A 72089-nucleotide genomic window follows, 5' to 3' on the forward strand; every position below is an offset into this window, starting at 1 on the left:
CTGGAGGGATAAATTCCTGTCCAAAAGACTTCCCATACTCTGGAACAGGCTACCCATCTATGTCAAGCAAAGTTCTTCATTAGCACTCTTCAAGAAAAATCTTGATGAGTGGATGGGAAATAGGAAATATACCCCAGGGATCACTTCTATGTCTCTGCTCGACAGTGGCACAGGAAAATAACTTTCTTGGGTGGCATACGCCAGGGAACCTTGTTGGCTAGGCTTACATAGGCCCTTGGGCCGATAGTCTAGTACCTACCTATGAACCTATGAACTTATGAGACGTTCGAATGTAATGAGACACATAGTAGTTTCTGGCCTCACCACCCTCACAAGATCAAAATAGAAGGATACAAAACAAAGAGGGCAACAAGAGCAACATATCCTTGCATGTGCCATAACAGGAACCCACCTTTGCTCCCCATCCCCAAAACAGCAGCCTATGCTTGTTTGTGCCATCCAACCTTCCATTAATTTGATGGCAACTGCATATCATAGTGTTCCCAGTTAATATCATCACATATGTTAAGGTAAATGTTATAGATTGCTTACACACTGGTTGTCTCTGAGTACTGGTCAGATAACTGATGAATAACCAAGAAACATAGAAAGGTAGGCTACATCTGTTTATTTACAAGGAATAATCATAGCAGGTTGTGTGACCACAAAGTACACTACATCCAACTATATTAAATAGAATACATTTACAAATAACAGGTCATGCCTTGATATCAGAGTACATTCAGTTGCACTTGGTTGTGTGAGGAATTATGTCATGTATTTGCTGCAAAGCTGTTTGTGGGGCAACGATGGACAAGTCTCACTCCTGTTTTCTGATTGTGCATTGCAGTGAGAGTTGGGATTGATCCAGACCTATGTAGTCATATCTCATGTGTACTAACATTTTCTACTGTGTATGTCATAGACTGATTTCCTGCATTTCAACTAGTACTCCATTTTTTATATTTTTTTATTTTTTGGAGGGGGCACTGTTTGCACAATGCATCACTTAGCAAAAATGGCTTTTGCTATGTGCATCTCGTTTGCACATTGAGTGGCAAGGCACAAACCAGATGAATGGGTCACCCAGGTAGCAGACAGGACCCAGAAAGAGACAAACATACATCGGATACATTCAATTAATATTTTTGGCCATCTCACAAACACATTTCCTGGCAGTGAGCACTCTAGCACAACATATTTGCATGATAGTAAGTGATGCGCAACACTTTCAAATGTTGCAAAACCAGAAAGAGCTCACTCCCAGTAAGTTCGATATGTGCAATTGGTGGCAAAACATCATACTACATTGATCTTGATCTGTAATAGGCATAGCAGGCATTCCTGGTGAGTTTTTAAGATTCCTTGCTCAAAGATGGGGTGTCCAGGAGTCCAAAGTGTTTGTTGGACTCCTAGTGAATGAACACGAGCCCAGGCTTTTGCAGCAGTACTATTGTGGCTCAGATTACAAGGCAGAGGCACTACAGAGACCTCAGGATGAGGAAGAGGGATACCCTCAATCTCTAGGAATGTAGGACTGGGGGCACCCACAGATGTGTAAGTATCACTTACAGAGACTGCTTGCCAGAGTTAAAAGCGGGATATAGTCAGGATTGGTATGCTTAATGGTATTCTGTTTTGTTCTGTTTTTTTCCACAGCCATCACTGACTGAGAATGTGTGAACCCATGCCGCTAGACCGGCACTGATGTGAGATGCATGTGGTATGTATGCACCCCAACAGTAGGATTATTTTAGCATTAAAAGTTATGACACATGTATTGGTTAATTATACAGTTGTATCAAATTGAGCATTCATTTTGCAACTGTAGTAGGAAAGTATGCATGCATTAATCTGGAGCCCAAAACAACAGTTTAGTATTTATGTGTAGTCATAGGTTGCGCCTTCAAAATCCACACTTCCCAAATTGGCAATGCTGTTAAGTTTTCATCAGTATTGCAATGTAACATCAGAGCTCATAAGCAGTATCACCACTGGATTGCTGTAAACTGTAATCAGTGTAATTGGAACATGCATATGTGCAATGTATGCACACATCAAGGATTGCTTACTGTAATCTGTAGTATATTGTGCATCTGTTAGGAGCTGGGTAGTCTTAACAGTAAACAAATGTATTTGTTAGGAGTTGATAATGTTAAAGGCAAAGGTAATAGAATAGAGTCAAATACTTGTATCAATGCTTTGTATGTCACATATGAAGTTACTAATGTTCTCCCTTTTCATTTTTTTTCCCACAGAGCACAGTGGTGTAGGCCTGTCCCACAGGATCCGGCTGTCCTCAACTCCACTGGCTACAGCACTGCTGCCCAGCACATCTGCTGCAAAATCTGGTAGCAGACCTTCTGCTGCCATTACACTACCTGGCCCCTCAGGTAGTTCTGCCCCACAGGATAGGCCAGTGGTTCCTTCCGGGAGTAGTGGCAGAGGTGGTGAGTTTATCACCTACGATGAACTGCCAGGGTTGGTGCGCAGGATTGTACATCACAAAGTTGGTGGATGCCTATGCTGGATGGAGACACTGCTCTCCATTGTTATATTAAATAACACAAGGAGATGCAGTTTCAGACACTGCAGCAATCAGCACAGTGAGGTGACAGTGATGGCATTCCAGTGGGTAATGTCTCAGTTTTCACCATCACCCAACTTGACCTCCATAGGTTCTCGATGTCCCCACCCTCACCTCAACCTTGGTGTTCACCCACCTCATGTATCCTTCACCATCCCTGTCTCTTGTCTTGTCTTGTCTGCCATTGCTTTCTCACCTGCCAACTCACTGCACCCAGAAATTCTGATCCAATTACCTATACAACATATTGTGTTGTGGTCACCCCTCTCTCGGGAGGTGACAGTACAAATTCAGCAAAATTTGTGCATATATGTTCATGTTTTATTCTTGAAGAAATAGATAGCTGTGGTTCTTTCCTACATCATTCCTGTACATTCCTGCCTTCCTTTCACTTTGATCTTCCCCCTGCTTGCTCCCCATTTCACCACTTTCCTGTCCTTCTCATTTCTTTTATTTAAAGCATAATTGCATGATGGTGGGCATCACACACTAATGTGAGTGTACAGCAAAACCAGTTATGAATATTATATAGTTGTATTGGAATCCAGTATCATCTAGCCATATTTTTGAGACTCCATACCAACTATCACACTTTAGAATTTGGATTTACAAGTAAAATTATTTGAAACTGTTACATACACCTGGATTAGAACGAAGTATCATCTGAACAACAAAGTACAAGTGTCACTGCATTAACAGGTGATGTTTCAGACTCATTTGATTAGCAGGTGTATTTTAGAGACTGCATAGCAAATGTCAGACTTAACTGCTGTTGAATGCACCTGCTACTTACTACATCTCTGGCTGCAGCAATTAATGCACTTAATGCAGTGATAAGTTCCTTTATGGGGCAAATGGTATATCTATAGGTAGTACATTAAAGTACTTTGGTAGTAGCATTGCTTATCGATGCTGCAGGATGCTGCAACATCGAGCACTACTGCTGTACAAAACTAAATCTGCATTGCACAATAATGCTTTATAAAACATTGCAGATGATCGTGCAGTGCTGCTTCATACAAATTTAATGAAGAAGATATGACATTAGTGATATGGGCAGCAAGCACAGGAGATTACAAAGGGAAATCTTTCTTAAACTGTGTGACTTACTACTGAATCTATTAAATACATCTGCTAGCTAACTGACATTGTGACAGCAAGTGTTAATGCATTGTTGTTGGAAGCAGATGGTACTGGGTTTGAATACAGGTAGAAGTAGTAATTTTACAAGTGTGTATGATACTTTAAATATATCTACTTATATTACTGTTGTTTACCATTGCTTAGTATTGTTACTAAGTAAATCAGTCCCTATTTTTAGCCCTTTGTCCCCATTAGTTTAGTATTTGGCCACATATCTTGCACTAAAAGGGTGTGTGGAACAATTCACATTCAGTGTACAGGTTTTACAGCCAGCAACACCAGAGCAAGCCTCAAAACCTTACTTACACGTGCCACGCATTATTAATATTCATGGGATGATGCTGCATGATGAGCAGTATTGCGTACATGAAATCACTCCATGTAGGCTCTGAGTGGAACCTACATGGAGTTTATTGAATCCCGCATCCTGTGCTTTTATTTTAGTTAATATTGGCGCATGATCTGAAATAGTTACTGGGTGCATATCAAGACCTTCAATTAAATGCAAATGTTCCTGTCAAATGTAAATTCTGTCTAGCCTAGCCCAGTTTTTATATCTTGGGGAATAATATGTAAATTTACTTTGAACTTTTAGTACCAAATTCACATCTTCCATGCCAAATATTTTCATAAAGTTCTTCGAAAATCTACCCTCCTTTGTTATATTTTCCCTTCTGGGACCCTAGACACATCTTCACTGTTGCAAATCAAATTCCAGTCCCTACCTATAAATAACATTCCTTACTGAAAGCTGATTATTTCTCCCAGAAATTTCTTTAGCTCCATTATAGCAGTTTTCATTGGAATATAAGTGTATGTCAGTGTAATCCTGTTCCCTTGCCAGTAACCCCTTAGTACTACAAATCTATCATTATTATCTTTTTATCCTATTCTATCACTATTAGAGCTCCTCTAGCAATTAATATAAGTACTTCTCTTTTCCTTTGCCCCAAGTACTCCACTGAATAACCATCCTGAAAAACTTTCTTTATCAAATTCACATGCTCAGTTCTTTCCAAGTGTAGCTCCTGTAGCATAGCTATTTGCACTCTACATTTTTAATATAGTTCACTACTCTTTCTTTTTTATATTTATCTGTGAGACCATTGATTTAAAGACATTACAGAAAGTGTAATTTTTTTGAAAAGATGTATAACAGCTTTTTTGTTAAATGTCTAGTTGAATTTTTTGTGTTATATGCATATTCTGTGTGGCAGGTTAATCTTTTATATAGTTGTTTCTTGTCATCTCCACTTGAGCCTCTGTCACATGTTACGATTTTCTTTGTTTTATTGAAAACCATCAAACAAAAATAAAAACATACCCCCAATACCCCTCTAAAACCTATTAACTTAATTACACACAAAACTATGTACATCTTCAAATATTGAAGTTTTACCCTCCTAATAGGAACACATTTTCCAAACTGACAGCTGCACACACACAGATGTGAGATAAATTAAAAGAAAGTTTATCTGTGCTAAGATGCATGGTAAACCTGTGCTTCTACTAAATGCTGCCTGGCTTTGTCTTATCTTTATAGCTCTCTCAGCTTAGACAAAACTTGAATGCTTTCAGAAAACATTTTCTTTAGCCATTTCTCTTTATCAGATTGTCTTCTAGAGATACAAGAACCAGACACAAAACTGCCAAGCATACATTTGTTTGCTAAAAAAGCCATATAATATTCAATATTATTTTCTGTTGACTCACTTTCTGTTAAAACATGTTACTAGATTAAGCCAAGGGCCTTAACCCAGTCATTCCCCTATTCAAGAATGGGAAAAAACACACTAATATTTATTTTGTCATGTTCTTTTAACCCTATTTTTCTTCTTCTCTTTTTTTACATTGCAGTGCCTACATTTCTTAAAACTGAACACTGAGAAAATAGAAGAAGGGAGAAAAAGAAAAGAAAAAAAAAAAAAACAGGAGTACCTATTTACATTAGTATTCCCATTACACTTAAAAATAACTGAGGAAACTTTATAGCATGTAAAGAAAATCATGCACTATTAAAACAGTACCATTAAGAAAAAATGTTTTACTTACAGTGAACTTTCTTCCTCCTCTTCCCCTCTCCTGAGTATTTTTCTGCACATTAGTGACATGAAGTAAGGTATGTGCTTTGGATTTCCCTACAAGTTTAACAAAGTCCAAAAAAGTCCAATATTTCCAGATTTTTTTTGTTCTGTCATGTTTCACAAATATAATTATTGCTTTATAATCCCACATTTGTCAATTGCCAAGTTACTTGTTTTATTATTGTTCTTCCCATCTCCAAAATCCAGTCTCTGCTTCATTTCCAGTGTACTCTTGATTATCATAGCTGAGTCTTCTGTTTTTTCCTTCTCTCAAGCATTTTCTGTTGGAACATTGGAAAATGTTTCACTGGCATAGTCCCTCTGTGTCCCTTATTCCCAGAAGAACAAGTAGCAGAACCTCCTTCTGTCTCACAGCTCACTTTTTGTTGGACAAACTTTTGTATTTCTTCCTTAGCATGTACTGCATAAAAAATGACTTTGTCCCTCCATGGAAAATTATTTTGAAGCTAGCTGGGTACAGCAGTTTGAATCTCATACCTGCTTCTCAGCATCCCCTGAGTAATAGAATAAATGTTCTCCTCTTCTGCCTGGTGTACAATGAGTAGTCATTCTCCACAAACAGTCTTCGGTCTTGCACTTCTAGTACTATTTCCTTTGGCAACAGTTTTGTCAGAATCAACTCCTTCTGCTGGTAAGACTGCATCTTTACTATTAAATGCCTAGGTTGCTTTGTCATAACCAGATTTGGAGCATGCATATGATGTGCCCTTTCAATTAACAATGCCTGTTGTGGAATATCAGTCCAATTGCTTATTTGTGTTTTCATAAAAGTAATACAGTGTGGTCCTTCCAGCTTATCTGGTACAGCAGAAAATCTCAGGTTTTCCCTACATGCTCTGTCCTCTAGTTCTATTCATTTTGAAGCAGCTCTTTTTGTGAAGTCTCATATTCAGCTAGCCTTTTCTTCATTTTGACCTCTGTGTTTTGCAGTTTTATCACCTTATCTGAATATCTGTTTACAGCTTCTTCCTTTTTTCAGGCCTTTTATTGTTTGAGTTGATACACTACATCACCTGATTCATTTATTTTAATCAGGTCTGTGTACAGTTGCCTTATACTTTCATGTAGGTTACTAGAAGTCATGTCTGAAGCTTGCACTGCTTTTTTGCTGAACAGGTGCAGTACTTTTCCCATTCAGTGATTTTCATCACCTTTTTTATCTGATTTTCCTTCAGGTCCTCTGTATTTCTTTGTTCCTGGCATCCAGGCAGTGCACTTACTAGCCAGTTACTGAAATTTACCCAGAAATTTAGTTCTACTGGCTTTCTGTGCTAAGTTTCTGTTTTCACACTGGGACAGCTAGAATTAAGCTGTTACACAATGTGCAGCCATCTTGGAAGTCCATAACTGTACTTTTAAGTGGAATATATATGCATGCCAGTGTAATTGTCATCACCTGCTAATAACCTCTAGGTACCACAAATCTGTCATTAGTGTCCTTTTTTCCATCTTCTGCCACTATTGGAGCTCCTCTTATAATCAATATTATTATTCCCCTTTCCTTTCTCCCTGAAATTCTGCTAAATATCCACCTAGAAATCATTTCACTGTTAAATTCACATGCTTGTTACAATCCAAATGTGTCTGTGGCAAAATTTCTATCTACAACATACACTTCCTAATACCATTCAATATTCTTTGATTTTTGTCTCTACCCATACGGTTATTAACATTCCATGTTAATATTGAGAAAACAGCCATTTTGATAAAAAGCTATGCAATGGTGATGGACAGGCTGACAGACGAGATCAGGCAGGAGTCCCCATGGACTATGATGTTTGCAGGTGACATTGTGATCTGTAGTGAGAGTAGGGAACAGGTGGAGGAGACCCTGGAGAGATGGAGATATGCTCTAGAGAGAAGAGGAATGAAGGTCAGCAGGACTAAGACAGAATATATGTGTGTGAATGAGAGGGAGAATAGAAGAATGGTGAGGATGCAAGGAGTAGAGGTGGTGAAGGTGGATGAGTTTAAATACTTGGGATCAATAGTTCAGAGTAATGGTGAGTGTGGAAGAGAGGTGAAGAACAGAGTACAGGCAGGATGGAATAGGTGGAGAAGAGTGTCAGTTGTGATTTGTGACAGACGAGTACAAGTAAGAGTGAAAGAGAAAGTCTACAAGAGGGTAGTGAGACCAGCTATGTTATATGGGTTGGAGACAGTGACATTGACAAAAAGGCAGGAGTTTGAGCTGGATGCGGTAGAGTTAAAGATGTTAAGATTTGCACTGGGTGTGACGAGGGTGGACAGGATTAGGAATAAGTATATTAGAGGGTCAGCCCAGGTTAGAAGGTTTGGAGACAAAGTTAGAGAGGCAAGATTACATTGGTTTGGACATGTGCTGAGGAGGGATGCTGAGTATATTGGGAAAAAGATGCTAAGGATGAAGCTACCAGGTAACAGGAAAAGAGGAAGGCCTAAGACAAGGTTTATGGATGTGATGCAAGAGGACATTTAGGTGGTTGGTGTGACAGAGCAAGATGCAGAGGACAGGAAGAAATGGAAACAGATGATCCTCTGTGGCAACCCTTAATGGGAACAGCCGAAAGAAGATGATGATGACTCCCATATATTAGGTATGACAGTTCTTTTCAATATAGGTTTCCAACTTTAGCTTACATGAACATACTGGTGCCTGGCAATCACATCTTGTATGTATTTTATTCTTCTCATCTCTGTTTGAACCCATATAACATTTTCCCAAACTACTCACTTCAATAAAAACACTCAAGAAACAAACATCTAAATATGTTAAAGCAAATAATTCACAGCAAACTCACAAAACTATACACATTTTCAAAAAAGTAAGCATATCCCTTCAAATACAAGCAGTTGACCTAAATCAATGACTGAACCCACAGATATTGTTTCAAAGTTAAGATTATCCATGCTAATGCACATGTTAGAGTCTGTGTTCCCACTTATATGTACTGATATATGTTCTTATTTTGTCCCTGTCACATCACATCTCAAATTTGAAAAACAACTTGCACGCTTTCAGGAAACGTTAATATCTAGTCTTAAGAAAATGTACACTGGCTAATGTTAAATAAATTAAATTGTGCATTGTTTTTTTTAAATGAATTAAAGCAGTTAGCCTGCTGGGAAACAACAACTTGCATAACTCTTCACTTCCCACTGTCTCAAACTTCATTTCTTGATTTACATTTTATTTTCACTAAACTGTTTACTAATATACTTTTAAAAGTTAATTACGCTGTACCTCAGAGATTTAACACTGAACACACTTTCATCAAACTGTTAGTCAATATCCCCATAAAAGCTATTCACATTGCTTGTTGCACATTTCACTCAGAACACGCTTGTTAAGACCTCTCACAATTAATTGCCTTCACTTGCAGTTTACGTTTCTACAGCCAAAGCAGGTGCTAATGAAAAAATCACAGCTAGATACTTTGTAAATGCAAAAAATAACTACATTCTTTCCATGTTTTTTTTTATAATTTCTCTTTTTAAGCCTCTTTGCTTAAAAACATTTTTCTGTAGCTTAAACTAAGATCATTAATCTAAACAGCCATCTCTATGAAAACAGGGGAAGATATTTTTTTTAATTTTGTATGTACTATGATCAAGGCATATTTACATTCACCACAGAAGCCAAAGATCACAACATTATATCAAATTTAACTTATTTCTTTCCAACATTTCTTATTTTGTTACAATTTAAAGCCTGGATGCATTACAAGAAGGAAGGAATACTCTCTTACATTAAATATCACTATCATATATAGTCATTGTCACTCATCCCTCTACACTTAGAAGAAAAGCAAGGCAGAGTAGTTCGCTTAAGATACTTTATTACATAAAAACACATCAGGATGGAAAGCAGCATCAATAAATATAAATGAACCAATTAACAGACAGAGCTTTTACACTTGCATGCTTACATCTCAGCAGCTAACTACAAAATGGCACTCTGGCTTGCATGTGCTCAGTATTCAAAATACTTGTACATGCCCACAGGAGGTTTATTAAAGAGACATACATACATTGATCCACATCCACCCTCTTAAAAACGATTGCCCTTATCAAAATAACATTGCAGCTAAATATGCATCAATATAGACATTAGAAACAAAACACAATGTTCATGTCCAAGTTGCCATGTATCTAGTACATGGTCTAGAGATATGACTAAATCTCATAACATAACAATCAGGACTGGTTTAGCTACAGGGACAGGTTTTGGTGAACAGCTCATCTTAGGAACTTCAGGATTCATCACAGGAATGGAAATGTTCTCTGGAACTTCTTCTGGGACTGGAACACCAGACAATTCACTCTGAGGTAAGTTTTTCTCACAGGCTATGTGCTGTGGTATAGTCTCAGACACTGGTTACACATGCTTCCAATTCCTGCTAAATTCTGATCCTTGTGATTCCACACACAATCTTGGCTGTGGGAAAATGTTCTTCATGACTCCAATCCAATCATAATGTTTGGATGTTTGCATCCTTACCACGTCTCCCTCTTGTAATGGATTACGTGGTTTGCTGGTCTTATCATAGTAGGACTTCTGGATTAAATGCTTCTTCAACAGATTGGCTTTCACTGACCTGTTGTTCTTGACACATGGAACCAACAACTGACTACTGACTGGCAATGTGGTTCTAGTTTGTCTCAACAGAAGTCTCTGAGCAGGTAAACCAAGATGTTTATTATGAGGAATGTTTCTGAGATTCAAGAGATTCAGGAAAATATCACTATTGTCTCGTTTCAACTTCTCTAGTAACTGTTTTACACTTTGCCAAAAATAAAACTGGAATAGGTACTTAAACACCAATGACTCCAAAACCAAAAATAAGTACCACAGATGAAGGAAAATAGTCAGCTCAATGATAGAATTCCAAAGTTGGTTTAATAGTCAATTCAAACACATACACTTTGGACTGTGTATTTTGCCAAACAATTTGACTGCGAATACTCTGGGCTACTTGTGACATGAGTAAAGTTCCACTCTTCTGCGAATCTTTTGAACTGTTGGCTTGTAAACTGTGTGCCATTGTCAGAAATCACATTGTGCAGTCCCATCCATGGAAGCCCACACATCTGGTTTAGCTGAAGTGGTTTCTTCTGTTGATGCAACTTTATGCTATTACATACTGAACAAAATGAAAGTACTCTCTCAATATCTTGTAACATAGAAGGTCAAAAATACTAGCCCTCTCACCCTTCTCTTAGTAGAGTCTGCTCCTGGGTGACCTTGATGTAAGATAGCAATTTACTGTGGTTGCAAAGACTTGGGAACAATAACTTTAGGACCTTTCATAATGATACCATTGTCTGACAAAATTTCATCTCTGTATGGAATATAACGTTTGCACTTCTGGAGGTAAACTAGATTGCTTTGCTGGCCATCCTTCTTTGAGAAAGTAGTTGAGGTTTTGTAAAACTGAATCTTTAGCTGTGATATCTCTAAGCTCATCAAGATGTGTGAAAGAAAAATTTCTCACCTCCATGACTTCAAAATCAAATTGCTCATTCTTATACTGTTCTGTGGTACTTCTGGGTGATCTGGATAATGTGTCAGCAAGATAAAGAAGTTTGCCTTTCTTGTAGACATAAGGAAGAAAAGGGGTAAACTGGAGAGGGATGTCAAGGATTATAAAAATAACTTAATTTTCTCCTGGCAGCGAAAACCTAGAAGAGGCAGAGTTAATAGCACTCGAGGGTCAAAGGGTGCTTACAACTCGTGAGATTCCTCCATCTCTTCCAGTGCATCTGGCAGCAAGAAGAGCATTTCATTTGAGGAGTTCAGCTCCGAAGGAGAAAGTGTTCAGGGGCAGAGTGGAAATGCTCAGCAGCCCAGGCGAAGGAGTAGAAGATGGCAGTCCAACAACAAAAGAGGGGGTGGTCAGAGGAGGAAAAAGAATTAATCGTATTCACGATAACATAAATTGTTTGGGACTTTTATCAAGCAGGTACTCATTACAGTTGGGTAACCAGGACAGTGTTTCTGGATTGGATATTGTTAATTTATCAGACTTGGACATTGATGAAAATGTTATTTCATTATTTATGAAAGGTACCAAGTTTGTTCCCACATATTATCCGGGTTTGGCAGACCTCCTATTTGAGGTGGGACGCTTTTGCAGGAAACTGTATTTGAAAGTCTTTTTTCAAAGTTGTTTATCTAGTGCAGACACTGCGAATGTTGCAAGTGATAATTTGAACCATAGCATTGATTCAATTGATTCAAATGATTCTCTTTTGAATTTGTCATTGCATGAGAATGTGTTTGTGGATATACATAATGCAAATGTAGATTAAATTAATGTGGAGGGGAATGAGAATGTTTTCAGTTTTTTTACAGGCTATGGGAGGTGGTGTGCTCCCGTGGTCCCTCATGTGTCTAATTTTGTACCTCCTAAAAATTCAGTATCCATTTGTCAGTTTGAAAATATTGTTTGTAGGCAAACAGAGGTTCAGTATAATAAATTTAAGAAAGTTAGGAGAAAATATAATTTGAATAAAAGTGAATGGCTGGCTTTGCAGACGTTACAGGCAAGCAACCATCATTTTGTCTACACTCAAGCTGACAAGGGGGGCAATTGGGTTATTATTTCTAGGGATAGATATAACAACATGGCCAAGGAGTTATTAGATGATGTTTTGGTGTATAGTAAAGTAAATGTTAATCTAGTTTCTATATTTAACTCTGATTTGTTGGAACTACTGGAAACAGGAGAAAGGTTGGGCTTCTTTTCTGCTAGTGATGTTAAAAAATTGTATAAAAAACCCCAGGGATGCAGTTTTCTTTATCATTCCCAAGATTCATAAACATTTGGATAATCTCCCGGGAAGACCCATAGGTTCAGGCATAGGTTCATACTTGCATTGCAGAACATGGGTATAGTTTTGGATTACCATCTTAAGAAGTTTTTACCTAGCATCATGTCACATATTAAAAATGGTAAGGAATTTTGTGATATGGTGGGAGGAATGAAATGGGATGATAATTTATTTTGGGCTAGCGTGGATGTTAGTTCTCTTTACACTAGCATACAGATTCCCTGGGGTTTGGAAGCAGTAGGAAAAATGATGGGTGAGAGCCCATGATCTTCTTATTTGTTACAATCATTAGAGTTTTCTCCTACGCATAATTGCTTTAAGTTTGATAAACAATTTTTTATAAAGAAAGAGGGTACGGCAATGGGGGCATCTTTTGCCCCCACTTATGCTATTATTTTTATGAATTATTTTGAAAATTCATATATCTATAACACTGAATTTTTTGGGCATCATGTTGTTATATATAAAAGATATATAGATGATTTGATTTTTATTTGCAAAGGAGAGATCGGGATCTTTCATAATGTTATGGAAGATTTGAATAAAAACAATTTTGGTTTGCATTTTACTTATAAAACAGATTCTAAAAGCATGGAGTTTTTGGATTTGGAATTTTTTGTTTCTGAAGGGAAGGAGGTACATTACAGGCCATACATTAAGGAAACTGCTGTGAATATTTTTTTTGGCAGCAGACACCATACATCCCCTAAATTTGTTAGCTTCTTTACCCTATGGAGAATACAAAAGAGGTGTTTGGTAACATTTTTGATAAATCCTATGTGAATCTAGAATTTTCAAAGATTCATATGAAGCTTTTAAATAGGGTATATGCAGCAGAATGTTTAAACAAAGCTGATAATAGGGTGAGAAGCTTAGAGAGGATGGAACATACATTCCATAGCAAGTGAGATGTAGATTTTTTCACAAGGCATAGAGAAGTTAGTGACAGTGATGGAGAGGGTAGAATATTCTTTGTTACTAAATTTTCCCCATTTTTGGAGGTCCTAAGGCAAGTAGTGGAGAGATTTTGGCCCTTAGTATATGACGATCCAACCTTGGTGGGATTGTTTCCAGACAGAGTGACTTTTTCATACAGTAGATTTCTTAATTTAAAGGAACTTTTGAATATGTGGAAATTTAGAGGCAACATTGGTTGTTTGGGTTGTTACCCATGTGGTACATGTAAGCTATGTGGTAAGATAAAAAAAATCTTAATGGAATGTTTATTAATGGTCAGGAATAAATTGCAAAGGATAATCTTAATTGTAGATCCTGTGGGATTATATATATTATTGGATGTAGGTGTACATTTACTAGATGATATATAGGCAAAACCAGAAGAATGGCCAAGATATGTATTATGGGACATCTGGGTGATATTCAAAATGGCAGGATAGAGACCCCAGTAGCATTCCACTTCCATGAAGCTCATGGGGGTGTAGATGATAGTTTATTTTTTAGTATTGTGGCTAGACCTATTCATACCAAGGGGGCTGATTTTTTAGCAAAATTGACTTTGTTGAAATCTAAGTTCATTATTAATTTTGGTACTCTTAAACCTAAGGGCCTTAATCAAGAAGTTAACATTTGTATTCTGTAAACTTGGGGAGTGCATATTAATTAAGATATTGTTGAGGTAGAAGTGTAGATGCACATTCATGCATACGTTTGAAAAACAGGTTGAGAATTTATAGGTTATAAAGTTTGTAACAAAGTTTGTAACAATGTTTACAATGTTAAAATGTTGCTTGCTCCATTGTATGTATGACAAATTATAGTAAAAAGCAATGTGAAAAATATGTTAAACATAATATGTGGGGGCTAGGAATAATATCCTGTTTTGGGTATTGAACGGTTAACTGTTTGATTAATTAATTATTCATTTAATTGTTTAATTATATACTTAAGGGCATTAAGAGTGTTGAATGTAATATAAAAAAACATCATGTGATGTATAAATTATTCTCTTGAAGGCTATGGGCCGAGGTACCAGGAAGCATCAGTAAACTATTGGGCTGAATTTATTTGGTTGTTGTCGTGGTTATTTCCAGCATACTTTGTCTTTGGTTTGTTTTTCAAATTTATTTGGTCCATGTTTTTGGTTTGATTCTTTGAGAAAGTAGTTGAGCTTTTGTACAACTGAATCTGCAGCTGTGCGATCTCTAAGCTCATCAAGATGTGTGAAAGAAAAATTTCTCACCTCCATGATTTCAAAATCAAATTGCTCATTTTCATGCTGTTCTGTGGTACTTTGGGGTGATCTGGATAACGTGTCAGCAAGATAAAGAAGTTTGCCTTTCTTGGTACTTTTGCAATCTCAACATCATATCTTGCAATCTGGCTGTGGCAGTGTGCATAGGCTTTCTCAAAATACTGACTAGAGGGTGATGATCTGTTTTGATCTGGATAGGTCTGCCATACACATAATCATGGAACTTGGAACATGCAAATACAATTGCCAAAAGCTCTTTCTCTATCTGAGCATACTGCATTTCAACCTGGGTGAGAATTCTTGATGCATAAGCAACAGGTTGATCCTCTTGTAAAATGACTGCACCAAGACTAAATTTCAAAGCATCACATGAAAGGGTAACTGGCTTGTGTACATCATAGTATCTGAGAGTAGGAGGACTGGCAATTCTCTGTTTCAGGACATAAAATGCTCTCTGGTGCTGTTCTAACCAAGACCAAGATACATCTTTACGTGTTAGCTCTCAGAGTGGTGTGGATATTTGACTCAAGTCTGGAATGAACTTGCCTAGGTAGTTAACCATGCCAAGAAAATGTTGCAGGGCTTGAACATTGTCTGGAGCTTGCATCTCAAGAATGGCTGTTTGCTTAGAGGGGTCTGATCATAAGCCTGAACTGGTAAATAAATGACCAATGTAAGTGACTTCTTGTAGCCTGAATTTGCATTTCTGTGGGTTGAGCTTAAGAGTCACTTGATGTGCCTTTTCCAGAATGTTTCTGAAGTTTCTGTCATGCTCAGATTCACTATTACCTCCTACCAGTATGTTGTCTGCTATTATGGCACAATGATAACAAAAAAAAAAATTGCTCCATTGCATGTTGAAAGACTTCACTTGCAGAATTTATCCCAAATGGCATTTTCAGAAATCTATACCTGCCAAATGGAGTACTGAAAGTAGTGAGCAATGAGGATTTCTTGTCAAGCTGAATTTGCCAAAATGAACTCTTTGCATTTAAGACAGAAAAAAACAGTGGCATTTGGTTCAGAGCTGTGACTTCTTTGACTGTGTGCATTGGATGATGAAGTCCTTTCAGTGCCTTTTCTCAAATCTCATGGGTCAATACATATTCTGATGTCGTCTGAGCTTTTCTTATGAGCTACCAGCATGGAAGATACTCATTCAGTCAGAGTTTACAGTTGGCAATGAAACTAGTTTGGGGCCCATGCTTTGAGTTTGCTGACTCACTCTTAAGCTTCACTGAGGTATATCAGTGGGTGTGGCTTGGACTAAAGTTTCTGTCATGTGCCTGGGCATGTTTCTTTTAACCATGTGCTGCATACTATCTACATGAGCTTTGCTGCAGTAACTTCTAAAGCTATTCTCATTTATAAGCATATTCATGTGCTTTTCTGTGAGCTCATATATCTGACAAATCTCAATGGCCTTATTCAAAGTTAAATCACTGTTACAAAGCAAAACCTTTCTCACAGTATCATCTTTAATACCACACACAAGTCTGTCCTTTATTAACTCATCTCTTAAGTAACCAAATCTGCACATTTTAGCTTTATTGCTCAGGTCAGGTATATATGCTGCAAAAGTTTCACCAGGCTTTTCATCCCCTGTATAAAATAAGTGCCTCTCCAATGTAACATTTGTCTGTGGGTTATATATTTCTCTAAATTTATGTTTTAAGCATTCAGGGTCCTCCCTTGACTCAGCCTGTACTACAATATGATGATTTTCCCCCCTCTCCAGCTTAGATAGCAGGTACATACACAAATGAACCTTCCCTTTCAATGGCTTCTGACCCAGCTAAATTAAGTAGAAGAAATGTCTTTGTAAGGTCATCTTTATCAGAAAATGCAGCATGTATGAAAATGTCATACTCTTGCTCATACACTCTGCAGTTCCTAGTAATATTATTATCAAACACTAGTGGACCTGGCTTTCAAAAACCTTTAGCTATGCCAACAAAGTATGCACTAACAAACTGAAATATGGCCCTTGTAATTATGTACAAACATGTTGCCTCTCTGCAGCTTGCAGTAACACTAATGCACAATAAACTCTTAGAAACACTGTATTTTGCAAAATATGTTCTGAAATGGCTGTATTTTGCAAAATAACTTTACTATAACACTGCACAAATATGAAAACACTTCATACACTTCTGATAACCTGGATAACCTTAGTTAATACGAAAAATATGGATTTGCAAAGCAATTAATGAAAAATGTGGTCATTTCTCTTTATTTTATTCATTGTATCCATCTTTATGCAATTCAGACTTTATTTCAAACATTTCCATAGTAATTTGAATAATTCTAGCAGTATCAGACATTTCAACTTATTTTAACATCATTTAGAGTGGTCTGTATACTTTGTTTCATATTTTGCAAATAAGAAATAATGAGCAAGTTTTAATATTAGAAATTTGTTTCTGATCTATTTTTTTGCAGATTATACATGTAGTTCCCAACAGTAGCTAGATGCCTCTTGAAGTCAAAGTAGAGAAACTGGAGTTCTTTTTGGCCATTAGATATCCCGCTTCTGACTCCATGTCACTCGTCCCTCTACACTTAGAAGACAAGCAGGGTGGGGTAGTTCCTTTAAGATGCTTTATTACATAAAAAGACATCAGGATGGATAGCAGCATCAATAAATATAAACAAACTGGTTAACAGACAGAGCTTACATACTTGCATGCTTACATCTCAACAGCTAACTACAAAATGCCACTGCTCAGTATTCAATACACTGATGAAACCTCCCCACCTCACATTTAAACTATCTCTGACTGAATAGTATTCTGAGCTATTATATAAAAATAACATGCAGTTTACATTAAGAAACTTTTATGCAAATATTAGTAAGAATAAAATCTGTTTTACTTAAAGTTATTTCATTCTATTCAGTACCCTTGTAAACATTAAAGCTCTAAGGCACGGTTAAATCTTGTATTTTTCCCCACCAGCTTAACAGTGTCAACAAACTTCCTGCATTTTTCATTGTATTGCAAAAAAATCACAGTTCACATTTCTAAACTACATCTAGTGGAACAGATGCTTTACAGTTCTCCCACGTATTCACTAATTTCACTTTATTTGTAGTCTTCTTCCTGAATATCTAAATTTCCCAAATCCAAAAAACAGGACTTGCACGAGTGCCTAAATGAAGGTCAAAAACCAAACTCCTTAGATAAGCACAAGCACTTTATTTCCTTAACGCTGCAACACAAAAGAATACGTTTTCGACATAGAATCCAAGTCTTCATAATAGGCTACAGTGTAATGCTGCTGTAAGTAACTTTACACAAATGAGTAGTAATAATGTTATATAATTCTTCAAGGTGTTATGCTGCTGATTTATATCATCATGTAGAACCTACAACTACTTTGCTGATCATCAGATTTGAAAAAGTTGAATGGACAGGAAGTAACGATGTGTTTACAAACTGGAGCTCTAAAGGTTGAATGGTATAAAATGATGTAAGGTCTACTGTGATTTGTTCATCTCTGATGAAGACTTGGATTCTATGTCGAAAACGTATTCTTTTGTGTTGCAGCGTTAAGGAAATAAAGTGCTTGTGCTTATCTAAGCAGTTTGGTTTTTGACCTTCATTTGGGCACTCGTGCAAGTCCTGTTTTTTGGTTTTAGTCTATTTCAGACTTGCACACATCTTTCGATTTGGTTAAATTTCCCAAATACAGTCTCTGGTTTGACTGTGAGGTACTCCTGATTTCTCTAGTGAACGTCTGGTCTTTTGTTTGTTGGTCAGGCATTTTCTATTGGAACAATGGAAAATATTTCACTGTAAAGTGTCTCAGTTGGCTTTCTTATTGCAAGAAAATTCAGAAGCAGAGTTCTCTTAAGCTTGTTGGTGCACTCTTTGTTCACTAAGCTTCTTTATTTCCTCCATAGTTGTTATGCATCCAAAAATGTATTTGAGTAGCCAAGAAAAAAATATTCTGTAGACAACGTAATTCTCATATCTGACCTATGGCATCCTCTGATTGCCACAATAATACACTTCCTTCTCTTTTGCCTGGTGTACAGCAAATAATAATTTTCCACAAACACTGCATTGTCTCCATTTTTCAGTGTATTCCCCTTCTACTACAGTTTTATCAGGAACAGCTAATTCTGCTTGTATGATTGTATCTTTACTACTTTAGGTCTCAGCTGCTCTCATATTGCCAGATTTGGAATATACACCATATAGACTGTGTCATACCTTACCAATTGTGGATAATACCTGTTGGGGATGTGTGGGAACTGAATAGTCATGTTTTGGGGGGAGGGCTTCCAATTCTGGAATACTATAAGGAGGATAGTAACAGTATCAGAATTATTTGGAAGCAATATTGATTTAATTCCTATGTTCTATATTCAATTGCAGAATGCAGGTAGTAAAAAGCATAAAAAATATCCTAAATTATGTTAACAGAAAAAATGTAATTACAAGAAACAGAAAGACTCCAAAAATACCCTAATTATGAAAATGTAAGCTACTGATAAAGGACCAAGTTAAATGGGATTATAAAGATAGTACAGGGAAGTCAAGGCAGAGATAATAAATGGATGTTATGGGTTTGTTTTTTAAGTTACAATTAGCTACCTTTTTAATGCACATGTTACAACTAGGTTTGTTAGCTTAAAATTCAATTGCTGGAACATACAGCAGTGGAAATTTGGGGGAGGTCCTCTTTTCCCTTTTGTGCCCTACCAGCCATTTTGAGGCAGTGTCAGTACAGGATTTGTATCCAGGAACCTGAAATATAGACAGATACCAAAGAATTAATATTACTGTTCAATTTGCCCTTATCAAGGACTTTCTAGATGGTTACATATTAACCAACAGGTTGATTTCAGCACTCTCAGTGTGAAAGAATAAAGTGATAAAAAAGGGCCATTGAAAACTATCAATATGAGTAATATTCAGTCACCGCCTAACAATTATACTGCCTGTATGCCAGCAAAGAAAAATTTTGGAGAACCTGAGAGAAAATCATCTGGAAAAGCAAAAGAGAAAACTCCAGCTGGGAAGAATCCTACAGCAGTTAGCAATTCAAATTTCAGCTTTGGTACAAGAGATGACTTTCAGTAATTTAGAGGAAAATATAGATCAAATGTTCTCAAAGGTAATTAACCTACATTAAACACTGAAGGATTATATCAAAGCAAATAAGAAAAAAGCTGGAAAAATAGAATGAACCTTTACTAGCTATTCAGATGAACTAATAAAACTGCAAAAATCAGAGACTGAAATTAATAAAAGGCTGGCTAAGTATGAAGTTTCATGAGAAAGGCTGTAGCAAAAATAGCAGAGGGCTTGATTCCAAAAGACTCACAGTGTAACTGACTACTTCACCTGAGAGCAAGTATTTTGGAAACTGGCCCCTGGTGTAAGCCTGTTTATAGAGAGGCCTTACACCAAGCTAAGTCACTTACACTGAAAGCAAGTTTTTCAAAATCAGTGCACACTTACAGTGCGAGCAACCCTTTGGGAATCTGGCTCAGAGTGCACAGGAAAAATCTAAGATTTTCTGTTGTACCAGAGAAACTGGAATAGACTGTGTTAATTTTATAAAACTACAGATAAGCATTTGGATGAGTGTTCCACAGCAGGATTTGTTAATTAAAAGGACACATTGTACATATGCCCCAAACTGGCCATAAGAAAGTAGCGAAGAGCTATATAAGTAAAGATGCAATCATAACAAGAAAAGGTGATCCTAACAAAACTGTGACAGAAACAAAAAGTATTAAAAATTTGAGACAACAAGGTGTTTGTGAACATGATTTTTCACTGTATACCAGGCAAAAGAGAAATAGGTTTATTCTAGCAGTCAGAGAATGTTGAGAGATAGGTGTGAGATGCAAGCTGTTGTTTCCAGCTGTCTTCAGAATATTGTTTCCTGGAGAATCAAAGTATTTTTTTGATGCAGAACAGGCTAAGGAGGCAATAGAAAAGTTTATCCAACAAAGAGTGAGACAGAAATTTGGGAGGGGAGACTCTGCTTATTGTTCTTCTGACAGTATCAAAGCCCATAGACAGATTTTACAACAAAATGTGGTTGAAAAAGACTGGAATCTTGTTGACTTTGTTAAAGTTGCTGGCAAACATTCATGCATATATCCCACTTTATGTAATTAATGTTTAGAAGGACCCTGAAGGGAATGAAGAAGTAACTTTAAGTAAAATACTCATTCTTATTATTTGTATAAAAATGATATATATTGTACATTATACTGTAAAGCAATTTTTGACTTCTGCGGTGGTGCAGAGGTAGCGCTGTTGCCTCACAGCAAGAGGGTCTCCCGTTCGATTCTCGGCTGGAGTGCAGGGAGTGCCTTCTGTGTGGAGTCTGCATGTCCTCCCCATGGTTGGGTGGGCGTTCGAAAGACATGTGAAAATGGGCGTGCCTTCGTTGAAGGTTGAACGTCGAGCTGGCACCTCGGCTTTCATGAAAATCTACTGCCAATCATTAGCGGACCGGAGTTCCACTGTGGCGACCCCTAACCAGGAAAAGCCGAAAGACAATAACATACTGTAAAGCAATTTTTGCCTAGTATACAGTCAGGGGTATTTTAAATGTGATGTGGGGAGTCTTATCAGTGATGCTGTATATGTTAAATATGTCACAGCAAGTAAGTGCATATTTAGCTGTACAGGCTTTATATTGTGACAAGATAAGGAAGACTGGTCAGAAGCAAGTGAACATTAATATAATCTTGTGATCTTGGGCTACTGGAGTGGGGGTGACGTGCAAATGTATATTGATGTATGTAGAATTAACATATTAATTTTCCCTGTTATTATAATGGCAGATGGCTAGACTGGTGTCTTTGGTTTAAGCAGTAACAAGGCTTTTAAGCAAATAGGCTTGACAAATAAGACAAATTATGTAGATATCTTCCATCTGCATTCTTATTAACTTATTTTTTTCATTAGCAAATGCTCTCAGGGAGAGACAAGAACTCTGCAGGCACAGGCAATTAGCCATGGAAGTTTATACTTTGTGTTTTGAGTGAAAGTTTCAGAAGTTCTTAAATACATCTGCAAAGTTATTAGCTTTTTTTCTCATTGCTGACAGCTTTACTTGGAGATGAGCTGTCTGCAGGAGCAAGCAACTAATACTGAGAGGTCTGAGCCCCCTGTGCTGAGAGTAGTGTAGCATTTAAAGATCAAGTGACAAGCAATTCAGTAAAAATAAGGTTTGAAACTGTGGAAAGTGAATAAGAAGTAGTAGCTTCCCCAGCAGTATTAATACATTAATATATTCAATAGATCATAATTTAGTTTGTTTATTTAAATGTAACCAGATGGAAGGGGAGTAAAGCTAGGTGTATTGGAGGTGGGTTCAGATTGCTTTATCATGGTATGGATGGGAGGAGAAATGGCGTAGGAGTTATCCTGAAGGAACAGTATGCTAAGAGTGTTCTGGAGGTGAAAAGAGTGTTGGATAGAGTGATGTTTATGAAGCTGGAAATTGATGGTGTAATGATGAATGTTGTTAGTGCATATGCTCCACAAATTGAGTGTGCAATGGATGAGAAAGAAAAATTTTGGAGTGAGTTGGATGAAGTGGTGATGACTGTACCCAAAGGTGAGAGAGTGGTGATTGGAGCAGATTTAAATGGGCATGTTGGTGAAGGGAACAGAGGGGATGAGGAAGTGATGGGTAGGTATGGTGTTAAACAAAGGAAAGCAGAAGGTCAGATGGTAGTGGATTTTGTGAAAAGGATGGACATGGCTGTGGTGAATACGTATTTTAACAAGAGGGAGGAGCATAGGGTGACATACAAGAGTGGAGGAAGATGCACACAGGTGGATTATATCTTATGTAGGAGGGCCAGTTTGAAGGAGATTGGAGACTGTAAAGTGGTGACTGGGGAAAGTGTAGTTAGGTAGCATAGGATGGTGGTTTGTAGGATGACGTTGGTGATCAAGAAGAGGAGGAGAAGTGTGAGGGCAGCACCAAGGATCAAATGGTGGAAATTGAAAAAGGGTAATTGTGAGGTGGAGTTCAGGGATGAGTTAAGACAGGCACTGGGTGGCAGTGAAGAGTTACCAAATAGCTGGGTAACTACAGCAGAGCTAGTAAGGGAGACGGCTAGAAAGGTGCTTGGTATGACATCTGGACAGAGGAAAGATGACAAGGAGACATGGTGGTGGAATGAGGAAGTACATGAGAGTATACAGAGAAAGAGGTTGGCAAAGAAGAAGTGTGATTGTCAGAAAGATGAAGAAAATAGACAGGAGAATAAGGAGATGAGGTGCATGGCAAAGAGAGAGGTGGCGAAGGCTAAGGATAAGGCATGTGAAGAGTTGTATGAAAGGATGGACACTAAGGAGGGAGAAAAGGACCTGTACCGATTGGCTAGACAGAGGGACCGAGCTAGGAAAGATGTCCAGCAGGTAAAGGTGATAAAGGATAATGATGGAAACATACTCACAAGCGAGGAAAGTGTGTTGGGGAGATGGAAAGAGTACTTTGGGGGGTTGATGAATGAAGAGAATTAGAGGGAGAGAAGGTTGGATTGTGTGGGGATAGCGAATCATAAAGTACAATGGATTAGCAAGGAGGAAGTAAGGGTAGTTATGAAGAGGATGAAGAATGGAAAGGCTGTTGGTCCAGATGACATACCTGTGGAAGCATGGAGGTGTTTAGGTGGAATGGCAGTGGAGTTTTTAACCAGAGTGTTTAATGAAATCCTGAAAAGTGAGAGGGTGCCTGAGGAATGGAGAAAAAGTGTTTTGGTACTGGTTTTTATGAATAAGGGTGATGTGCAGAGCTGTAGTAACTACAGAGGGATTAAATTGATCAGTCACAGCATGAAGTTATGGGAAAGAGTAGTGGAAGCTAGGTTAAGAAGGGACGTGATGATTAGTGATCAGCAGTATGGTTTCATGCCGGGAAAGAGCACTACAGATGCAATGTTTGCTCTGAGAGTGTTGATGGAGAAATACAGAGAAGGTCAGAAGGAGTTGCATTGTGTTTTTGTAGACTTAGAGAAAGTATATGACAGGGTGCCTAGACAGGAGTTGTGGTATTGTATGAGGAAGTCAGGAGTGTCAGAGAAGTATATAAGAGTGGTACAGGATATGTACGAGGGTAGTGTGACAGTGGTGAGGTCTGCAGTGGGGGTGCCGGATGCGTTTAAGGTGGAGGTGGGATTACATCAAGGATCAGATCTGAGCCCTTTCTTATTTGCAATGGTGATGGACAGGTTGACAGATGAGATCAAACAGGAGTCCCCGTGGACTATGATGTTTGCAGATGACATTGTGATCTGTAGTGAGAGTAGGGAACAGGTGAAGGAGACCCCGGAGAGATGGAGATATGCTCTAGAGAGAAGAGGAATGAAGGTCAGCAGGACTAAGACAGAATATATGTGTGTGAATGAGAGGGAGGATAGAGAAATGGTGAGGATGCAAGGAGTAGAGGTGGCGAAGGTGGATGAGTTTAAATACTTGGGATCAATAGCTCAGAGTAATGGTGAGTGTGGAAGAGAGGTGAAGAAGAGAGTATAGGTGGGATGAAGTGGGTGGAAAAGAGTGTCAGTAGTGATTTGTGACAGACGAGTACCAATAAGAGTGAAAGGGAAGGTCTACAAGAGGGTAGTGAGATCAGCTATGTTATATAGGTTGGAGACAGTGGCACTGACAAAAAGGCAGGAGTTTGAGCTGGATGTGGCAGAATTAAAGATGTTAAGATTTGCACTGGGTGTGATGAGGGTGGACAGGATTAGGAATAAGTATATTAGAGAGTCAGCCCAGGTTAGAAGGTTTGGAGACAAAGCCAGAGAGGCAAGATTACGTTGGTTTGGACATGTGCTGAGGAGGGATACTGAGTATATTGGGAAAAAGATGCTAAGGATGAAGCTACCAGGTAACAGGAAAAGAGGAAGGCCTAAGATAAGGTTTATTGATGTGGTGAGAGAACACATGCAGGTGGTTGGTGTGACAGAGCAAGATGCAGAGGACAGGAAGAAATGGAAACAGATGATCCGCTGTGGTGACCTCTAATGGGAACAGCCAGAAGATGATGATTTAAATGTAACCAGTATACTTTTTCTTAGAAATAAAATACATTTTACTGAAAGCATACAGCATGTTTTTCACATCTTGTGGGAAAAGAGATAATGAAAAAACAGATAGCACTCACCATAAGTGGGAACACAGGCTGCAACATGTACTTCAGCATGGATAACCTTAATTTTAGATTAGGTAGTACCTGTAGGTACAGCCATCAATTTGGGGAAGTTGCTCCTATCTGGAGGCTAAACTTCATTTTTTTGAACATGTGTATAGTTTTTTGTGTTTGTTTTCAGTTAAAGCAGAATAGGGGTTTGAACATTTATATAGTTTTTTGTTTGAGTGTTTTCATTGAAGCAAAATGTCTTGAAAATGTGACATACATTCAAATGGAAATGAGAAAAAGCAGCAACTTAAAAGATTGGCCTGCTAAACATTACTGTGTGTGTGTGTGTGTGTGTGTGTGTGTGTGTGTGTGTGTGTGTGTGTGTGTGTAAGCCAAATGTTGGAAATACACATTCGAAAGAACTTTCTTGAATAATAGGTAGAAGCAATAGCTGTCCTTATTATCATGGAATGTAAATGACATTACAGGTATACACAAAAAGTAAAGAGTATTGAATTATATTAAGAAATGTAAAGTACAAATTGTAGTGTTGCAGAGCACACATATGGATAGAAATGAGCATGTGAATTTGATAAAGAAAAGACTACATGATGGTCATTCAGCAGACTATCAGGGGAACCAGTAATGATGGCACAAAAACAGAAATACAATAATGGTTGATTTGTGGTAGCAAGGGGTTAACATCATGGGAGGAGAACTAGACTGGCATGTGCTTATATTCAACAAAAAAAACTGCTGTTGTGAATTTTTTTTTTTTTAATTGGAAGAAATATTCAGCTGTCATCAGGAACTATTACTTATAGGTGGGGACTGGAACTTGATTTGCAATAGTGAAGATGCATCAGGGGGATCTAGAAGGGAAAACAAAACAAAAGGGTAGATTTATGAAGAAATGTATAAGACATTTTTGGTATGGAAGGTATGAATTCAGTAGTAGGAAATCAGACAGAATTTACATATTATCCCCCAAGGTAACTGGGCTAGACTGAATATAATTTATAGTTTGCAGGAGAATGTGTATTTAATTGAAAGCTTTGACATACATCCAATACATATTTCAGATCATTATAAAACTAAGATAAAGATGTATGGTACTGAAGTAAAAATTAAGCATTGGTGCTTTTCTATTTACCTGGTAAAAAGAGAGGAATTTAAGGATGTGTAGTGGAAATGATTTGAAAGTTTTTAGGGAAGACAGAAATGTCTTCATAAGGGGGGCTAGTAAGTAGGATAAAACAAAATTGAGTTTAAAATAGGGTAGAAATAAAAGAGAAAGATATGGGAAAGCAGTACTATATATTTTTTTAGAGGTGCTGACAAAGGTTAAATTATTGTGGAATAAGAAGACTGACAGAACAAGAAGAGGTGCAACTGCAGACTGCTAAAGGGGGAAAAAGGAAGCATTTGGGTTATATGCATGAGTTTAAATGATTGCTAAGTAACTTTTTTGATAACAATTCCAGAGCATAAACACTTTTAGTACAGTGACAGGCAAAAAAGTAGAAAGGACTTTTGCCAAACTAAGGAGACCCACAACCAGAGATCATATAGAGGTATTAGAGATATTTTGGAAAGTTTATGAAAATTTCTATAAAGCAGAAAATGTGGAAACCAAGAACATACATAAATGGAAATATTTATGGAAGACTTAATTATGCCAAAGCTAGAGAAAGATGAGGCTTAACAATTACTAGCTAAAAATGAAGAGATATCAATCAATAGGGAAGTCTTCAAGAAAGGACTGTATTCCTGTAGATGTTTTGAAATTAGGAGGGGAAATCATAAAGATCTGCAAGGTTTTATTTAGCAGAATTTTAAAGTTGAATAAAGCACCAGCATCTTGTAGCCACAGAGAGGCAGAATGTATTAAAATACTGACATTGTTCATGAGTCTTGATGCAGAGAAAGTATTCAATAGAGTCAGCTGAGTTTCATGATCAGGACAATTGAAGTATTTGCATTCCCTTATAGAATAACTGGGTCAAATAGAAGGATATAGGAAGAATCAGAGGAAGGACCTAAGATGGGTGGAGTCCTCTCTGACAACCTGTGTTTGATCAGATTTTTCCGTTTTGGTATTTGCTTTATATCTATAGTCATTGCCTAAGAAAATAAGGGACTCACAAATTCAAGCACTTATGTGGCATGATAATCAAAAAAGTTAGCTTTATTTGCAGATTATATCATTTTGTGCTTGATAACTCCAGACAATGACAATTCAGTGTTGGGGAATATTTTGAGAAAGTTTCAAGTCTTTTTGGGATATACAATTAATGAATATATAACAGAGCCTATAACTGTAAACATTGCCTAAGGGCATAATAAGTTGAAGTATTTAAGTGTGTGTGTGTATATATACATATATATATATATATATATATATATATATAAAAGGATTCTGTTTTGGCAACTAAGGATATGTGTGAAGAGGCTAAACAAAAGATAATATAAAAACAGAGGAAATGGAAACTCTCCTTTATTAAATTTTCACTTAAGACATAGGCACACATAAGTCAATAGAAAATAAACCATAATAACATTTTTCATGTATTATACGTCATATATGCTTTCTTTCTTTATAACAACTGTTATTGACTCTAATATTGCATACAACCTTACTCCTCCTCTGTTGTTGCCAGTTGCCACAAATTCCACTTATTTCAATGTAATTTTCTTCACCCTTTTTCTAAAGATCTTACTTTCAGTTCTTTTATCTCTTTGACAATATTCAATGCGTCAATTACATTTGGTTTAGATTTTGATTTCCATTTACCAGCAATTCCTTTTTTGGCAGCCAATAGTGGTGAACATAATAAGACCTTACTGTATCTAGGTAATTCAAATCCTGTGTGTCTGAAAAGAATCACTTCCTTAGTTACACTCATTTGCTCCCCCAATATTTCTGACAATGTGGTATAAAAATGCCTTTGCAAACACTTCCAAGCAGAAATACTAAACTTTCTGTTTTTTTTTGTATACTTGGAAGCCATACATGTGTCCTCCTGTTGTTCCGTTGTAAATTGCATTTCCGGTCTCTCTTCTCAATCTTTTCTAACCTCCTCTGATAGAGTGTTATAGTATTATTGCAATATAATATATGCTCTACTAATTATCCCCGTTTTCTAACAACAGCTTCTGTTCTAGACCCACCTAAAAGCTCTACAAGAGCTAGTCTTTTACTTATATCTGTACTCTGATATCAATCCCTGGTAGGAAGGCAATCTTTAACCTTGCAGTCCAAACTTCTGCTTGGCCTCATCCCACTTTCTTACCTTTCCTTGGCTAGTTATTTGATCCCAATATCTTGGTTCCTTTGCCAGTTTTCTCCAGTAAAGTCTTATTTTCTGTACCCCGTACTTGCAGTAATCCCTACTGGCAAAATTTCCTTTCTCCATCTCCATGTTGACTTAGTCCGGAGAATACTTTCTGCACCTTTATGAATATAATAATCTGTATGGTTACCACTAATCTCCTCAAGGATCTGCATTCAAAATACATTTCTCTCCTTAATTCTTGACCTCTCTTCATTATCATCCATTTCCACTTTTTAATTTAAAACCTTCTGCTTTGTTATGTATATGATGCTTAACTGTGTAGCTCTAAAATATCTATGAAAACTAAGTAATCCTTATCCTCTTTATTCTATAGGGAAGTTCAACATATGCCACTTAACTCTTGCCCTCTTCCCATCCTAAATAAATTCCTTCAACTCTTTATTAATTATTGTTTACACCTTCTTCTGTAGTTGATAACAATATGCCAGAAATGTATATGAATCTAAAAGGACAAAAACATTTTCACTGTTTGTATCTCACTACCTATATCCATAAACAAGAGCTTCCAGCTTCCTAGTTTTTGTATAACCTTTTGTTTATTCTCTTCCTACATATCCTTAGTTGCCATAACAGAATATTTTAATCCATTCTCCTAAATACATCAACTTATCATGTCACCATAAATATAGGTGTTGCAGAACCAATTTATGTATGGATGCATAATTTACAGCTATAGCTTTTGTTGTATCTTCATTAATTTTACATCTCCAAAAGATATAAAACTATCTCAATATGTTCAACAACACTGAAAACTCGTTTTATGGATTTATCAAGTTCAAAATAATACTATATGCAAATAAAGCCAATTATTCTTGATCATCATATCAATTATATTCTAGAATTTCTGAGTCCCTTATTTTATTTGCCAATAGCTCAAAATATAAAGCAAATAAGAAAAGGGAAAGAGGACACTCCTGTCTGATTCCTCTTTTCAAAGACAGCTTATCAGAGAGTAACTCTCCCACCATAATTCTTGCCATTCCAAGCCTTCATAAATTTTCCTAATTAACCTCTTTGTTTGTATAAAGGAAAGAAATGCTTCAATTACCCTACTCGCAAAACCTCAGTTTACTCTATTGAATGCTTTCTCTCCATCAAGACCAACCAACAGCAGCAGTATTTGCTTACATTCTGCTTTCATCTGGATCATCAATGTTTTATTAATGTCAAGTGTTTGCCTCCCCTCCACAAAACCACATTGATCCATAGCTATCAAATTTGCCAAAGCCTGTGCCATTGTCATATCTAGTATAGCAATAAATGCTTTATAATCACAGTTTAATATTGAAATGGGTCTACAAGAAGCTGGGTCTGATGGGTCTTTACCCTCTTTGAATAAAACAGCCACCACAGTTTTCTTCTAAGATTCTGGCCATCCCCACCTTTGAAATACTGTTAAACAAAACCATCCTGATGTTTATCACTTTCTTCCCTTCTAAATTCCAAATGTCCACAAAAATGCATCTGTTGCACTAGACTTTCTTGTAGATTGATTAAATATCATCATTTTTGTCTCATCTCCTCCTATCATAACTATTAGTTGCAGATCCTCCTCTTCTTCTAATCTTGGTATAATGAAGTCTCCATAAATATTTACATTTGTGCTTTTTCTTGGTTTCCGCATTCCACTGCTGTATTCAATTTTTCATAACATTTTTGAAATGTCTCTAATACCTCTATAGGATCTCAGATTATTTCTCTTGTCATAGGATCTCTAAGGTTGGTGACACCCTTTCTATTGTCTTTTCTTAAGTCATTGTGCTAAAAGTTTTTGTGCTGTAGGGTTGTTATAAAAATGCTGCTTAACAGCAATCTTTCTAAACACACACATATTGTCCAAATACTCCCTTATTTTCTCTGTAGCACTGTGCAGTTGCTCCTTTTCTTGTTCTCTCAGATTCCCCTTACTCTTCAGCACCTTAACATTTGTCAACCCTCTAAATAATTCCTATTAATCCATAACCATATCTCTTTCTTTTTTTTTATTTCTACCCTATTTTAGGCACCATTTTAATTTTATCCCACTCACTATCACTTCTGAAGAAATGTCTGCCTTTCCTAATAACTCTTGAATAATTTCCACTACCCATTCCTTAAATTCCTCTCTTTTTAACAGATTAGTAAGAAAACACCAGCATCTCATTTTTACTTCATTACCCTGTATTTTTATCTTAGTTTTTTTTTCAGTGCATGATCTGAAGTTGTTATTGGATGTGTGTTAAAGCTTTCAATTAATTGCACACAATTCTCTGAGATGTAATTTCTATCCAGTATAACTCAGTTATTGTACATTGAGGAATAATATGTAAATCATGTCTGAATTCCTACTACAGAATTCACATCTTCCATGCAAAATATTATCATGCACTTTTTTTTCAAAAATCTATCCTCTTACCCTGATGCATCCTCACTATTACAAATAAAGTTCCAGTCCCCACCTATAAATAATATTCCCTGATGAAAGCTGATTATTTATACCCAGATTTTCTAAGCCATTATAATACCTCCATAATACTAGTGTTTGGTGGAATATAAGTACATGCAAGCATAATCTTCCTCTGTTGCCAACAGTCCCTTAATAAGACTAATATAACATTATTGTCTGTTTTCCCCACTTCTATCACTATCAGGGCTCCTTGAGCAATTAGTATTCTTACTCCCATTTTCCTTTGTCTCTGACATTCTTTGAAAATTCACCCTGAAATCTTTCCTTTATTAAATTTACACACTTATGTTTACTGGAATGTGTCTTCTGCAACTTGCTATTTGCACCTTATTTATTTTATTTATTTATTTTACATTTGTTAACTGGGGAAAGTCTGACTGGACACATATCCATTTTCAGCAGAGGCCCAGGGAGAAAAGCTCCAGTAGCATGTCATACAAGAAATTTGAACAGAATATATTATAGAGATATAAATTCATTGGAAACAAAAAATCAGGAATAGTTTAACAATTCATTTAGTAGTAGATTATAAAAAATAGATAAAGACATTAATTCAAAAGGGATTTTTTTTTATCATCTATCTCCTAAATTGTGAGTACTCCCAATGTTTCATAACAAGAATAGCTGGGATCAACAAACTTTACAGAGAAAGGTAATTAGGGACATTTAGTAGAGAATTTGAACAAGGTATTGGTGCATATTAACATGGGGAGTAGCATGAACATAGCCAATTGTTTGAGAAGTGGGTTCTCAGGAGTTTCTTAAATTTAAAAGTGGAGGTAGTGGAGGTTATTTGGTTGGGTAGGGAGTTCTAGGTTTTGGCAATAGGGCAGGCAGAGATTTGCTAGCATCATTTTTGTGTCTGATAACACTTATTAGGTTCTGGGAGCCAGATTGCAAGGCTCTAGTAGGGTTGTGGGGGTTAATTAAATGTTGTAGAGCAGTGTTTTTTAAGGAAGGTAGAAGAGATTATGTGTTATTGTGAGTTGATTGAAAATAAGTAGTTGAGGTAGCTTGAGCCAGTTAAGTTGGTTAAGGGCAAGACAGTGATGGGATTTGTAAGAGGCTTCAGTAGCAAACTTGGCTATTTTGTTATAACAAGATTCCATTTTGTGCAGATCACTTTGACGGAGATTGGTAAGGATGTGAGAGGCGTAGAGAAGGATGGATAAGAGATGAGTTCTTGCAACAGTAGCTTTGGTTTGTTTTGTGATAAACTGCTCCTATTGAGAAGTCCTAGCTTTTTATTTACTTTCTTAATGGTCTGTGCTATATGGATGTAAAATTTGAGGTTATTGTCAATTTCTACACCTAACAGTTTAGTGTGTACAGTATTGGGCAGTAGTTGGTGAGTTCTAAGGAGTTACCTCCTTTGTGTACTGGAATAATATGAGATGTTTTCCACAAGGAGGGGACTTTGACCTCCTTGAGTGACCTGTTTATAAGGATAGACATGGGATAGGCTATGGTGTCTGCTGCTATCTGGAGAAATTCGGCTGGTAGGGTGTCAGCTGCTAGTGTGGTTGGCTTGAGTTTCTTAAGAAGCTTGGAGATTGGTTTAGTGGATATGGGGTGTAGGGAAAAGTTGTTATTATTCTGAGTGGTGGGGCGTGTTTTGCTAGAATCTGGTATAGGGCTATTAGTGGTCTTGAGGGCATTGGTAAGGGTTTGAACTGTCTTGGTAAAGAACCTATTAAATTGTGTGGGAATATTATCATGGTTGTTTGGTAGTACCGGGGTTGGGGTAGTGGCTTTACCTGGGTGGAGTATATGATTTATTGTAGCTCAGAATTTCTTTGGGTTATTGGCATATTTTTCTTGCAAGTTTTTGTAGTAGTTATTTTTGTCTAGTTTGATTTGTCTTTTGGCTTTATTGCAAAGTTTTTGGTACATTTGCCTCAGATTACTGGTTTTGTTCTTTTGATATTGACTCCAGGACTGATCTCTCTCTTTCATTATAGTCTTGGTGCCTTTCATTAGCCATGGAGCATAGTTAGATTTCAGTCTTATAGTATGTGGGGGGCATGACAGTTTAGGATTTGTAGGAAAGTGGAGTTCAAGTACTGTACGGCCTCATCTAGAGATAAATAATAGTTTTAGGGGTATCCAGTTACAGTTTTGCAGTGAATTGATGAAGCCAGTTGTTTTAAACATCTTTTTTATTACGTATGACTCTGAGGTTGGGTTGGCTTTTGTAATGGGGTCTGCTGCGAATTAGGTAGGTTGGTTGATGATCACTTAGACTATCAGGTAGACAGCCAGAGTGCCATGCTAGAGTGGGGTCAGATAACAGAATCCAGTCTAAGATGGATTCACATTTTGAGGTTTTGTCTGTTCTGGTTGGGGTAGATATGATTTGGGTAAATCTATGGAGGTTAATGTGGTTAGTTGGAGTGTGGTTAGAGCAGTTCAGCCAGTCAATATTAAAGTAATCTAGTAGTACAGTTTCTTGTGGCAAGGAGTTTGAGATCCAGTTTAGTAGGCTTTCCATTATAGTAGTGTTATTGCCTGGTGGAATGTAGCCACCTGCAATAATTATATGTTTGTTTAAGTTTAGCTTGAGTTTGGTAAGGATTAGTTCAACATCTTTGATTTCTTGGGTGTTATAATCAATTTGTTCAATGCTGAGATGATCTTGGGACAATATTGCTATCCCTCCTCCCTTTTTTCTACTCTATCTCTCCATATGATATTATAGCCAGGGGCTGTAATCTCATTATTATGGTGTTCTGGTTTAAACCATGTTTCAGTTAGCACAGCAATTGTTATAATCAAGAAGTATTCTTTATAGTTGTAAAAGTCACTGCATTCATAATCTTTCCATAATTAATATATGTTATGATGCATACAAACCTAGAATGATTTTTTTTCTACACTTTCACAAACAAATTGTAATATCTTGTAAACTATACAAGACGTGCTATTAGAACATTTTGTTAACCAGGCAGAAGATTTTATATGACAGCAAGACATTTCTTTCTGATGGCATGTTTATTGAGGTATTTACAGAAATATGAAAACATATGCTTAATTGTAAAATTAGCAATATACTCTTGGAACTTACTGTGCAAATATCAATGACAGCTTCTTCAATGACATCTAAGGCTGGACTTCCATTATGGTTTCACACTGAGCAGCAGCTTAATTTCAGCAATCCCAGTGTGAAAACAGAAACTTAGAAAAGAGAGACAATGAACTTGCTTTTTTTTGGGTAAATTTCAATAATAGCTAGTATGTGCACTGCCTGGATGACAGAGAACCTATAAGAAAATCAATCCCAAAAGGTGAGGAGAAAACATTGACTGTTAAGAATTCTGCATATGTTCAGCAAAAAGCAGTGTAAGCTCCAGCTTTGGTGCAAGACATGACTTTCAGTAATCTAGAGGGGAAAAAAATAAGCCAAATGTACTCAGAGCTGATTAAAATAAATGAAACACTGAAGGAACATATCAACTCAAATAACAAATGGCTGGAAAAATGGAAAAAGCTTTAAACTGATATTCGGATGAAGTGATAAAACTGCAAAAATCAGAGGTCAAAATGAAGAAAAGGCTGGCTGAGTATGAGACTGCTCAAGAAGAGATGTTTCAAAAAAATAAGAGAATTAAGAGACAGAGCACATAAGGAAAACCTGAAATTTTCTGCTGTACCAGAGAATCTGAAGGAACAGACTGTATTAATTTTATGAAAGCAAAAAATAAGCAACTGGGCTGGTATTCCACAGCAGGAGTTGTCAGTTGAAAGGGCACAGTTGTGTATACTCCAAACCTGACCATGAGAATGCAAACTAGCTCTTTAATAGTAAAGATGCAATCCTGCAAAAAGAGTTGAGTCTGACAAAACTGTGGCAGAAGGACAAAGTGCTAAATAGTTTTCCCTGGAGGGACAAAATCATTTTTTGATGCAGAACATGCAAAGGGGGAAATACAACAGTTTGTCCAACAAAAAGTGAGCTATCAAACAGAAGGAGATTCTGCTTCTTGTTCTTCTGGTAATAAAGCCCATAGAGGGACTGTACCAGTGAAACCTTTTTCAATGTTTCAAAGGGAAATGCTTGACAGACAGGAAAAAAGCACACAAATTGACCCGAAGAACCAGGAGTATGTTGGAAATGAATTAGACACTGAATCTGGGTGATGGAGATCAAAGGGAGGATAACCAATGACTTGGAAATTGACAAAAATGTGGGATTACAAAGCATTAATTACATTTGTGAAACATGACAGAACAAGAAAACCTGGACATATTGGACTTCTTTGACTTTGCTAAATTTGTAGGGGACTCCAAAGCATATGCCCTATTTCGTGTCATTAATGTTTGGAAAAACATTTAGGAGAGGGGAAAAGGATGCAAAAAGTTAACTGTAAGGACAAAATTTTGCTTTTAGCAGTAGTATTTTTATAATGCATGTCATAACCTGCATGCTATAAAGTAAAGCTTTCTCAGTTATTTTAAAGTGTAATAGGGATACTAAAGTAAACATATGCCCCTATTTTCCCCTTCATTCTTTTTCCTTGTTCAGTTTTAAGAAATGTAGGCACTGCAATGTAAAAAGAGAAGAAAAGTTTCAACAAAAAAGCATGATACAAGAAAAATTGATACAATTTGTTCCTACTCTTGCATACGGGAATGACTGGATTAAGGTCATTGGCTTGATCAAGTAACAAGTTTTTAAAGGGTAGCTAATAAATGAAAAAGAATACTGAATATTATAAAACATTTTCTTTTAGCAAATAAATGAATGCTTGTAGCAGAGGCAACTAGGTTCTCATGCTTCTATGGAACAATCTGATTAGGGGCAATAAAAACAGAATACTTCTTTCTTTTAATGGCTTTCTTTCAATGGATAGGAGATAATGCTTTCTGAAAGCATTCAAGCATTTTTCCTAATCTGGGAGAGGAACAAAGATAAAGCAAAAGCAGACAGCAGTTAGTGGAAGTAGAAACACAGGCTGTACCATGCATCTTAGCATCTATAACCTTCCTTATAGGTAAACTCAAGTTTGTGAGTGTGGCTGTCAGTCTGGGACAATTGTTCCTATTAGGAGGGTTAAACTTCAATATTTAAAGATGTACATAGTTTTGTGTGTTAGTATTAAGTTAATAGATTTTAGGGGTGTTCTGGGGGGTGTTTTTTGAGAGTTTTCACTAAGACAAACAGTTTTGTAAGATGTGACATAGCTTCAAAATGATATGACAAGAAACAAGTGCATGAAAGAGCAACCTGCCAAACATAAGTGCATGCAAGTAACACAAAATCTGAAACTAGATCTTTAAAAAAGATATTACACGTAACATGTGGCAATAATAACATAATGACATATTCTAAATTATCTTTAAATGTGAATGGTCTCACAGATATTTACAGAAAAAAAAGAATAGTGAACTATGTTAAGAATACATTTGGAAAGAATTGAACATGTGAATTTGATAAAGAAAGGATTTCAGGATGGTTATTCAGTGGAATTTCTTGGACAAAGGAAAAGGGGACTATTTATATTAATTCCCAGAGGAGCTACAATAGTAATAGAAGAGGAAAAAAGATAATGGCGATAGATTTGTAGTACCAAGGGGCTACTGGCAAGGAAGGAGGATTACACAGGGATGTATTTCTATTCCACCTAAAACTGCTGTAATGGAGCTTAGGAAAATTCTGAGAGAAATAATCAGATTTTAGCAGGGAATATTACTTATGGTGGGGACTGGAATTTGATTTGCAATAGTGAGGATGTATCTGGGGGCAAAGAAGGTAAAATATAACACAAGAGGGTAGAGTTTGGAAGAAATTTGTGAAAATACTTGGCATGGAAGATGTGAATTCAGTAGTATAAGTTCACAGTGAATTTACATAGTATTCCCCAAGGTACAATAACTGGACTAGGCTAGACAGAAATTATATTTCATAGGAACATGTGCATTTAATTGAAAGTTTTGATATGCATCCAAAACTATATCAGAACACATGCCAATAATAACTAAAATAAAAATATAGGGTAATGAAATAAAAATGAGACATGGGTACTTTCCAAATCCTATCTGTTAAAAAGACCGTAATTTAAGGAATGTGCAATGGAAATTATTTGGGAGTTATTTCTTCTGAAAATATACATAGATAATGGAATAAAATTTAAGTGGATTTTAAAAATAGGGTGGAAATAAAAGAAAGAGAGATATGGTTAAGAAGTAACAAGAATCAGAGGGACTGACAATATTAAAGTATTGCAAAATAGGAGGAATCTCACAGAACAAGAAGAGGAGCAATTGCAGAATGCTAAACAGAAAATAATTGATTACTGCTGTCAAGCAACTGTTTTTGATAATAACTCCATGTCACAAAACCCTTTAGCACAATGACTCAGGCAACAGAAAGTAAAACGGGTTATCATCAAACACAGATAGCTTATAACAAGGAAGATAACCAGAGATCCTGTAGAAGTACTAGAAATATTTTGGAAATTTTATGAAAATTGGTATAAGGCAGAGAAATATGAAAATCAAGAAAAGGACAAATGGAAATGCTTATGGAATAACTAAATATGCCAAGGTTAGAGGTAGATGAGGCTCAATTACTAACAGTTAGAATAGGAGGAGATGAGATAAAAATGGTGATGTATAACCAATCTACAGGTAAGTCCCCAGGAATATATGGTATTCCTGTGGAAGTTTGCAAGCCAGGAAGGAAGAAATTGATAAAGATCTGGAAGGTTTTGTTGAGCAGTATTTTAAAAGTAGGAAAAGCACCAACACCCTGGAAGAAAGGGGTGGTGGCTGTAATACCTAAAGAAGGTAAAGACCTATCAGATCCACCTTCATATAGGCCCATTTCAATTGTAAACCATAATTATATAGTGTTTATGTCTATAATGGCCAAAAGCATGACAAAGGTGATGCTGAAATTGCTAGATATGGATCAATGTGGTTTTGTGGAGGGGAGGCAAACATTTGACAACATTGGATGTTCACCTCAATGACTGTGTGCCCTATCACTAGATTTAAGCCTGTAGGTTGTTAAGAAAAAACAATGACCTCACACAATCGGTGGTCCCCCCAAAAACTGAAAGTGCCCTCCTGGACAGCCTTCCAGTGGACCATGCTGCAATTACTTTTATTATAACATTGACAGGACACTCCTTTACTTTACAAGTGAATGCAGGTGTCTCTTTCATGCTGAAAGTACTGCTAAATGTTTACACTTATAAGCTACTTTGTACTTTATTCAGCTAATTTATCAATACTTGTATTGCATCCTAGCGCTCACTAAGCCAGGGGCAACAGCTGCATATGACCTTCTCATAGCTTCCCCTCATTCTTTCAGACTAGCAGACTTCTCTCCAGTGAACCCCTTCAATACTTCTTGTAGTTTGGTGACCTTGGTCCTCAGACACATATTTGCACCCAGGATTCATAATTCCCTAACAAAGGGATACCTTTGACCCTCTGCCTTACTACCAGGCTTTTCTCTTGGACTTTCACTGACTAGTGCATGAAACTCTTATTTGATTTTCAAAAGCTAGTGCAAGTACTTTCTTTAATTTGTCATTATTGTAAAGTCAACCTATGCTATTTTTCCTCTATTTCTGACTTACCTAGTTAGTGTCTATACTGATACTGATAGTTTTTATTCTGCAGGCTCATTTCTGCTGTCACTGTGCTAGCTCCAAGTTCTGCCTTCTCCATTCACCCTTGCTACGCTTGGGCTCACTTCGCTCCCCTCCCCTACCCGCATTCCCACCCACCTCAGTCTCAATTTCCTTTATTCCTAGACAGGATCTTCCCCTTCTCCTATCATCCAATCAGCACTCCACCTACACCTTTCAATCTCACTTCATCCATTATCCCATCAAGTGATGTGTCCACCCTCATCACCATTGCTCCTCCCAATCTCCCTTGCTTTCCTTACCCTTCTGCACTTATCTTACATCCACACAATATATCACAATTTGAAACCTTTACCTATCACCTCAACCACAAGTCCACCTACACCCAGCTACCGCCACATTCACCCAGGGCTTATTGTATTATACAACCACTCTGCTACTAGATTTAAACTAGTAACTGAAGCAAATACTAAACTTTGCCTAACAACTCTATACAAGCATCCCATACTTAAAAGAAAACTAATAACCACAAACCTACCTCTTAATAAAGCAAAACTTCCCCTATGCGGGGACATCCACCTCAACCCTTAATTAACCCTAAATCCCACAACCCAACAAATCAATAAATCTCTCGCCATAGCAACCATTAACCTGCAAAGAATCAGGAATAAAATTCCAGACTTCCATGCCTGGATTTCACAAAGTAGGCCAGATATAATAGCAACCACAGAAACCTGGCTTAAACCATATATAAAAAACTTAGAATTTCTTCCACCTGGCTACTGCTGCTTAAGATATGACAAACCCAGTAAAAAAAGGTGGAGGTATTGCATTAATTTACCCAAGTCATTTTACATTAGTACCATATACCAACCCCACCCCACAATTCGCATCTACTGAAATTGTTGTAGCTTTCCTACAACTGAATACCTGCAAAAAGCTCTGCATCATTGGAATCTATATCAAACCAGGCAATAATATACCAATCCTAGAACAAATCCTTGCCTGGACTTCAAAAAACTTTACCAGTGAGACTATTATCCTTGGAGATGTCAACACAGATTGGGCAGAAGTCACAAAAAAGCAACCCTCAGTAAATATAAATCTATTCATTTATACCCAGCTTATAAATGAAGTAACTAAACCCAACAAAACAACAACTAGTGGTTCCATCATAGACTGGATACCAGGCTCACACCCAAACAAAGTAGCTTCAGCAGGGACTCTACCTCAAACCATAAGTGATCAGCTCTTAGCATACATAATACGTAAATCCACCCTAGACCCCAGCCAACACCAATGCAGACTAACTAGAAATATCTCCCGTTTCTACCAAACAAATCTAAATGACACCCTGGCACAAGTAAACCAGAGCATTCTCAAAGTCCTCCCACTAAATGAAGCTGTTGAATTCTTTAATTCAACCTTCTTAGATATCCTAAACAATCTAGCCCCCAGACAGCAAAAAATTTAAAAAAACAATGCTATCTGGCTTACTCATCCCACAAAACAACTGATGTCTAAAAGAGACATGTTGGAAGCATTGACAAAAAAAAAACAAAGACCCCCAATACCTCCTACAATTCAAACAACTCCGTAATCAAGCAAAATGTGTAGTAGTAAAAGACAAAAAACATTTCTAACTAACCAAAAATGCCATAAACAAAACCCTAAGAAATTCTGGAATACAATCTCAACCCTACTTAACCCAGGATCCAATACAACCTCTGTCCTGACCCAGACAAATCCCCAACATAAATTGCCGCAATAGTCAACTCGCATTTACAGACTCCATTGCTAAACTTACAGGAAATTTCCCTCAAATAAATATCACAGCACACTCACCAAATATAAACTCCATGCCAAACTTCACCTTCTCCCCCATCCTTACCTCACCTCAATTATCTTTAAACTATAGGCAGTCCCCGAGTTACAGACATCCGACTTGTGGATGACCCATAGATAAGAACGGGCTGCCACAATGTTGGAAATAATGTGAAAAAAAAATAGAAATCTTTAAAGTTGCCCAAATCTAAACCTTAAAATGAAGAATTCTGTTGTACTTTCCTTTTCCCCGTTTGTGAAGCTGCTCGCACGTCTTGATAGAGCAGTTATTTCCACCTTCATGGAGAACAAGAGATCTAATTCATTAAGAGGTTCCTGTGTTGGTGAACTGATTGGTCAAGAATGCTGGCTTGTACAGTACACAGTATTGAAGCAGTTACTGTATTGTACAGTAGAATGGGCAAATGACATTGCAGCTCACTAGAGTCTAGGTGACAGTAGGAGGTCTGGCAGAGGTCTGAAAATTCAGGAAAGAGTTGAAAGCATTCATGGGTGATGCCTGTAGTACAGAAATATGAAGTGAAGCTTAAAAAGAGGTAAGTTTAACATTTTTTTTGTATGGAACATTCTACTGTACTGCACTGTATTTTAGTACAGTACAGTAGAAAGTTCCATGTATGCGTTTCGACTTAAATACAAATATGACTTAAGGACAGACTAAAAAATGGATCTCGTGCTTAACCCTGGGACTGCCTGTACTCCTTAAACTCAAACCATGTATTAATGGCCTGATAACCTACCCCAACATACCTACAGATGTCAGCATACTTATCAATAGATCTCTCCAAGAACAGCAAGTACCCACTATCTGGAAAAAAGCTTATATTCTCCCACTACATAAAGGTGGCCAAAACATAGATTTCACCCAATTTCGGATCCATAGCAATCCTTTCCCTTTCCCCTCTATCCAAAATTCTAGAAAAATGTGTCCACATTCAACTCATAATGTACCTCCTAGACAATACAATAATTTCCCCCACCCAACATGGTTTCAGACCTGGACACAGTACCAGCACTGCCCTTATATCATTCTTGGACACTGTAAACCATGCAAGAGACAGAGGGAAAATGGTGTCCTCTTTATTCCTCGACCTATCAAAGGATTTGATACCATCTCACATGCCCTACTACTCATTAAACTATGTAACTTAGGAATCTTACCCCCTGCCTTAGATTGGTTTTCTCACTACCTTACATATAGACAACAAGCAAAAAAATGGAACCAGTACTTCTCACCTTATCTCCTGATATCAGCAGGAGTTCCCTGAGACTCTATACTTGGGCATTTCCTTTTCAGCACATTTGTGAATGACTTCCACTCTTCCCTGTCCCAAACCTCACTTATGCAATTTGCAGATGATTCCACCATCATCTGCTCTACCTACTCCACCAGTGAACTCCAAAAACTAACTCAAATCACCTTCTCATCCACAGAAACATGGATGAACAACAATTAGCTAGCCCTAAATGCTAACAAAACCAAACTCCTTCTATTCACCCCTAAAAGATCCACCCCCATAAACAGGTCAGAATTTACTATTCAGTCTCAGAACAGCACTGTCATTAAAGTAAAGCCCCGCGCTAAGCTCCTCGGAGTTACTATCGATGAAAATCTCTCCTTTGACCTTCATATCCTAAACAACATCAGAAAGATCCACCAAAAGTTAGGTCTGCTTTACAGACACATAACATACCTCAACCACTCAGCCAAACTCTAGCATCCTTTCTTTTACCATCTCTACTATATGGTGTCCCCCTGCTCACAGGCATTCAACTGTCTCTAAAAAAACAAACTCGAATCTTGTTACATTAAAGTAGCAAAGTTTGCCAATAATGTCACACATACCTACAATCACTGCATATCCCTTCTAAAACTCAATTGGCTTGAGCTACTTCACTTTCTAACTTACCTACAACTCACCACTGCACATAAAATCATAACTAAACCAGATTGCCCATTCCTAGCCTCACTAATGTCCCCCTACAACCCCTCTAGATACCTCAGATCAGAAAATAAATGTCTTCTAAAGGTAGAATTACCCAACCTTACAGCTGGCCAATCTCTTTACTCCATTGCTATAGCCAAGGTGTGGAATTCCTTACCCACCACAATCAGAACCACTTCTAACTACACCATTTTCAAGAACTCTCTGTAAGAATACCTCTCCAAACTATGGCTCTGTACTAAACTAGAAACCTCTCCAAACAACTTTAACACTTTTAAATATCTATCTATCCTCACTTAATTTAACTCTTCTCCCTCTCAGTTTTATGCATCCTCTGCTACAAGATGAAATTTAAAGAAACAGCTTAATTCTAATTGTATATCAACATGTATATTGTACATGGATGTAAATCATTGTTATTTTTGTATTTGTATAATGTTGCTTACTAGTAACTTGAATCTGTTAACAGTCATTAAGTAACTTTATCTCATCAATGTATATGTAATATGTGGAGCTTTTCTTCCTGGGCCTCCACTGAAAATGGGCACTCCTAGGTCCAGTTGACTAGCTTGGAAAACAAATACAAATAAATAAATAAATAAATAAATAAATAAATAAATAAATAAATAAATAAATAATAGAACAATCATGATCCACAGGGAAGCAGAATGTAAGAAATTACCATTGTTGTTGGTGGGTCTTGATGCAGAGAAAACATTCAACAGAGTAAGCTAGGATTTTATTAGTAGGGCAATGGAAGCATTTGCATTCCCTGATAAAATTATAAGGCTGATTAGGAGGAGGCACCTTTGTTGGTGCAGGCTGTTCTTCCCCACTGGGTGAGAAGAGTGCTGTCTGGGTCCCATCTAATTGAGGGTGGTTGGAGTAGATGTCAGAGAGAGCATTCTTATTGTCTAGTGTGAGCTAAAAAAGGATATTTTCTTGTTTTATTTAAGCCCCGTGTTTGCACTTGTTTGCGTGTAGTGCTCCATTGTGTACTGCTGTGTAGCGGTAGTTACTGTTGGTGGTTATAGATGCAAACATTTTGTTTGTTAAATCTTTCCTTAGCACTTTGCTTGTGGTCCTCCAGAGGTTTCTCACGACCCTACTCTATGGTCAGGTGGAACACCAAGCCTAGCCTCAGAGTACCAACACACTTCTCAACCACTAACCACTCCTAAGTGTGACTTCTTTTCCTGATCATATTCATTTATCTTGTGCTATGGATATACAATTTTCCAGTTCCTCCAGCCATCTTGGTCGACATGGGCATCCTGAGGCAGTGTAACAACTGCCTTATGTTCACTGACAACCCTTCACTCCTAGTCCACACAAACACAATGTGTGAGAGATGTAACTATATTAAGAACTTTGAATCCATGCTCCCTCACACACCAGTCAGTACATATGACTATGAGCAGGTTGCTAGCATGCACACCTCACCTCCTAGTCCACCCAAACCCACATTACACATACCTACATATGAGGTCCTCACCAGAAACATACCTAAACACCAGAGACCTCCCAAAGACAAACACAAGCACCCTGCACATAATACATCCTCTGCAGAACACATTACACATAATATCTCATGCACTAGTGTCTCACCAGTCAAACCCTTAAGGCAAAACAAAAAAAATCAAACATATTAGTCATAGGTGATTCCATTGTGAGACACAGTGATGTCCCTCTCATCAGGATGGATAAGGAAAAGGTCACGGTCAACTATCTGTCAAATGCCAGGATACGCCATATCACATATGCAGTCAAGTCTCTCAACAACAGGTACTGTTATGATTTTGTCTTAGTCCATGTTGCTGTGAACAATTTGAGATGTATGTCTCTGGACTATATGAAGAGATACATGACTGAGATCTCAGACTATGTGTCTCAGACAGGTATGTCCCTAGCCTTAAGCAGCATTTTACCTTCACCTAGGATGATGGCTCAATACAAACAGAAAATGATTGCCTTCAATAATTGGCTTAGCTTCTGGTGTCATTCTAAGGGGATCCACTATCTGTCAGTCAGGGATGACATGATCAACAGACCTTGATGCTTTGCCAGAGATGGTCTTCGTCTGTCACCCCTGGGATGTTGGCTACTGGCTAAGGCTCTTGCCACCCCATAGTGCCTTTTTAGATAGTGTCTCAACTTTGCCAACTTAAAAATTCCATCTAAAAACAACCTCAAGGTTATACTGCTAAACGCTAAGAGTCTCAACATGAAACTGCACTCACTGGAAGCTGTCCTAGCCTTGGAAGATGCAGACATTTGTGCAGTCACGGAGATCTGGTTCAAGGCTGTGGAGAGCACCCTCGCAGTTTGGGTTATACCTCCTTCCACATGTTCAGACCTCAAACTGAAGGCGTGAAAACTAAAGGAGGTGGTGCAGCAATATTCATTAAAGATAAATACACCTCCAGATTGGTTAAACAGTATGATTCCCTGGAGACACTTCAGGTGCAAGTAACTGTTGGTAGGACACCTATTCAAGTCATTGCCAGCTGCAGGACCCCCTCCATGAATCAGGACACCCACTCTGCCTATTTGGATCTACTTGAGTCTGTCAAGATACATCTGAACAGCATGGTTTTGGGTGACTTTAACTACCCATCCATTGACTGAGTAAATTACTCGTGCTCAAACTCACTTGCCAAAAGGATCGTTGACTTTGTTAACTCCAATGTCCTGGACCACCTGATTGACACCCCCACAAGGGGTGCCAACATCCTGGACCTGGTACTAAACAATATGGCAGACCACTGTAGCACTCCACTGTGAGGTCCTCCCTGGTGAGATCTAACCACAAATTGGTCTCATTCGAAGCAACTATCACACCTGACCTGCCCCCAGCAGCAACCAAACTAAAAAACTTCTCCAAAGCAGATTCTAACCTCTTAAGGGATAGTATAAATAGCTTTGTTGCACCTCCTCTCTCAGGTGGAATTGGCAACTATGCCAGGCTCTACACCAATACTTTATATAAACCCCTGTATACCTGCAATGACTCGGCCATACCTGATAGGACCAAAACAAACTCCTCAAGGAAGAGCAAACCTGCCTGGTGGACAACTGCCATTAACAGGCTTTACAATAAGAGGAAGAAATTGCTGTCTAAGAGTAAGGGAGTGAGGCCTCCTAAACTGGAAACACTCCCTCCTCAGCTTAAACAAGCAAATAAAACTTCTTGTGAAGTCCTCCAAAGCAAACTATGATTCCAAATTAGCTTCCTCAACAAAGGACAACCACAAGGCATTCTATACTAACATCCATAACCTAAAAGGAAGGGTTCAGATTTGTGCTGAACTGGTAATAATACCACATATACTGAGCCTGTGGACATAGCTTCACTCCCCTGTCCCTAACGTACGTACCCCATGACATCCCTACCACCTGTCACCTACCTTATATCTCTAAAGAGCAGGTCATAAATGTCCTCTCTAAGTCCAAAAATATAGCATCTATGGGACCTGATAACATCCCAGGCTGTGTCCTACATGGGCTGCAACATGAATTAACAACATTAGGTACTCTTTTCAGTCATAGTCTAAGCACAGGCTTTGTGCCAGCTGAATGAAAAACAGCCACCATTATTCCCTTGCACAAAGGTGGTACTTCCACTGACCCTAGGAACTATAGACCTATTAGCCTGACTAGCCTTATCTGCAAGGCCATGGAGAGAATCATCATGGACCTTATCAACAAAAATATAGGTAATCTCCAAATGCTTGATCCTACTCAGTTTGGATTTGTCAACGGGAGATCATGCCTGTTAAACCTGATGGACTTCTTCAAGACAGTCACCAAGGCCCTGGAAGAAGGGAAATCTGTGCATACAGCCTACCTGGACTTAGCCAAGGTATTTGACACTATCTCCCACTCAGGCATCATTGACAAACTCACCCAACTAGGCATCAACCCTTATATTGTTAGATGGGTCGCTAACTGGCTCACTGATAGAACTCATATAGTCAAAATAGGGGAATCCACCTCCAGCAGCAGACCTGCAACCAGTGGTGTTCCACAGGGATCAATCCTGGAACCTCTACTGTTTGGAATCTATTTCTCCAAAGTACAAGCAAAAACCAAAGGTCTGTGGCTGACGAAGTTTGCTGATGACTGCAAACTGGGAGCTGTCATAGAATTTCCAAATTATATCAACATCCTACAAGAGGGCCTTGCACAAACAAATGATTGATGCAAAAATCACGGTCTGAGTCTCAATGCAAAAAAATGTATTATCATTCCTTTCAGTAAAAGTGATGTTCCTGCTAACTACCACATCAATAGCAACACCATAAGTATGCACTCAGTGGTGAGAGACCTGGGCACACAGGTTGACAGCAACCTTACTTTTGACCTCCATGTCTCTATAGTGGTAAGAAGAGCATTCTATATTACACATCTCATAAGTAATGGCATTGCTTCCAGAAAAAATATGAAGTTATAACCTCCCTGTGCTCTTCCCTCATTAGGCCAATCATTGAGTACAATGCACCTTTTGGTATGTACCTTTCCAAGCACCTGCAGCAATTGGAGAAGCCACAAAGTTTCCTCACAAGGAAAATTCAAGGTCTTCAGCATCTGTCCTATGGGGATCATCTGAAATCACTGTCACTTTATCCTGTCTCATACAGACTACTCAGAGGTGATCACTGCCTCGCACACAAGGCAAACTCTGACCCTGCTTTATTGGAAATGCATATCCATAAGTCAAACCATAACCTGGTATGTGACACTAATAAAACCTGCTGGAGGAACAGATTTGTCTCCCAGAGGTTGCCACACCTTTGGACCTCAGGGGCAATAGGTTCTGATCATGGAAATAAGGGTAATAACTTGGCTATGCTTGTAAGGGCCAAAGGGCCATTAGCCTAGTAACTTCCGATGATCCTATGATCTTATGATATATGAGGGATCAAAGGTGAAAATTAAAGTGGGTGGGTTCCTCGCTGATAAGTTCTGTATGAGCAGAGAAACCAGGCAGGAGTATCCTCTTTCAACTTTGTTGTTTGCAATAAATTTAGAATCAGTGGCAAAAAAAAGTAAGGGAATCAGAAATTCAAAAATATAATTAGTTTTGTAGTCAAGAAAAGCTGGCTTTATTTGCAGATTATATTATTTTATACTTGATAAACCAGAAAAGGGCATTTCAATGGTGTGGAACAATTTGGGACAGTGTCAAGTCTTTTTGGGATACTAAATTAATGAAGATAAAACAAAAGCAGTAGCTGTAAACTATGTACCCACACACTAATTGATTTAGCAATACCCATATTTATGGGGACATGATAACATGAATTATTTAGGAGTATGGGTTAAAAAGGATTCTATTATAGCAACTAAGGATATGTGAGAATAGAATAAACAAAATATAATATAAAAACTGATAAATTAGAAGCTCTGTTTTATGGATATAGATAGCAAAATAGAAGCAGTCAAAATGTTTTAGTCCTTTTAGCTTTACACATGGGTCAGGCATATTTTTATCAACCAGAGGAGAAATTGTGTATAGCAATTAATAAAGATTTGAAGGATTTTATCTGGGAGGGGAAGACAGCAGAAATATAGTGGGATAAGTTCAGCCTTCCAATAGAACAAGGTGATTTGGGATTACCTGATTTGAAGGGGTATTTCAGAGCTGCACTGTTAAGGCTCTTGTACATAGCACAAGCAGAAAGCTATAATTCAAAGTGGAAAGGGATGATGAAGAAATGGGGGGAAGCTCAAGAAACAAGCAGACACTGGGATTTTGAATGCAGATCCTTAAGGAGAATAACAACAGCCATATAAAATATTATATTCATAAAGTAGCAGAAATTAGTCTAAGAACTAAGGTAACTGGGGACTGGAGAAAGGAGATTCTGCCAATAGGGATGACTACAATTAGGCATTCAGATAATAGGCAATGGGGGGCTGGAATTTAGTGAAGAAAACTGGCAAAGGAACCAAGGTATTGGTAGCAAATAATTAGAGAGGGAAAGGTAATAGAATGGGAAGAGGCCAAAAATTTATTTGGACTGCAGGCTAGAGATTGCCTTCCCTATCAAGGATTGATATCAGAGTACATGTAAAGAGAAAGGAATAATAGGATTCTAAGTGAAAGACAAGCACTGATATAGTTTTTAGTAGAATCTAGAACAGAAGCTACTATTAAAACAGGGTTAATTCGTAGAACATATAAAATATTGCATGATAGATATAAGGATCAATTAGAGGAGGTTAGAAAGGACTGGGAAGAGAGAAATTGGATAAGCAATCCACAAAGAAACAATGGGGAAGTATATGTATGACTCTCAAATATGCAACAAAGTCTAGAAGATTTAGGATCTTTGCTTGGAAGTGTTTACATAGATATTTTTATACCTTAAGTAGACTCCAAAGAATTTTCCTCAGGTAGATAGCAAATGCTGGAGTTGTGTTGAGGAAGAAAGAGATAAATGGGAACATATTTTTTTGGGAGTGTAATGAGATGGCAGACTTTAAAAATTCCCTGCAGACTACTCTAACAGAAATACTGGATGACCAAATTGGTATAACTAAGGAAAGGAATTTTAAGCTATGCTACAGAATCAGAATTGCCTAGATATAGTAAGGCCTTGCGGAGTCTAATTATGGTGGCTGCCAAAAAAGCAATTACTAGAAAATGGAAATCAAAGTCTAAAGCAACTGTAATAGAAGTAGTGAATACAGTGACAGACAAAAAACAACTGGAATTGGGATCTTTAGAAAAGGGCAAAAGCAAATTGCATAGAAAAATGGAAATTGTAGAATACATGCAGAATAATGTTTTGGAGGAAGAGTGAGGTTTAAAAGATGGCAGGATTTGAATGAGCATTGTAATGTTTGACTGACAATGGCTGGGTAGATTATAAGTGCTGTATAATGTTTGCAACTGAAAACAAGTCAATATGGTTTGTTTTCATTTATATAAATGTATGATTGCCTATGACATAAGTGATAATTTAATAAAGATGTTTCTGTTTCTTGTTTAAAAAAAATCGAAGGTTTCCCTGATGCCGTGCAACACTTTGTAATTTGCTTGTTTTTTGCGGTATTAAATACATATGTAAATATTGCCTGTTTTCATAATTGCTAACAAACAACTAGCAGTTGTACAGTACTACTATCCAGTACAGTATGATATAAAGGAATATTGACAATGAAATTTCCTGTTTTCCACCATGGCATTTCACACCATACTCCTTTGTAGCATATAGGTCTTTTGGTTATTAAAATATGAACATGAATATGAAATATGAATAATAAGTGTCTGTTATAAACTTTTCTACTACAGGACATCCTAAATTAACAATCTTTGTGTAATTGTGTTAAAAACTCCTTGCCTTTTAATACTCCCTATTATTAATTGATAAGTCACTTAGTTAAAGACTCTAGACCCAAAAAACATCTGGTTGCCATAAGATCCTATGTGCTGTGCATGGAGTAGCCATGGGCGCACATTGCGCCCCCACATATGCAAATTTAATTATGGCATATTGGGAAGAGAATTTTGTATTAAATTCTCATTTTCACCAGCACTGGAAATACTATGGGAGATTTCTGGATGATATTTGCATCCTATGGACTAGTACAGAAGATAAATTCAAATCATTTTTTGATTACATTAATGGTTCAATCTCTTTTTTAAGTTTCACTTATGAATTTAATAAAGAACAAATGAACTATTTAGATGTCAATATACAGAAAGTTGGTGGAAATTTTATACTTAAAATTCACAGTAAGGAGACATTTTCCAATTCCTACTTGCACTACTCCAGTTCTCACCCGCCACACCAGAAGAAAGGTGTTGTAAAGGGACAACTGGTGCGGGCAAGTAGGATGACATCTGAAGATGAGACATTTAAAGAAGAAGTTAGATACATTATAAAATTATTTCTTGATAGGGGTCATCCAAAGGACCTGCTGACACAAATCAGCCTAGAGGTAATAGAGGGAAGAAAAACCAGGTTTGCCCCTATACTTGGAATTAATGATGCAGTAGATAACGACAGAGAGAACTAAAGTTCAGGTATTACACTCACATATGATGGACAAGCTGGTCTGGTTAGAAAGGTTATAGAAAAAGAATGGTTGAATTTTGCCAAGATATCAGATTTGGATTATATTTTTGATAAAGAAATAAAGTACACATACTGGAAAGGTAAAAATATTAAGAATTTGTTAGAGATGGGCACTCAAAAAGGAAGAAGTGAAGGACACTCTAGGAACAGCTAAAAAGGTTTATTTAAATGTGGTAGTTGCAATTACTGTTCCCATTTGTTAACAGGAGCCTCGATATATTTAAAATCTCTTAACAAGAAGTTAGACTTGAATTCTTTTGTGAATTGTAACACCAAAGGAATTATATATTTAGCGATTTGTAAAAGGTTTACCTTTAAAACCTCGAATCACACTTGTGTGAGTGGTCATATCCTCGCATCGTAAAAACAAAACTGGAAAAAGCGACAGTTTCTAATGTTCAAAAGCAGCAAATCGAACACCTGATTCACTGTTTTTCACCCCCCACACCCCCCTTCTTTATTATTCTAACTCCCCACTATAGTGCGCTCTGCCCCTAAATGTCGAATGTGCAATGAGCGACTCTCACTGTGCATTCGCTCATTGCACATTCGAACCGTCTTCCGTTTGACGTTTTCAGAACTTGAAAACTGTCTTTCGAACATTTGACAGTCACCCGTGTGCAATATGCACATGTAAAGGTAAACCTTGTAAAATATGTGAGTCATTTTACATAGGGAAGAGTGAGCAAAAACTGAAACAGAGGTTATACGAACACCTCTATGATATAAGAATGAGACATGAAAATAATGACCTATATAAGCATACCTGTGTATGTAAGGGAGCTGAATTTGGATTCTTTGTTCTAGAGACCGTAGCTATTGACCCGAGAGGTGGACCATGGGAAACAAGGGTTGAATACAGAGAGCTGTATTGGCAAGTAGTATTGGAAGCATGTCAAAAAACTGGTTTAAATGATATGATCTCTATTATGCCTGTATTAAAGCTTAGATCTGCCAAGTTATAGATAGGGCTTGAACTGTTTGAATATATCTTACAAAGGAATGTAAAAGAACTTTTATTTGATAAAATGGTTTTATATAAAAAAGTTTTATAAAAGGTTTTAGAGAAAAGTTTTTTATATAAAAAGAAGTTTTTATGATTGTCCACTAGATGGTAGTATTCATTTATAAGTTTTTACTATGTATATTTAACTGAAGTAAGGTATACAACTCAAATGGTATAAATTTGTTATATATAAGTGGATTTATATGGTTTATACATGTATGTATTTGATATTTATTTGATATACATCAATTCATTTATAATTGTTATGCACATTGCACTTTATATCAGTATCAAGTGGGATTGTGACAGGGAAGTTTGAAGGTTGCAGTAACTTGTATTTAATTAATCAATTAGGAACTGTGAGTCATTGCAAGCTTTCATTGGGTGGGGTTAACTGTGAAATGATATTTAAATGAAGGTGGTGGTGTGTTTAGCTTATCTGAAGAAGTTGGTGACGAAAACGTACCTGTTTTTAAAGTTTATGTATCTTTGTGTCTACACTATTAAATTTTACCAGTCGTGGATCCGGTGGAGTGTTTTGTGCTTCATACTACTTGGTTCCTATGAGCATTAACTGAAAGTATGCTGCTATAGGCTTGAATGAGGTAATGAAAACCTTTAAACAAAATCTAAATACATTTTCATAACCCTCATCTCTTATTAACTTACAACAAATACAAAAAATATGTACATTTACATCAAATTAACTTTAAACCTTCAGATAGGGGTAATTGCCGCAAATCGACAGATGTGCAAACAGGCATTACGTAATTTAAAATTAAGGTAACCCATGCTAAAGCACATGTTACAGCCTGTGCCCCCACTTACACTGATTACATTCTGTACTTTTCTTATCACTATTTCCCTCCCAGGTGTTATAAACAGTTTGCATATTCTGTTTACCTATAAATAAAACTAAAATCTGATGTTGTTAATCTTCATTCATTCCTTACTGATGGATGTCAGATCCATCCTCAGAACTTAACTGGCCATTATAACAAGCTCGTGCCAGCCAAAAAAAACTCTCGAGCTAAGCTTTTACCCATAGTGCCCCTCTCTACATTACCTCAGATCTCGTTTGCCACATACTGAATCAAGACATGTCAGGCCAGCTCTCAGCTAAGTCTTTTCAAATTTTTTGAATGTTGTCTCTTCTTAAGCCTTGCTTGTTATTTGTTGCATATGTCTAGTTAGCCTATTGTTAATCATTTACCTTTTGCTTATCTGCATGAGTGTCCCTCTCTTTCTTTCTTAATTTTTACCAAGTCTGGTACTCTTTGTACTATTGCTGGTACAGGCCTTCCCTTACCTCTGAGGTAATTCCCAATACCATTGTTGGTATTCTCCTTTCTCCTTTTCTCCCTGTACAAAAAAAAATATATATATTTTGTTCTCAGTTGTGAGAGTGTGATTTGATCATTTTTTCCTTTGTGGCTAAAATTGTATTTTTTCACCTTAATATATCTGAAAAAAATGAAACAACTGGTTTCAAGCACTGTGACCAGTGCAGCATGTAAATGCCTAATGGGGACAGCCATATGTCCTGTGTGTACTGTCTCAGGGTGCCATACCTATCTGTGAAACCCCCTTATGAGATTTGTAAAGGATTTTGCTCCCGCACTTTGGCAGAACGTAAAAATAAGCTTATGCTTAAAAGTCTCCTTAATCTCCTTTTGCTGAGGCTATCTCTGAGATGGAGGGCTCATCTCCTCTAAAGAAAGAACATAAAAAGAGGAGTAAATCCTTACCTTCCTCTAAAATTTCTAAGTTGGCACCAGCATCCTTGGCACTGGGGCCTCAAACCCCCTCCATGGTGTCGTCTTCGGTTCTGGCACCTCAGCAGCTGACTACGGCGCCATCCTTGGCACCTATTCCCCAGGCTCCTACTACAAAACCAATTGCTACAACACTACCAACTTACCTTTTGCCACCATAAAAAGTCATTCCAGTTCTGGTCACTTTCCCCTACCTATACATCATGCTGGTCCTTTGATCTTGGTGTTGAAAGGTGAAATAACCACTTGGACCTGATATTTCCCTTCAGTGGATCCATTTTTTGGCCAACAATGCAGCCCATTTCTAGAACATCGTGACTCCCCATCAGGGATATCCACCCGCTCCTGCAGGAGCCTTTTGGAGCTAGACGTAGTGAGGCTAATGGATCAGCTCCTGGCAACCAGAGGATTTCCAATGCCTTCCAAATCTTCCCTCCCACCCAGAGGCGAGGAGTTTTCTCCATGGACTCCTACATACTTTCTTCCTTCGACCTCCCTGGCGGTATCAGAGCCTTCAACACCAACGACAACCCCGGTTCCAACTTCTTCAGTTCCATTGGTAGACCTTACCATGTCTCCAGAATCTACCCTTTGGCCATCGAGTCACCCTCAGCCAGGCCATCCTCAGAATCGAGACTTGTCTGTTGGCACCATGATCCCTAGTACGGTGCCTGTTGTTTCCATGGTGCCATCTACTATGGTTCTGGTTGCTTTGATGGAAATGGGTCCTCTCATGGCTCCTTCCCTGGGAGTGGGTTTGTCGGAATGGGGTGTGACCCTGGTTCCGAGATTGTCTTTCTCGGTTCTGGGCTCCCATCCCTCTTCGGGTGGACCTGCTTTTCAGTTGATGGAGAAGGCACTTGCCTCTGCAGACTCCCAGCTGGTCCCTTCTGCACCAGAGACTCATATATACCTTTCCTCTGAGCCACAGTTGACACAGCTCACTACTCAGACACTGGGCATGGGGACCTCAAGACATCCTTCCACAAGGTACCCATTCTGCAGAGTCCTCTTAGATGTCCCCACTGAGAAGGTACCTTGCAAGAGATCATGCAAGAGGAAGCATGTGGCTTCCCCTGAAGAATTCCTCACCGAAGATACAGACTATGATGAAGGGGAAGGGTCTCCATGGTTGCCCCTTGAGGATGTCTCCTTTGAAGACATACTGGAAATCTTGAAGCAGCAGGGAGACTGGAAGTCCACTACCCCATCCTTGGAGGAGTCTGTATTCATGCAGGCTTTCTGTGCCCAGCCCTCTACTTCGTTGGTGACCCCGCCTGCAGATGACCTGGTTTAACTAATTATGCAGCATGCCTGGAAGAGTCCTGACAGCATTGAATCTATTCCATGGAGACCAGACAAAATTATTTTTCCTCCAGAGGACAACCCACACTGGCCTAAGGGCCTACCAGTAGATGCAATGATCCATCCCCCTACCAGGGAGTCTCAGGCGATAGACAGACTAGGGATGCAGGTGTACTCTTCAGCAACCTTTGTCATTCAGTCCCTGAACTATATGGCACATTTTACCAAGCTTCGGAGAGACCTAATCTCAGAACTCTCAGAAACCCTAGCAGGAGTAGTTTCTGATGCGGTACGTGACAAAGTTGCCTCAAAGCTTGCCACCCTGGAATCTATCTCTAACTCATCCATGCAGTTGATTTCTCACTCTACCGAAGGGGTGGCTAGAGCAACAGGTGCAGGTGTTGTCACGAGATGTCACGTCTAGATGTGCCTATTTGATTTTGTGGATCCCTTTAAGTCTTTCTTCCTGAATGCCCCTGTAGAGACCTCTTCTCTTTTTGGCATCAAGGTAAAAGACACTTTAGCTAGGTGTGAAAAGGACAGTAAGACATCGTCTGCTGTAGGCGTATATTTTTTCACCCCCCCCCCAATGATCCTACTCTAGGAATCAGAAGAGTGGAAAGATGTGGTACAAGAAATCCCAGGGTCCTTTCTGAGACACACGTTGTGAGTTTCCCCCCAGGGCAGAGGGGGGGACTCAACTGGAAGATGCCCCTTCAGAGGCAGAAGGGGTCCATGTAAGAAGGGATCCAGAGATTCTTTCTCTGGACAGCCCTATCAGCACTCCTGAAGAGGGTCACGATTGCTTACCTCTGGAAGCAGTCAGGGGACGATTTTCTCTGCACCACCTTGCCTGGCAAATGATAACCACAGATTTTTGGGTGCAGACGATAATTGACAGAGGTTATCACATCCCTTTCAGTCTTTACCCAAGACCACTAAAGCATATTCCCGACATTCCACCCAGTCAAAGAGAAGCAGCAGCTCAAGAAATCCAAAAGCTGCATTAAAAAGAGCCATCCAAACAGTCCTACCAGACCACATAAGATCTAGATTATACTTGAGGTTCTTTTTGGTGCCAAAAAAGACAGGGGACTGGAGGCCAATTCTGGACCCCAGCATCCTAAACAAATTTGTCAAACAAACAAAATTCCAGATGGTCATGGTTCAGTCTATACTACCCTTTCTGGAGAAAGACGATTGGATGTGCTCGATAGATCTTCAGGACGCATATTACCACATAAAAATTGACAAATGCTTCAGAAGATTCTTCCACTTCTGGCTGGGAGACAATCACTACCAATTCCGGGAGCTGCCCTTTGGTCTCTCTACGGCCCCCAGAGTGTTCACCAAATGCATAGCAGTGATAACAGCTCACTTGAGACTGCAAGGATTGTATTTCCATATTTAGACAATTGGCTCCTTACCACCCCAACCAAGCAACTACTGGTCTCAGCCACTCATTACACTCTACAGCTAATGGAACACTTAGGGATAACAGTAAACAAAGACAAATGCAAGTTGACTCATTATCAAAGACTGGAGTTCACAGGGGCAACTTTCAGTACTCAGTCTTGCCTAGTCTCCCTCCCACTCCACAGGCTGGAAAGACTCAGGTCTCAACTCTGGGTGATACTCTGTCAGGACAAAGCTCCGGCTTGGGCAATCCTCCAACTACTAGGGTCAATGGCAGCATTGACAACAGTAGTTCTACTGGCAAAACTATACATGAAACTCCTACAGTGGCTTTTGCTAATGCAGTATTCTGTGTCATTTTTAATTTCTCCAAGTCTTTTGGGTTTCTAATACCATGACGGGAATGGACCCCATTCCTAAGTCAAAGTATGATTAAAGTTCATGAAATTAGTATTGTTTCACTCTTTGATGTTAGCCAAAAGTGCTTTTCGCAGCACCCACAATGTGCCAGTAATGACTCCTTCTGCAATTCATATAGTGTTACATGAACTGGTAACATATCTAAATACGATTATAAGACCAGTTGCTCCTACTACTATTGGAACTGTCTGGGTATCTTTCTTTCACATAGCTCTCATTTCTGCCTGCAGATCCAGGTATTTTATGACTTTCTGTCTCTCTGTAAGCAAGAAACTGTAGTCACTAGGTGTGGCGATTTCAATGATCAATGCTACTTTTGTCTTATTTTCTTGGACCACTATATCCAGTTTTCTAGCATCTATCTTTTGAACTGTTGGTATTGGGTGATCCCATGTGATATAAACTTCATAATTTTCTATGACTCTTTGTGGCTCATGTTTCCATTGTTTTTCAGCCACTTCAATACCATAATGTTTGCACAATCTCCAGTGTAACAGTCTCGCCACATTATTATGCCTTTCTGTATACAGCCCTCTGCCATTAGTGCGTCACAACCAGCAACAAGGTGTGTGACTGTTTCCAATTTGGTTTTACAAAACCTACATATGTCTATTTCTCCTACATGTTCAATGGACTTTGTAAAATATAGGATATTTTACCAACCTAATAACACACCTATACTTTCTAACCTCTTTACCCCTTAGACTAACCTAAATTCATTACGCTCTTCAAACAAACTTCTAGTAACCTTAACTAAGTCTAATAACATTGCTGGTGACTCCCTATTCTCCAATACCATCTGTAAATATTGGAATCTTCTACCTACTGCTCTAACTTCCATTCCCTCCCCTGTTCTCTTTAAACAAAAGCTTAAAAAACACCTTAAAATACACTGGTTATGCCCATGCTTCAATCTTGACTAAAAACTGTGACTTCCACAATTTTTCTCTCTCTCTTTAACACCTTCTTTCTATTCACTCTCTACTACCTACACTTTGAGAAGTTTCCCTAACAATCTACTTCTTTTACAAGTAGCATCTATTACAATACATTAAAGAATTTTGAATGCAAAAGAAATATCCTGAATGTGCTCTACACTTGCCACAAATATTTTACTGTTACAGAACCTTTCTATTTTGTATTTCTATAACTACAACTTAATTGTGTTTCTCTACAGGGTATGTAAGTAGAATTCTGTAATGTAGTCTAGAATCATGTTTAACCTGCTACTTATTTTTATATGTATAACGTAACTGTGTTTTGTCTCTATGTGGAGCTTTTCTCCCCGGGCATCTGCTGAAAATGGAAATATATCCAGTCAGACCAGCCCGGTAAACAAATGAAAAATAAATAAAAATAAATAAAAATAAATAAATAAACCAGCGTGTATGTAGCCGACTATCTTGGGCTGCCAATATTAACCTTTCATTTCTTGATGTGAATTCACCTCTCCTTAACCATTCATCTTTTGCTAACACAGTGGTCCCCTTTGACTCATCCTATGTCCTTTCAAATCAGGATAACAAATCGGTGCAAATATGATTTAATTTGGTGGATGAAGCCAGAAGAGCACCTATGGAGTCACCCTTTCTCCCCCTCTCAGCCCAGAGCCATAGTGACCATGGATGCCTCCCTGATTGGGTGGGGTGGCATTTCCAGGGAAGGACAGTCCAAGACACTTGGTCACCCTTGGAGGCCAACCTGCATATCAGTGTTCTAGAACTGAGGGTAGTGCTTCTAGTGGTGCAAGCATTTCAACCTGTCCTCCCTTCAGGAGCAATTGCCATCCAGTCCGACAACATGCCAGTAGTCCGGTATATCAACAAACAAGGGGAACCAAGTCCTACCCATTGTGTTGAGTGGCCATGAGGATTTGGCAATGGGTAATAGCTTCCAACCACTTTCTGATAGCAATGCACATTCCCAACGATTCCAAAGTAATTGCAGTCAAATTGAGCAGATGCATTCTCCTGCCTCACGAGTGGTCCCTCAATCCTGTCATAGTAGTAAAGATCTTAAGTCGCTGGGGCCAGCCTTGCTGTGATCTGTTCACGTCCCCCGCAAATCACAAATACAGCAGCTACTTTGCCCTAATTCCCCCACTGGGGGATTCCCTGAGGGATGTTCTTGTGCACGATTGGCCCATGGAACTTCTTTATGCTTACACTCCCATTCCTCTGATCCCACAATTAATAAAGAAGGCCCTTCGGTTGAAAAGAAGAGTAATCTTCATTGTACCCTAATGGCCGTGGCAAATTTGGTTTCCCTTTCGTTGCCCTCACCTAGTACATCAACCATGGATTCTGGATCAAACTCCAGAATTGCTGTTGCACACACAAGGGTTGATACATCCATACATATCGATCCTCAAGCTGATAGCTTGGTGCCTCCACTTTCAGTAATTACCAAGCAAAGCAATCTATCCTCCCCTGTCTGCCACATTCTTCTGGCTTCCCATAAACCATCCACCAGGAAACTTTATCTAAGCAAGTGGAAAAGATTCATAATTTGGTCTTGTACAAAGGGAGTACACCTGCTTTCGGCCCCATTTTCTATCGTGCAAGATTACTTATCTAACCTGCTTCATTTAGGAGCTGCAGCTTCAGCTATTCAAGTACACTTGGTGGCAATCTCCAATTTCCATAACGGTTTTAAGGACTCTCCCTTGATTTCACACCGCCTCTGTAATACCTTTTTGAAAGGACTTACACACATGAGGCCCCCCTTCAAACAGCCAATCAAGCCTTGGAGTTTGACATTAGTTCTACAATCCTTGACTCATCCTGCCTTTGAATCTGCTGCCAATTGCGATCCAAAATTCTTATCCTGGAAAACTTTATTCTTGGTGGCCATTACCTCAGCAAGACAAATTTCTAAGTTGCAAGTTTTGTGCATAAAACGTCCTTACATAGTGGTCGATATGGACAGAGTATCACTATGGACTAACCCCTCCTTTTTACTCAAAGTTATTTCAGAGTTGACTATTAATCAAACCATTAATCTACAAGTTTTCTTTCCAAATTTTTCTAACAAAGGAGAATATTCACTACATTTGCTTGACATGCAAAGACAATTGCATTTTTATCTCAACAGAACTAAGTCATTACAAAAATCTAACCAGTTATTTCTATCATTCTCAGGATCTAGACTGGGGAGACCTGTTTCCAAAGTTACTTTATCTAAATGGTTGAGAGATCGCATTTGCTTAATTTATCAATGGAACAAAGCTTCCCTACCATCTAAAGTCAAAGAGCATTCAACCAGATCAGTCACAATATCTGTTGCTTTCCATGCAAGAGCCTCTATGGATGACATTTGTGCAGCAGCAACATGGTATAACCCTCATACCTTTAGCACTCATTACAAACTGGATATGGTCTCCAGGGGGAGAGCTTCCTTTGGTTCAATGGTACTCAGGAATATTCTTCTATAGGGCCTCCCAGGAAACAAAGTACTTAGGGACTCTGTCCCATCAGTAAGGAATGAATGAAGATTAACAACATCAAATAAAGAAGTTATGTTCTTACCATAACATTCCATCTGTGTTGTTGATCTTCATTCATTACAAATCATCCGCCATCCCCCTCCGAAAGACCCCTGGAGGTTCAGATATGGTCTTAGCCTATGACAGGAAAGTTGCAAGCAATTAATCTTGAGAGTTCTGAAGCTTTCTTTCTTTCTTCCTTATGGGCAAACTCGATCTGAGGTAATGTAGAGAGGGGCACTATGGGTAAAAGCTTCTGTCAAGAGTTTTTTTGGCTGGCGTGAGCTTGTTATAATGGCTGATTCGGTTCTGAGAATGGAACCAAAACCCATCAGGAATGAATGAAGATCAACAACACAGAAGGAATGTTATGGTAAGAACATAACTTCTTTTTATGCATTGTAGTGCTAAATGCATTAAAGTATTATGGCTGATGGAGAGGCTACTATTTCTTACTCACTTCCCTCAGTTAAAGACCTTACTTATTTTTCAGTGAACTGCTTACCACTATGCATTTAAATTTTGCATTCCTCTCAGCAAAAAGTGCTTAGAATTCTCAGGATTAATTGATTGCACCTGTAGACCTTACTTTTCAGTGAACTGCTTACCACTGTGCCTTTAAAATTTTGCATTCCTCTCAGCAAAGAGTGCTCAGAACTCTCAAGATTAATTGCTTGCATCTGCAGACAGTACTCTCCAAGTAAAAGTAGTCAGGAATGAGAAAAATAAAATGGCTAACAACTTTGCAGATGCTTGAAGAAATCGGAACACAATGTATAGACTTCCCATAACCAACTGTCTTCATCTACAGACATCATATCTCCCACTGAGAGCATTTGCTAATGGAAAAGAACAAGCTAATAACTTTTTATAAACAAGAAAACATTTTTCATGCATTTTCATCATGTTGTCTTATTTCTCAAGTCTATTTGGTTAAAAAAATGTCCATAGCTCAAACAAGGAAATCAATACAGACATTCACCCTTGAAAAAATAAGGGAAATTATTATCTTTATGCTATGTATGAGATAATCAGTACGCTTTTATATCCTATTTTATATCCCATCAGCACGAGATTGCATTAATTAATTAATTAAAGCTTGCTTTTGTTTAGCCTTTTCTTATCTTGTTATAGTCTAAAGCCCATATATCTCATAAATATGTAAAAATACTTATTTACTTTAATATCTTTAACATATACAATTGTCACTGAAAAGACCCCTACATCTAAAATACCCCTGACTACACACAATACAAAATTGCTTTATAGTATAACATGCATTTTGAATTTACATAATGACATGTTTTATACAAATATTAATAAGAACAAAATGTATTTTACTTACAGTCTTCACTTTACAGTCCTAAACATTAATGACATAAAGTAGGGTTTACACTTTGCAGTCTACCCATAAGTTCAAAAAAAGTCAACCAAATTCAACTCTCTCAGCCACTTTTTTCAAAGCCATATTTCTCAAAAGTGATTGATGCATTATAGTCTCCCATTTATTCGCTTACTTCATTATTGATGGTCTTCTTCCTGATTATCTCCATCTCCCATCACCAGACTCTCTTCCTGATTATCTCCATCTCCCATCACCAGACTGGTTCAAATCCAAATTACTACAAATTCTTCTAGTCAAATCCTGTACTTTTTTCTGTCTCTCAATTATTTTCCTTTGGAATACTGGAACTGATTTCACTCACAAAGTCTCTGTATGAGTATTGCTGTCAGAAGAAATGAGAAGCAGAGCCCCCTCACAAAGGTGTGAGAGTAGCAAAATGGACCTACAGTCTAAAAATACAGAGACCACCTCACTGTCCAGAAAGATCCCAGGCAACTGTGGAGAGGGATCCAAAACATCACAGACTATAAGCCACCACCCACGCGATGTGATGATAACCCAGACTTTTTAAACAGGCTTAACAAATACTTCAGTAGATTCAAGGAATCAACTAGAACCTCACCAAAGAGACTACCCACCAATGCAGATGCCACATCACTATGCCTCAACTTGTAAGAGGTACACAAGAACCTACAGAGGGTTCACCCAGGGCAAGCAGCTGGTCCAGATATGATCCCAGGGAGGCTACTTAAAAACTGTACTGATCAGCTGGCACCAGTCTTCACAAACTTTCTCAATATATCTCTCAGCCAAGAAAAAGTGCCCAAATGCTTTAAGACCACCAACATCATCCGTCTACCCAAGAAACCATCTCCATGATCAGTAAATGATTACTGGCCGTTTGCACTTACCTCAGTAATGATGAAATATTTTGAAAAAATGGTTAAGGATCATATGACATCTTGCCTACCTGTTACGTTTGTTCCCTTACAATTTGCATACAGGCTATATCACTCTACTGTGGATGCCATAGCCTTAACACTTCATCACACCTTGAACCACTAGGAAAATAAGGACTGTTATGCACACATGCTGTTCATAGACTTCAGCTCTGCCTTCAGTACATTAATTCCACAACAACTGCTGTCTAAGCTGAGTAATCTAGGCATAGAAAACAAAATATACAACTGGATCTTCAACTTCCTGGCTGAAAGACCATAAATAGTTTGAGCAGGAAAACATTACTCAAAGGGCATCACACTAAATACCGGGGTCCTACAAGGTTGCATTCTCAGTCCACTTCTTTTCACAGTTCTAACACATGACTGCACAGATATGCATCAGTCAAATAGAATCATCAAATTTGCAGAAAATACCACGGTAATTGGCTTTATCAAGAAGGAAGATGAAGGGGCCTACAGGGAGGTGGTGAACCAACTCATTCATTGGTGCACTGACAACAACTTAGCACTAAATGTTGGGAAAGCCAAGGAAATCATCATCGGTTTTAGGAAGGAGAATAAGCCACACACCCCTATCATCATCAATGGTGCTGCAGTGGAGAGAGTAAATAGCACCAAATTCCTTGGGATACATATCTTGCAAGACCTAAGTTGGGCCACAAATACTTCCTACCTTATAAGGAGAGCCCAACAACGTCTCCACTTCCTTAGGAGACTGTGTAGAGCTTACCTCCCCTCACAGGTCCTACTTACCTTCTATAGAGCCATGATTGAGAGTGTACTAACAAACAACATTGTTGTCTGGTATGGAAATTGCTCACAAGCTGATTGGAAGGCACTGTATAAGATTGTAAAACAAGCCACAAAAATCATTGGCTCCAATCTTCAATCCCTACAGGACATATATTCAAACAGATGCTATGGTAGAGTCTGAAAACTATTGCGGGATATACACCATCTGGCTTATGGATTATTCAAACCCCTGCCAACAAAGAAGCTCTACAGAAGCATTAGATACAGGACATCCAGATTCCATAACAGCTTCTTCCTACACGCTATCAGACTGCTGAACAATAAACCAATAGCCTAACACACTAAATGGGTAAACATTATTTATGTGCAATATGTCATTTTTATTTACATAACTCTCTGCATAGCTCACTTTATATGCCTCTATCTGCACTATCAAAAGTGTAAGCTTATGGCATATATTGGTAATGGGTACGTTTTACGTGTGCCTCTTTTATTTATTTATAGTACTGTTTTTGTATATCCTTATATTTCTACTGAGTCTGTTCCTGTTGTACTTGTTTTTTTTTCTGCAGTAAAAAAAGCTTTCAGTTTTGTACTTTATTTATTTTTATTGTTACTATTTAAATTTTTATTAAGTTAATCTATCTTCCTTTTGTAAACTGTAATTCTTATGGTACAAGCCTGAGTATTGAAATTTCATACAGTGATACACATTTTTTCCACTGTGTTGATCTGTGCGACAATAAAGTTTACTTTGACGTTGACTTTGACTTGCTGGCTCACTGTTTATTGGATAAACTTTTTGTTTCCTCTTAGCATGTTCTGTGTCAAATAATGTTTTTGATGCTTCAGGAAAAAAATATTATGAAGACAGTGACATACAACAGCTGGAATCTCTCACCTGGCTCTCAACATTTCTTGATTGCTGGGATAAACTTGCTTCTCTTCAGCCTAGTGTGCAGGGAATAATCATTTCCCTCAAATATTCTGTTGTCTCCAATTTTAATAATTTTCCTTCTGGCATGATTTTGTCAGGATCAACTCTTTCTGCTGGTATGCTTGCATCTTTACTGATAATGGTCTTGCCTGCTTTTTCATGACCAGGTTTATAGCATACACATGATGTGCCCTTTCAGTTAACAAATCTTTCTGTGGAACACCAGTCCAGGTGCCTATTTGTACTTTCATAAAATTAATACAGTCTGGTCCTTCCAGTTTCACTGGTAACGCAGAAAATCTCTGGTTTTCTCTGCCTTCTAATGCTACTATTTTTTAAACAGCTTTTCTTGAACAGCCTCATGCTCAGCAAGCCTTTTCTTCATTTAAACCTCTGATTTTTCCAGTTTTATCAGTTTATCTGAATAGCTAGTTAAATATTCTACTTTCCTGCCTTTTCTTGTTTGAATTGATATATTCCTTCAGTGCTTCATTTATTTTACATACCTCTGAGCACATTTGATTTATTTTTTCTTCTAAAGTATTGGAGGCTGTCAGAGAAAAATACTTCAAAAGACCAAAAGCATAAGGTTCAGTTCAGGTATCTTTATTCTTGTGCAAGGAGACAAAAAATGCAGTTACAGAGTTTGTCTGACTAAATCAGGAAGTGTCACAGTTATTATACCTTTCTTTCAAGACATTGCCCACTACAACTGACGTAGTAGATTACCAGTTCACAATTCTGTTACTTTACAGATGTTTCTCACATTTCTAGCTGACTCTTCAAAGTTTAAAAAAGATTTTTTTAGTAAACAGGATGGCCTTGACGACCACCGGTCAATTATAACTTTCTTGCTATGTGATGTTACAAGTCTAGGTACTATGGCTAATTCAAGTACAATGCAAGTACAGATTTCTGAAGCAGTTCATTGTTTATAGTATCTAACTATCTTGCAGCTTGTGCACTTTTTCATTAGCACGAACAGAGCTTATTGTTCATAATGAATGGATCTACAGAAATTATTATTATTCTCTATTTATTTTCCTGACCTAGCAGAAAATCGCCTGCTTTCCAGTACATTTCCAAAGCATAAACATGTATTTTGCTGTGCTAGCAAACTAGGTCAGAGTGCATCTTGCAGTGTCAGAAAGCACAATTTCAGAAAAGCATGTATTTCAATTTCAAATAGAAGTAATGCTGCATATAGAATAAAAACGTGAAAAAGAAAGGCCACAGCAAAAGCCACAGCAAAAAGAACATTGTCACTAATGCAGTTATTAAGATGATTATGCAACATTGCTGAATATACTGCTGAAGTCGTTCAGAATTTCTATTATCTCTGGGTCTTGTCATTTTACTGCTGCTGTTTATTAGCAAAAGTTTTATCAAGTTCAAAGTTTTTGACTAGTTTACAGTGTGTCAAATGAATCCAAGATGAACGTTCTGCAATTTTGACTGCTGTGGGCGTGCTCAGCAGTACTTGATATGGACCTTCCCACTTTGGTGTCGTCCAATTCTTCTTTTTGATTGTCTTCACCCAGACCCAAGTGCCTGGGGCTACTGCTACTTCGAATGGTTTAGTTTGGTCTTTATCTGAAACAGAATTAAACTGTAAAAGATGTTTGTTATTCAGCATACTCCTCATATACTCTGCAAGTGTCCAATCTGCTTCCTGGTCTGCAGGCATGAGAGGTTTCCACTGAGGTATATAATAAGCTCTTCTGAAAATCTTTTCAAAAGTTGTCAATCCTTTTGCATTCGGAACAGTTCTCATGCTCAACAGTGCCAGGGGCAAACAGTACACCCAGTTCTTCTGTGTGTCTACCATAAGTTTTTTAAGCTTATTCTTTAAAACTCCATTGTGCCTCTCTACTAACCCTGCAGATTGAGGGTGATATGCACAGTGATGTTTTAAAGAAATCCCAAAATACTGACTTAACTGCTGTATAGTTTGGTTAACGAAATGTGTACCATTGTCACTGTAGATCCTTTCCGGTATGCCAAATCTAGGAATAATTTCTTTAACTAGGGTCTTTGCAACAGTGGCTACATCTGGTTTACTAGTCAGAAAGGCCTCCACCCATTTGGAGAACATATCCACAATGACAAGGCAGTACTTTTTGTTTTCACATTTGCTCAATTCTATGAAATCCATACAGATAGTATGAAACGGATATGGTGGTGTAGGGAAACTCCCTTGCTTGGGATTTAATGCTCCTTGTGCATGATGTTTATTACAAGTGTGACATGACAGGCAAAATTTTTTAGTGTAGTTTGTAAACCCATACTTAGCGAATACCCGATTCACTAACTGTACCATCCCCCCTGTTGAGACATGGCTCTGCCCATGGCTCAACAAAGCTGCATATCTAAATAAATTAGACGGTAATATTGGTTTTCCCTCTTTGGAGATGTACAGCCCTTCCTTGAGAATTGCTTCTTGTCTTTTCCTTTTTTGTTTTTCAGCTTGTGTAGTAAGTGTCTGCATTGTTTTCAACATTTCTAAGTCTAAAATCTCAGAAGGTTGTAATTCCGCATTCAAAAGAAATGCTTCTGAGGCTGCTTGCTTTGAAGCTGTGTCAGCTCTCGCATTGCCTTTTGAAATCCTATCTTGTTGTTTTGTATGAGCTATGCATTTACAAATAGCTACTTTCTGAGGCAACTGAATAGAATCTAACAAATCTAAAATAAACTGTGCATGGTTAATCGGTTTGCCAGTAGATGTCACCATTCCTCGATTCTTCCACTGTTGTGCAAAAACATGTACAGTAGAAAAAGCATACTGGCTGTCTGTAAAAATGTTTACGCTTTTACCCTTTGCTAAGGTACATGCCCGTGTCAAGGCAATCAACTCTGCTGCTTGTGCAGATAAGTTATGTGGTAAAGGGTTTGCTTCTACAATCTCAGTATCAGAAACTACTGCATAACCTGTTAGGTTCTGTCCTGTAGGACTCCTTTTGCATGAGCCATCCACGTAATATGTCACCTCGGCATCATCCAAGGGAACATCCGTGAGGTCTTTTCTAGACAGTGTCTTTTGCTCAATTACCTGCAGGCAGTTATGGGGTGTGCCATCCACAGGAGTTGGGAGCAAGGTAGACGGATTCAAAGTAGTACATCATTCAATTGTTATGTGAGGTTGGCTCAGCAATATAGTCATACAAGAAAGATGCCTAGCAGGGGAAAGATATGCTCCTTTTTCTTGCAGTAAAATGATTGCGACTGCATGAGGCACTCTCAATGTGAGAGGGTGGAATAACACTACTGAGGCTGAAGCTTGCACTGCCAATGCAGCTGCAACTACTGCTTGTACACAGTGGGGTAGAGACCGCGCCAATGGGTCCAGTTGTGATAAATAATAAGCAATGGGGCGTTGTTTGTCCCCATGCTGGTGAGTCAGTACTGATGTCATATAACATTGCTTGCAATCTACAGTTTGGAAAAAACGTTTGTGATAATTTGGTAATCCTAAAACTAATGATGATGCTATCAATTGTTTCAGTTTGCAGAAGGTTAATTCTGCTTCTGGTGTCCATTGTATTAAATCTTGTGCTGCCATAGGCTTCTTAAAAATCAGGTCGGTTAAAGGTGCAGATTCCAAAGCATAGTTTGGGATCCAGCTTCAACAAAAATTAGTCGTACCCAGGAAGGACATCATTTCCTTCTTGGTTGTGGGTTTTGGTGCTTGTAAGATCGCTACTTTTCTGTCCTCATCTAATGTTCTGCCATCTTTGGATATTACATATCCAAGGTATTTCACTTGTTTTCTCCAAAGCTGCAATTTATTTTTGCTTACTTTGTGTCCTTCAACTGCTAGGAATTTCAATAATGCTATAGTATCTTCCTTACAATCTTGCTGGGTAGGGGCGGCCAGCAGGATGTCATCAACATAAAGTAAAATTTGACTACCTCTCGGTGGGATAAATCCCGCTAAATTGCTTGCCATCTCTTGTGAGACTATCGTTGGGCTTTCACTATAGCCCTGTGGTAGTCGTGTATATGTATACCTGAATGTAAATGCAAACCAATACTGGCTGTCAGGGTGTATCGGTATCGAAAAGAACGCGTTGCTGATATCTACCACAGAAAAATACTTCTGTTGAGGTTTTAAATCATTCAACAAGGTATGTGGATCTGGCACCATAGGTGCTCTTGGTATTACTGCGTCATTTACAGCTTGTAAATCTTGGACCATACGCCATTCCCTGTTTGCTTTTCTAACTGGGAATAAGGGTGTATTACATGGCGAATCGGGAGATTCCACCAGTATTCCCTTCTTAAGCAAAGCTGCTATGATAGGTTTAATACCTGCCTCTGCATCTTTTCTCAAGGGGTACTGTCTCTTTTGTGGTCTAAATGCTGACTTTGGCGTGATAGTAACTGGTCCTGCTGTGCGAATAAGTCCTACGTCTGACTTTCCTGTTGACCAGAGAGTTTCTGGTATGTCTAACAAAGCTTTTTCTTCCTCTTCTAATAAGAGGGCTTCTCAGCTGTTTTTGCTGGACTGCAAGTGTACAGCTGGATGTGTTTGTGTTATCCAGTTCAGTTTCTGTCTTTGTATTCCCTGTTCTGACAGTTCTGATTCTGTCTGTTTTTCCCATTTTGTGATTTTCTCTCCTAGGTCTATCCATTTTAAATCTTTCTTTTAAGTTAAACTAACATGCGGTATTAGATTCGATTTGTAAAGTGAAAAGAACTCCTGGGGTAATGAACAGCTAACTACACTGTTCCTTTTCATGTCCCAGTACAAATCACACAGTACTAATCTGTTTGCATGATTTCTAAACAATTCTTGCTCATATTCTTTGTCAGGTCCTGGTGTATTACAATAATACAGAGTACAGTGCAACAGGTGTTGTATGTCAATGCAAAGGGAGGGGAACTTACTGATAGCTACATTCATTAACTCTTCAGTCACTGCTCCAGGGCCAGTTGTAACTAAGTCCTGGCTGTACCAGTAAAATGTCTCACCTTCCGTTTGCACTGCAAAAGTATTAGTTTGTCGCTGTGCTTCCATACCCTGCATGGTTGGAACTACTGCTATGCCTAATAGTTGCATAAGATCTCTGCCCAAAAGGTTCACTGGGCATTTTGCAGAAACAACAATTTTGCTTTTCTGGGTTAATCCTGAAACAGGATCTGTTATTGTAATGTTATGGGAGAGAGGCTCCTGATACAGCTGTCCATTAGCTGCTTTTACTAGTATAAAGTCATGTGATTCTGAATTTTCTGGTAGTTTGGAGGGGTGTACCAGGGTTCGTGATGCCCCTGAATCGCACTAAAATTTGACTTCCCTCCCTTCTACCAGGAGTGTCACTTCTGGTTTTGTGTCAGCTAGATAGAGCTCTAAGCTCAGTAAGGCTAGGTCTAATATTTAGTTTTCTTCACTATCGGTAGCTTCCTGCACTTCCTCTGTTATCACATTCTCTGCTCCTTCTATCACATTGTCATTTGTCCTTTCTCTATTATTCCTATCTAGTGATTCCTGACTTTCATATCGTCAGTCCTCACCTTCATCGTTTTTGTCTTCCATTGCTGCCTTTTTATTTTTCCTGCAATCCCTTGCCATGTGTCCTTTTTTCCCTGCATTTGAAGCACTCACCTCTTTTCTTTCTCCCTTCAAAGTTCTCTGATCACTGATCAGATTGTTTGTTTCCCTGGGCATTCTTTTTGCCCTTTTGTCCGGACTGTACTAAATAAACTTCTCCATCTTCCACAGCAAATACTTGGGCTTTCTTTTTCTTTTTGTTATTAAAATGCCTCTTGACATGTCTAGCATATTCAAGCAGTGCAATACTGCCTTTCAAAAATGCATTCTTTAACTGCTGCTCATATGGGGAATCTTGTGTCTGGTCTTCAGGCACCTGCATTCCACAGTGATTGTTAAAACATTCTAATAATCTGGCAAAATATCTATCAACAGTTTAACTTTCTTGTTGGATGCATTGATTAATGCAAGTCCAGTCTGCCCTAGGCTTCCATTTCTCAGAAATTCAGTCTGTCAGACCTTTCACTCTGTTATCTAGTTCTGCGCTGCTATGTGGGAGGGGCCTAAGTGCAGCGTCACGGGGATTCCAGTTGCCACTGATCATGTGCCAATCTGGACCTACTATTTGTCTGACTACTTTTTCTACTTCCTCTCCGTTTAAGTGATAACTTAATCTCATGCCCTGTAAATCTTCTAAGAACTTTCTAAAATTAACTTTTGGATGGGGAATTCCCTCTGTGGCTTTCCGGATGTCTTCCGGTGTGCATGGTCTGTAGACTAAGAGAGTTGGGTCCTGCCCTTCTTGTCCTGCCTGAGGATTTGGTACTTCTATGAGTGGACATATTTCTTCTTCACTCATAGCCCGTGAATTTCCATTTATTTGATATAATTCAATATACCCTTTTAAATTATGTGTTCGAGACCTAGTCTCGATAGGATCTCTAACAAACGGTAGTGGTTTTATAGGAACAACTGGATATCGTGGAGGTGGGTCAGTTTGTTCTTTTGCTTCATATTCCGGTGAGGGAGCTGGTAACTGAACCGGAACCGGAGAGGACAGAGGGGCCGATGCTATAACCAGGTTATTATCTTCTTTGTCTAGAAACATTGCTTTTGAATTTTTATTCTTTTGTTCTCTTCGGTTTGTTTCCTCAATCCACCTGTGTGCCTGAGGAACTCCTAATTTATATTGTTTTTTAACCCGACCTTTAGAATCGGTTTTTAGCTGTCTAATAAGTTTGATAAGCGAGGATCTTTCAAGTTTTCCATCAAATTCATATTTATTAACCCATTTAGTATAATATGTAACGTTGTTGGCACGCTGTGATTGCATATATTTTGCGTCTTCAGTTAACAGTGGGCTTTGGGGTCTTTTCGTTTTTGTGCACGTATTACCCATTTTGTTCTAACCTTTTAAATGTTAAGTAACCCTTTTGTTTTTAATGTGGTACCACCAAGTGTTTACAGTCTCTTCAGACTACCTGCCTACTTATTCTGTTTCCCTGATCTATAAAAAGATAGTAATATTTCTGTCCCTGAATTTTAACAAAAAATTCTCACAGAACAAATACAATCAAGTCCCTGATCTAAAACAGAAAAAAGTAGATTCACCTTACCTGAGCCTCAGCAATTGGTCACTCACTGTTCAAATGGAACCCGCCTTCAGTCGTAGATCAGAAAAGTGGCTGGCCTCTTTTGCATGACAATTCAGTCGGAGGTCTTTCAATGAAGAAGATCCAATGTGGTATCTTCCCTGTGCAGTTTCATGCCACCTGGACCATCTGATCCCAGGCTAAACGAGGGTTTCTGGCTCCAAAGGACCAAAAAATGTCAGAGAAAAATACTTCAAAAGACCAAAAGCATAAGGTTCAGTTCAGGTATCTTTATTCTTGCGCAAGGAGACAAAAAATGCCGTTACAGAGTTTGTTTGACTAAATCAGGAAGTGTCACAGTTATTATACCTTTCTTTCAAGACATTGCCCACTACGACTGACGTAGCAGATTACCAGTTCACAATTCTGTTACTTTACAGATGTTTCTCACATTTCTAGCTGACTCTTCAAAGTTTAAAAAAAAGATTTTTTTAGTAAACAGGATGGCCTTGACAACCACCGGTCAATTATAACTTTCTTGCTATGTGATGTTACAAGTCTAGGTACTATGGCTAATTTAAGCACAATGCAAGTACAGATTTCTGAAGCAGTTCATTGTTTATAGTATCTAACTATCTTGCAGCTTGTGCACTTTTTCATTAGCACGAACAGAGCTTATTGTTCATAATGAATGGATCTACAGAAATTATTATTATTCTCTATTTAATTTCCTGACCTAGCAGAAAATCACCTGCTTTCCAGTACATTTCCAAAGCATAAACATGTATTTTGCTGTGCTAGCAAACTAGGTCAGAGTGCATCTTGCAGTGTCAGAAAGCACAATTTCAGAAAAGAATGTATTTCAGTTTCAAATAGAACTAATGCTGCATATAGAATAAAAATGTGTTAATCTTCCCTTATTTAAAATAAGCATTACACACATATGTTATTACATATTTTTCTAACAGATGCCATCTCCTGGGAGGAGCTGAGAAACAGTTTTCGTATTTCTTTTTTCTTTTTGCCACTTTGAGCTTACAAGATTCAAGCATTTGGGCTCGATTTTGTAAGTTTTGAGCTTTTGGTATTTCAAGACTCCAAAGGTGAACCCTTTCTAAAATATATATTTTGTTTCCCCTCCCAAAAGAAGGTCTTCTTGAAAACAAAAGTGGGAGCACTGTGATTTGTCTGGTGCTATTTCTATTAACATCTAAAGAGTCATGTATATTTATTTATTTAGTTATCCTTTATTTATTTATTTTACATTTATTTACTGGGAAAGTCCGACTGGACAATTCTATCTTTTTTCAGTAGAGGCCCGGGGAGAAAAGCTCCAC

Source organism: Protopterus annectens, chromosome 7.part1 (genome assembly GCF_019279795.1).
Source record: "Protopterus annectens isolate FY-2018-M chromosome 7.part1, PAN1.0, whole genome shotgun sequence".
In the NCBI taxonomy this organism is placed as follows: domain Eukaryota; kingdom Metazoa; phylum Chordata; order Ceratodontiformes; family Protopteridae; genus Protopterus; species Protopterus annectens.